Source organism: Hyperolius riggenbachi, chromosome 3 (genome assembly GCF_040937935.1).
Source record: "Hyperolius riggenbachi isolate aHypRig1 chromosome 3, aHypRig1.pri, whole genome shotgun sequence".
Classification (NCBI taxonomy): Eukaryota; Metazoa; Chordata; class Amphibia; order Anura; family Hyperoliidae; genus Hyperolius; species Hyperolius riggenbachi.
The window spans coordinates 359,746,910-359,818,998 of record NC_090648.1 but is presented as its reverse complement, the minus strand read 5'-3'; the positions used below and the strand labels follow the sequence as shown (position 1 = coordinate 359,818,998).

At 46.4% G+C, this 72,089-nt stretch overlaps 1 protein-coding gene across 1 annotated transcript; it reads left to right on the top strand.

Annotated features, from left to right (window-relative positions):
* The first annotated feature begins 16,971 nt into the window (after positions 1–16,971).
* On the top strand, positions 16,972–60,738 carry LOC137561550 (serine protease inhibitor Kazal-type 1-like). The gene is made up of 6 exons (XM_068272866.1): positions 16,972–17,075; positions 17,185–17,213; positions 28,742–28,863; positions 37,548–37,593; positions 52,029–52,144; positions 60,606–60,738. Exons 1-6 carry the CDS (start codon positions 17,021–17,023, stop codon positions 60,661–60,663), a joined length of 426 nt encoding a protein of 141 aa, XP_068128967.1. The 5' UTR covers positions 16,972–17,020; the 3' UTR covers positions 60,664–60,738.
* The last annotated feature ends 11,351 nt before the right edge of the window (positions 60,739–72,089 follow it).

Here is a 72,089-nt window from a genome sequence, read left to right as displayed (position 1 = left end):
GCTGAATTGCTAGTGCAGTGTAGCCTGGTTGGGAGGGCAGCAGGGGTAAGTATAGTGTGCAGTGTAGTGTGTAGTCTAGTGTGTAGTACAGTGTAACTGGTAGGGCCAGCAGGTGTAAGTGTAGTATAGCTTAGACTAGCTTAGAGACTATATACTGAGTTGTATTACAGAGGCATCAAAATAGTGTAGGAGGTAGTGGTTGACTTACCTCCTCCAAGAAGACACCAAAAATCGTTGATTTCACAGGTTTGATCCTGCTTCATCAGGCAGTGAAAGGAGTAATAACAAGATTGGGTCATTAGTAGAACACAGAGGCGCTTGCTTGGTTCCACTACTGACCCAATCTTGATTAAGCAGGTTCAAACCTGCGAAACTCTTTGCAGTTGTGGAGCATTTGTGAATAAATTGTTGTGTATTATAAACCAACAATTTTTTCTCTATAGGTGGACAGATCATCCCCCTTTCAGTTAATGTCCCCCTCCTGCTTTTTCCTTCAGTACATGTAGCCCCCCCCTTCTCCTCCAGTATAAATAGCCTTCCTCCTCCCCTCCTTTCAGTAACGGTAACCTTCTTCCCGTATACACAGTCTTTCCCCCCTCTTCAGTATAGGTAGCTTTCTCTACCTCCTTCAGTATAGGCAGCCTTTCCCCCTTCCTTCAGTATAGGTACCTTCCCACAGTATAGGTAGCCTTACCACCTTCTTCAGTATGGGTAGCCATCCCTCAGTATAGGTACGCCCCTACTTCTTCTGTCTTGGTAGCTTTCCTTCAGTGTAGATAGCCTTCCCTCCATATAGGTTGCCCACTCCCCCTACCCGAGAGCTGAGCAGTGACTCACCTGCTCTTGTCCACAAAAGTCTGGGTCTGAGGCGGTGCCCAGTGACAGCTCCGTATATTTCAAATACAGGAAGTGATCAGTGATGTCACTTCCTGTATACTGTTTTGTCACTGGGCAACAGGGATGCTCGGATACCCCTTTTTATTATTCGAGTTAGGTCGAATTCGAATAGTAAATTATTCGAGTTCGGTCGAATATTCGAGTCGAATATTTTTTACTATTCGATTCGACCTCGGAATTCGAGCTCATTATTCGAGTCGGTATTCGAGCTCATTATTCGAGCTGACTATTCGAATTGGCCTTAAATAGCTTCCAACACTTGTTTTGGGGGTGAATGATGCAAGAAACATCTTTTTTTCCAAGTAACAACAGCAAGTGATTATGTGGGGATGTTCCTTTAAAAAAAAAAAAAGGTGGTAAGAGAAGTTGTGTCCAAAATTCTGTTCAGTCCTGTATATACTTCTTCTTCTTCTTCTTTATCTTCTATATCTTCTTCTTCTTCTTATTCTTATTCTATATCTTCTTCTTCTTCTTCTTCTTCTTCTTCTTTATCTTCTTATTCTATATCTTCTTCTTTTATATCTTCTTCTTCTTCTTCTATATCTTCTTCTTCTTCTTCTTCTTCTATATCTTCTTCATCTTCTTCTTCATCTTCATCTTCATCTTCATCTTCATCTTCATCTTCTTCTTCTTCTTCTTCTTCTTCTTCTTCTTCTTCTTCTTCTTCTTCTTCTTCTTCTTCTTCTTCTTCTTCTTCTTCTTCTTCTTCTTCTTCTTCTTCTTCTTCTTCTTCTTCTTCTTCTTCTTCTTCTTCTTCATCTTCTTCTTATTATTATTTTTCTATTTCTTCTTCTTTTTTTTCTATATCTTCTTCTTATTATTATTTTTCTATTTCTTCTTCTTATTATTATTATTTTTCTATTTCTTCTTCTTCTTTTTCTATATCTTCTTCTTCTTCTCCTTCTTCTTCTTCTTCTTCTTTTTCTATACCTTCTTCTTCTTCTATATCGTCTTCTTCTTCTTCACTTATTTCTCTTCTATATTTTTTTTTTTAAAAATGCAGCTATTTTTGAGCGTAATAAATAGCTGGTGGCGCATGGTGGAAGCGCCATTGTATGTGCTCCCTGGCAGTGGAAACACACAGACAGCAGGAGGTAAATTCAGCAGCAGCAGCAGGAGGAGGATGATTGTGTGGCAGCAGGCAGTCAATGAGGCAGGCAGCGAGACATAATAGGCTGTGGTACCTAGCGGTGGTACCAGGCCGTAAATACACAGCATGAGGTTCCAGACAGCGGTCGTGAAGCCCGCATCGTGTCCAATACACAACTGGGACAACACAGTTTTCAACCCGGACACCTCTAAAAATAATATCACAAAGTATTAAAAAGTATATATATTTTTTTCGTTTTTTTAAGAAATGCAGCTATTTTTGAGCGTAATAAATAGCTGGTGGCGCATGGTGGAAGCGCCATTGTATGTGCTCCATGGCAGTGGAAACACACAGACAGCAGGAGATAACTTCAGCAGCAGCAGCAGCAGGAGGATGATTGTGTGGCAGCAGGCAGTCAATGAGGCAGGCAGCGAGACATAATAGGCTGTGGTACCTAGCGGTGGCACCAGCCCATAAATACACAACAGGAGGTCCCAGACAGCGGTCGTGCAGCCCACATCATGTCCAATACACAACTGGGGCAACACAGTTTTCAACCCGGGCACCTCAGAAAAAATTAAACCTTTTTTTTTAATGTTTTTTTTTTTTTACATCAAATTACACAGATATAGCTATTGTTGGATGTAATAGCTGGTGGCAGAGTGGCAGCAGAAGGTAAATCTGTGTACCCTGGCAGTGGGAAACACAGACCGACAGCAGCAGCAGCAGGAGGAATGGAGGAGTAGTGTGAGTGTGGCAGCAGGCAGGCAGCGTGACATAATAGCCCTGGTACCTAGCGGTGATACCAGGGCTGTAAATAAACACAACAGGAGGTCCCAGACAGCGGTCGTGCAGCCCACATCGTGTCCAATACACAACTGGGGCAACACAGTTTTCAACCCGGGCACCTCAGAAAAATTAAACCTTTTTTTTTAATGTTTTTTTTTTTACATCAAATTACACAGATATAGCTATTGTTGGACGTAATAGCTGGTGGCAGAGTGGCAGCAGAAGGTAAATCTGTGTACCCTGGCAGTGGGAAACACAGACCGACAGCAGCAGCAGCAGGAGGAATGGAGGAGTAGTGTGAGTGTGGCAGCAGGCAGGCAGCGTGACATAATAGCCCTGGTACCTAGCGGTGATACCAGGGCTGTAAATAAACACAACAGGAGGTCCCAGACAGCGGTCGTGCAGCCCACATCGTGTCCAATACACAGCTGGGACAACACAGTTTTCAACCCGGGCACCTCAGAAAAATGAAACTTTTTTTTTTTTATTTATTTTTTTTTTTAAGGTACATTTAACAGATGGCTATTGTTGGACGTAATAGCTGGTGGCAGAGTGGCAGCAGAAGGTAAATCTGTGTACCCTGGCAGTGGGAAACACAGACAGACAGCAGAAGGGCAGTACACAGCAGCCCACTGTAGGTGTAAAATGTGTGGCTACAGGCGACGTAATAGTCAAACTGAACCAGGCTGGCTTAGTAGTGAGCAGGAGCCAGGCAGAGCCGGATTAAGACTGAATAGGGCCCTAAGCAAAGTAGGAGATTTGGGCCCCCCTCTGAATAATACACACACACACACACACGCACGCACGCACGCACGCACGCACGCATGCACGCACGCACACACACACACACACACACACACACACCTGGGGAGGTATGTCAATTAAGAGGGGCAGTTAAAACTGAGCGACCAGCCAAAGTTGGGAGAGATGAGTCAGGTTGGTGTGAGGAAAGAAAATATGGAGGAGGGCAGGCAGAAGCAGTGTTGTGCACTACAAGTAGCTAAAAGTACTAGCTACTCATAATCAAAATTTATATTAGATAGCCCTGCCTGCGGCAGAGGGGGGTTCACCCATGCCTTAGCCAATGCGCTACACGTCGCTCCCATGCTTTCTTCTTCCGGGTTAAGAAAATCGGCTAAGACATCGGCTAAGGCAGCAGCATGGATAAGTTAAACCTCCCCTCTACTGCAGGCAGCGCTAATTTAAATTTCGATTACAAGTAGCTACCTACTTGTAGCTTCTCACAGTGCACAACACTAGTGAAATGTGAGGTTGTGATCAGTATGAAGTAAATCAGGTAGGAGAAGGAAAAATGGAGGTGCTAGCCATAGGGGAAGGGGGTCAACAAGGTGTATGTGGGGGGGGAGGGGGGAGAGAAATCAGGATGGGGTGAAACAAATCAACTTGAAAAATCAGCTGCAGACTGGGTAAATAAGAGCATGTCCAGCTCAGGACAAATTACTCACAAATATGCACAGTGACTGCACTCACAGCAGGCATCCTATTCTGCAGCTGCCTGTTGCGTCGAGTCTCTCTACTCCCCATCCCTACGCAGTGAGCTGACATTAGGAGCAGGGGGAGGGGCGGGAATGCTGCAGTGTGAGCCCTCTGTCTGGCCATTTGTTGAGCTCTCCTGTCTCTCTTTTCCTTGTTTTGCTGTTGCGTTCGGACTCGGAAGTGGAAGTTTAAAATCTGCTGCTACATTCCTCCTCCTCGGCTCCTCCCTCAGAACATTGTGCACGGAGGTCTTGTCCTGCTCTCATGGGTCCTGGGGGATTTTGACTCGCTGTCCCTCAGCCCTGCGAGACCTCCGTGTGTCTTTTTCTGCTAAACAGCTGATGTGATCAGCTGATCACACTACCCGACTCCAGAGTCCCTCGGCTTCGTTTTAGCCGCCCGCTATGTCTATGCATAGGAAAGCGGGCGGCTGCAGGTGAACTTTGTAGCGGCTGCTGAGTGTGAGGAGGAACATTGAAGGGCCGGATTAGGTGCTGATGGGGCCCCTTAAACTCTGACTGGGGCCCCAAGCAGCTGCTTGAGGTGCTTAGTGGGTTAATCCGGCCCTGGAGCCAGGAGGTGGTAAAGGGTGGTAAGGCATATTAACGATGGTTCCGGCAGCCAATTCATGTCCCCCTCTCGCCGACAACAGGGGCCAGGAACTCGTCTTCCACCCACGCCTGGTTCATCTTGAGAAACGTCAGTCTGTCCACAGACTTGTGAAACAGACGTGAGCGTTTCTCGGTGACCACGCCACCAGCTGCACTGAAGCAGCACTCGGACAGCACGCTGGAAGGGGGGCAGGACAGCACTTCCAGGGCTTACTGCGCCAGCTCGCTCCAGATCTCCAGGCGCTTGACCCAATACTCCATGGGATCAACAGGGGCATCGCTATCAAGCCCACTGTAGGACCCCATGTAGTCAGCCACCATGCGGGTCAGGCACTGGCTGTGACCGGAGGAGGATGCTGCTGCATGCACCTCCTCTCTAGTCACTGCTGGAGCCTCTACAGTCCTGTAGAGCTCGTTGCTGAGAGACAGCAGGTCTGTGGGGCGCTTGCTGCTGGATGCAGGCACCTGCTGCTGCCTCTGTGCTGGCTGGACAGTGGGGGTGGAAGGCTGGGGGAAGGCTTCCTCCAAGCGCTCAACAAGGGCCTGCTGCAAGCTCCTTATTTGTTGCGCTGGGTCTCCTCCTGCAGGCGGCAGGAACTGGCTCAACTTCCCCTTGAGGCGCGGGTCCAACATCATGCTGATCCAGATGTCCTCCCTCTGCTTCATCTGGATCACCCTGGGGTCCTTGCGCAGGCACGTCAGCATGTGCGCTGCCATTGGGAAGAGGCGGGCCATGTGTGCTGGCACATCGACGGCAGTGCTGTCCTCATCCTCCTCCTCTGCCGCCTCATCCTCTCTCCAACCCCACACCAACTCAGCTGCACTGTGCTGATCCCCCTCATCAGCAGCAAGGTCAGGGACCTCCACCAAGTCCTCCTCCTCCTCCCCCTCAGAGGTGGACTGTGCAGCTGCATGCCACTCCTGCTGGTCCAAGGCTGCCGCTCCCTGTTCCAGCAAAGCATCGAGGGCCCTGTTCAGCAGACAAACCAGGGGCACCCACTCGCACACCATAGCATGGTCCCTGCTCACCATGTTGGTGGCCTGCAGAAAGGGAGCCAGCACTAAGCACACCTGCTGCATGTGCCCCCAGTCGTCATCAGGAACAATGGACGGGATGTTGCTGGTCTTGTTCCTTTTCTGAGTGGCGGACACAGTGGCCAGGGCAAGGTACTGGTTGACAGCGTGCTTCTGTTCAACCAGATGCTCCAACATCGCCAGGGTGGAGTTCCAGCGAGTTGGAACGTCAAGGATCAGCCGATGGCGTAGCAGCTCCAGCTCCTTTTGCACGTCTTCCAGGCTCGCAGAGGCTGCAGGCGAGCGCCGGAAGTGACACACAACATTCCTTGCCGTTTCCAGCAGTTCGCCCATCCCCTGGTAGGTGCGCAAGAACTTCTGCACCACCAGGTTCAGCACGTGGGCAAGACAGGGAATGTGGGTCAGGTTTCCCCTGTCGATTGCGGCAACCAGATTGGCCCCATTGTCGGCCACCACCTCTCCGACTCTGAGGCCTCTGGGGGTCAGCCAAATCCTCTCCTGCTCCTGGAGTTTGGCCAACACATGGGTTGCCGTCAGTTTGGTCTTCCCAAGGCTGACCAACTGCAGCAGCGCTTGGCAGTGGCGTGGCTTCATGCTGCTGCTGAGGCGGGGGGTTTGGCCAGGTGTGCCGGAGGATGGCAGAGGATCGGAGGAACCTGCTGCAGTTCCCCTGACCCTGCGGGGTGGCACCACCCACTGTGTTGCTGCTGCTGCTGTGCCCGCTGCTGCTCTCCTATCCTCACCCCCTTCCACCAAGCTGACCCAGTGGACAGTGAAGGACAGGTAGCAGCCTGTCCCGAAGTGGCTGCTCCAGGAGTCCATGGTGACGTGGACCCTTTCACCAACCGCGTGCTCCAGCCCTCGCTCCACATTGGCCATCACAAAGCGGTGCAGTGCAGGCATGACCTGGCGGGCGAAGAAGTGTCTGCTGGGGAGCTGCCAGTCTGGGGCTGCACAAGCAAGCAGCACACGCATGTCGCTCCCCTCCTGCACGAGCGTGTACGGCAGGAGTTGGGAGCACATGGCCCGTGCCAGCAAGCCGTTCAGCTGCCGCACGCGACGGCTGCTGGGAGGCAGAACCCTAACCACCCCCTGGAAGGACTCGCTCAAAAGGCTCTGGCGTCGCCTTTTGCTAGCACGAGAATCAGCGGAGACAGCAGAGGAGGCCACTGAGGACTGGCTGCCAGAACAGGCCTCAGTGTCGGCGGCAGGAGTTGCAGAGGGGGGAGGAGCAGTGAGTTTCCGCACTCCTGCTGGTGGTGCTGGAGGAGCAGGAGGGCGGGTGGCTGCTGTTGCTGCTGCTGCTGCTGAAGGCTGTGCAGTGATGGGTGTGGTGCCACTGCCAGCACCAGATGCCTTCAGCCTCTGGAACTCCTCATGCTGGTGGTACTGTTTAGCAGCAAGATGGTTGATAAGAGAGCTGGTGCTGAACTTTAAGGGGTCTGCACCTCTGCTCAACTTCCGCTGACAGTGGTTGCAAGTGGCGTACTTGCTGTAAACTGTGGGCATGGTGAAAAATTGCCAGATTGGTGACATGAAAACCCCCTACGGCCTGGAGCCGCTGCTGCCTGTCTCCCTGTGGTGGTTGGGGGGGGGAGGGGGGCTTGGGTGCGGCTGGTGGTGGTACTAGCAGATGCTGCTGCTGCTGCTGCTGCTGAGCCTGAGACACTAGCAGGCTGTGGGACCTGCCTACTGCTGCCAATGCTTGCAATGATGCGCCTCCTTGCAAGGCCCACAAGCGCATCCTCCTCCTCCTCCTCAGAGCTCCTGATGATGACATCCCCAGGTGCTGGTGGTGGCACCCAGTCTTTGTCCGTCACCCTGTCATCATCATCATAATCATCATCCTCCCCCTCCTGAAACATGTCCTGCTGGGATGATGACCCCCCAAACTCCTCTCCTGATGCATGGATGGGCTGCTTGACTGTCGCCACAGTCTTGCTGTCCAATCCCTCCTCCCCCAAAGTGCCCATCAGCATCTCCTCCTCAAAATCGCCAACAACAGCAGACAATTGACTCATGATGCCTGGGGTCAAAAGACTGCTGAATGACAGGTCGCCAACTGACGGTGAACTGGCCTCCTCCCCAGGCCCTGCTGGGCGGCTGCTGCGAACAGGGGTGGTGGTGGTGGTGAGGGTGGAGGCCTCGGATGCAGAGCTGATGGCGGGCTGCTCATCCTCCGTCATCAGTTGCACCACAGTGACTGCATCCTTTTCCTCAATGGGACGTTTCCGACCCGGCTGGAGGAAAATAGGAGCAGGTACTACACGCTGCTGCTGCTGCTGTGTCTCTGCAGCGTGAGTTGCAGATGCTCCTGCTGGGCGCCCAAGGCGTCCACGGCCAGTGGCTATAGGCGGAATGTTAGCCACTGACGCAGCTGCTGCTGCTGCGGAACTGTGCATGGTGGCGCGGCTTGCCACAATGCTGCTCCCTCTCCTCCTGATTCCCTTGCTGCCCTTCCCCTTGCCCAAACCGCGCTGGCTGCCACTTCCAGACATCTTAGATGTTTTGGGCGTAAACAAAAAAGTTTTTTAAAAGGGCGGGTGAAAAAGTGGGGTACTTTAATGGAGTGGGTTGGTGGGTGAGGTGACAGTAATCACTAAGTGATTAGATCGCTAAGTGATTACTAGTACAGTACAAATAAAAAATACAATAATCAGTAATCAGTAAGTGTGAACAGTGAACAGTGAGTGTGTCCCCTAGTACACTAACTAGAAAATACAATAATCAGTAGTAATCAGATTCAGTAGAAGGAAATAGAGTGTGTGTACACTACAGACAGTGCACGCACACACACACACACGCAGGAGCTAGCCTATGAACAGTGACTGAGTGTCCCTAGTACAGTAAGTACTAGTAACAGTAAGTAGTACAACTAGAAATTACAATAATCAGATTCAGTAGTAATCAGATGATTCAGTAGAAGGGAATACTTTGTACTGTGTACACTACAGACAGTGCATGCACACACACACACGCAGGAGCTATGAACAGTAACAGTGAGTGTCCCTAGTACAGTAGTATAACTACAAAATACAATAATCACTCAGTAGTAAAGGACAAGACAGGGTAGAATACACAGCAGAAACTTTGGTATAGATGAGAAATAAACTAACAGAGGACAGGAGGACAGCTGCCCACACAGGCAAGGCCCTAAGGCCTAAAGCTGTGTAAGCTTGCCTGCAGCAGCAGCTGTCTCTATGTAACACACAAGCTACTAACTAAAATACAATCTCTATCTAGCTAACAACAATATAGGTGTATATAGCAGGTGTATGTGAGCAAAAACGCTAGGTGATTGACCACAATAGAGCACTTGCTAAGCCAAAGGAGCCTGGGAGCCCTCTGATTGGCTCTAAGGACATCAATCTGGGCTATGACGCTATTCGAGCTTGGTATTCGAGCTCGAATAGCGCTGTTTGTTCGAATAGCGCGAATAGTGAGTGGGCTATTCGAGTTCACTCGAATAGCCCATTCGAATAGCTGCAGCTATTCGAGCTCGAATACCGAGCTCGAATAGCTGAAAAAGAGCTAGAATATTCGAGCTACTCGAATATTCGAGCTCTGCTGAGCATCCCTGCTGGGCAACACTTTGCCTGTCTTTTCATTGTGGGCCACCGCTGATCTGAGGTCTGGGCATTCTGGGCAGTGCAGTGAACAAGGGGGACTGGGACTTCATGCTTAAAAGGCAGTGCAGGACTGTGTAAACAAGCAGCGGGAATATGCATGACTTTACCAGACAATTTCTCCTACCCAAGAACCAGCCCTGTCTCAGCTTCCCCAGCACCCAAGGCACGGGCCTGTGTGGCCTTGCCCCATACCTGACCCAGCCTGCTAGTGTAATAATCTTGCAGGGAAGGTAAGCAGCAACTAATGATTCTTTCTGCTTATTGGATGATCCACTGCAGTCTTCTCTGGTACAGAGCATGAACTAAACTAGACAGTTTATATATGATGTCATGATGAATTTGATAATTGCAGTGAAATCTATACCATTACTTTTAGTGGCAGCCCAAGCTGTTTCAGTTGCCGTAGATAATACATCCTCTGTTGGACTTTCTTGATAATGTACAAGGTGCAATATTTCCATCCCACCAATATTTATATGCTTTAGTAAATTAAGGTCTTAGTATATTATATAGGCTTGAAGTTCCCGATCGGCCGCTGACAGTCATCAGCACGTTACTGCAGGGACACAGCAATGGTGTAATGCATGTGAGCCAATGGGAGATCCAGAAAATTTAAATACGTTGGCAGCAGCACAGAACGTTGTGATTACAGCAGGAAAGCAGGGAATCCCACTGACATGCTTCCTGTCCAGCGGGGAGTATGTCACGCAGGGGGTGGCACTATGCATATGATCCTTGCAGCACACACTGTCGCAGGGTCATGTGAGTGACGTCTTTGGCGATGCAGTGGAGAAGGAGCATATAGCACAGCAATGCTATGGCCTGGCATAAAACCGGCCTTAAATTGTGCTCTTTGATTGCTTATTGAATTGCTGCCTACGCTTGCATGGGTATGTTCACATCTCAGCACTGTTACAGATCCCATTGTCTTAGAGCATTGTGTACAGTTCTGAACAACGTGTATGAAAATGTATCCCTTCCATGACAATGCTATGAGATGATATGTATGTTTTTTTACATGTAGGGTATACAGTACATTGTATTATGCCTGCCTGCCTTATAGCACAGGCGCTATGCAACTCAAAACGTAAACAGACTGTTTCTGCTTACTTCCCCACCCCAGCAGTCAGTACAGGGATTTCTGCTGGGCTAAAGGTCGCCACACATGGTACAAAAAAACCCCTTTGATTTTCCTGTTCTTTTATAAAAATGATCTGTAGTTCTGAAAAATCGATCTTTCTTTTTTATTCGAGAAAATCGATTTCACGTTTTTATCTAATACAAGTTGATGGGAAATGGCAGATATTTCTCATCATTGTATTAATCTCCAGGGATGCTCATCCGGATTCCGTATACTCGAATTACCCGGATAGCCAAACGTTTTTCTGGTATCCGACTTCAGATATGGATTCCGGATAGCTGGATAAATCCGGAATGCACTATCCGAACGAAGTCGGTTATGGATTAGGTATCTGGAAATCCGACTGGATACCTACTTCGAGTACCCGATCCGGTTAGCGTAACAACGGAGATGACGTCCATGATGTCAATGAGCCAATCAGAGGGCTCCCAGCTGAAGCTCTAGCAACCAATCACAGAGGGGAACCCTGGCCAGCCCCTCCTGTATATAAAGCGGGCGGCATGATGAGAATCTCATCCTTGCTTGTGACTGCTCACTGAGAGACATCTTGAGTGGTGTTGGCTAATCAAGTGCTGTGTTACTGTGATAAACCTAGCGTTTTTGCACCTAAACACCTGTACTACACCTCTATTTTTTTTTTTTTTTTTTTAGTTATCTAGCTTGTATTTTGATTTTAGTTAGTATGACAGTGAGACTCAGTGCTGCAGCTGCTAGGCTAGGTTAGGACCTGCTGCGTGCACAGGCTCACCTGTAGGTTAGGGATTAGATTACTGTGTTATTGTGTAGTTAGTACTACTGTTGTTAGAGTACTACTGTGTTAGCTTTATTATTTACTAATTATTTCTAGAGATTACTGCAGTGCTGCTGTGCTGAGTCAGTGTGAAAAATAGACAGTTATTGTGCAGTGTCTGCTACGCTGCTGTCACTCCGTTAGGTGAAGTTCTACTACTGCTACTATCTACTACTGATTTGAATAAAGTACAAGTACCACTTCACCTGATCACATATAAAAAAGTTGTACTATGTCTGCTGGCACTGGCAGCCGGGGGAAGGGCAGCATGAAGGGCAAGAGGAGAGGGAGCAGCATTGCCGCCACTGTCGGCAGTTCTGCTGCGTCAGTGTCCATTCCGCCTCTAGCCACTGGCTGTGGATGCACTGGGCGCCCAGCTCTTAGGGGGAATTACACTGCAGAGGCGCAGCAGCGTGTAGCATCCATTTTCCAGCAGGATCGTCGGCTCAAATTGGAGGAGAAAGACGCCGAGCCTGTGAGGAAGCTGATGGTGGATGAGCAGGCCACCACCAGCTCTACAACAGAGACCTCCACCCCCACCAGCACTCCTGTTCGCAGGAGCAGCAGCAGATGCCCAGCAGGGCCTGAAGAAGAGGTCACCATGTCGACCCCAGCGGGCAGCCTACCCTCAGTGATTGCGCTTTTCACTCCAGGCACCACAAGCGCAATCATGGCTGTTATCGACGACTTTGAGGAGAATATTCTGGGTGCAATGGGCTATTTTGAGGAGTCACAGATGCTGACGGTGGTTGTTGGGGGGGGGGTCCTTGCATGATGTGTTAGCAGAAGAGGAGTTTGGGGGTCATCATTCCAGCAGTTGTTTGAGGAGGGGGAGTATGATGATGATGATGAGATGAAGGACCGTGGACTATCTATGCTGCCTGCCATATGTTACACTCCTCCTCCTGACTCCTGCTGCCTGTGCTGCTCCCACCGCCAGGGTGCTACAGGCCCAAAACACAGCTGTGTCATTTTTTTGGAGGTGTCTGGGATGAAAACTGTGCTGTCTGAGTTGTGGGGAGGCCCCAACTGCGGCAGTACGACCGCTTCCTGGAACCTCATGGTTGCTATGGTTTAACTGTGCCGTGGTACCAACACTAGGTGCCATGGTAGACTATCTATGCTGCCTGCCACACGTTACACTCCTCCTCCTGTCTCCTGCTGTCTGTACTGCTTCCACCGCCAGGGAGCATCTACCTCCTTCTCCTCCTCCTGCTGCTGTCTTTGTTTCCCACCACCAGGGTGTACACAGAACAAATCTTCTGCTGCCAGTCTGCCACCAGCTATTACGCCACTACAATAGCTGTATTTTGTTGAAAAAAAAACAAAAAAAAAAACTTTGATTTTTTTGAGATGTCTGGGCTGAAAACTGTGATGTCCCAGTTGTGTATTGGACACAATGTGGGCTGCACCGCTGTCTGGAACCTCCTGATGTTAATTTACAGCCATTTTTTTTTTTTAAATTATACCTCCCCACATAAACAATTGCTGTTTTTCTTAAAAAAAAAAAACATGATGCTTCATGCATCATTTACTATAAAATACGTTTTGGAAGCAATTTAAAGGCCAGTTCCGGATTTCAGTTCGGATTACGGATTTCCCGGCTAATAGGTTCGGATATCCGGATCGACTCGGTTTTCCGAACAGTTCGAATTTGGATATTCGGATTTATCCGGATTTTTTGCTATCCCAATCTGGACCAACCCGGATATCAAAAAGAGGTATCCGAGCATCCCTGTTAATCTCTCTAACAAAACCACAGACAGCAACAGAAACCTTTTTTAGGGTGGGGAAATGCGTGAGTCCATATTATATTATAAGTGTTGTGCTGCCACTCTCTCCTTATCTCCAGGACCACCAGTGATCATGAAAAAATCATAGGAGACCATGAAGGTGTTTGTATCTAAACCTCAGCACAGAAGCAGATTTCTAGCTAAAATGCAACACTAAAATGTCATGACCCATTCAGTGAATTTCTGCTAAAAAAAAAAATCTGGCATAATAGTTTCCAAGCTGTAAGCAATCTTTTAAAGCAAAGTTAAAATGCTGGGTGTTAGACCACTTTAAATGCCAGAATCAACACATTTGCAGGTTATGTTAAGAAAAAAAGTGATAGCAAGGGAAATTTTTTTTTTTTCAAAAAGACCTTATACTTTTTGAGAAAATCGATTTTAAGAGTTCAAAGAAAAAAACGATACATTTAAATGCCGGTCAATGACAGATCGTGGGGAATATTTCCCAGCAGTTAATAGCAAAGGTCCCTTACATCCTAGCAAAACCAAATTTGCAGGATATGTTAAAAAGATAGTGATAAGCAATATTTAAAAAAAAAATTGGGAGACGGCAGCTATACGTCCTGCACAGGATGCATTCTAAGCTATAGTAACCGGCTCTGACCCGATTCATTTGATTCAATACAAAAAGAAACGGCTCATTAATGAGCTGGTTACTATAGCTTAGAATGCGTCCTGTGCAGGACGTATAGCTGCCGGCTCCCGCTGTCTCTCCCCACCTGGCTGCACCTGTCACCCTCACCTAGGCTGGCACCCGGTGCACCCATGGGTGCACCAGGTGCCAGGCTAGGTGAGGGTGACAGGTGAGGAGGCGGGGAGGACAGCGGGAGCCGGCGCTATGCGTCGGCAGGACGCATTCTAAGGTATAGTGTATAGGTAATTGCCATGGGAGATCTTCAATCAAGGCAATTGAAGATCGCAAGATTGTAGGATACTGTATTCGTTAGATCATTACCGAGGATATGGGCGTGGGAACATTTTTTTAAAGGTACAGGTAAGTATTTCTGGTTAATTAAGAATATTAAAATACTTTTTTTCGTGGTTGTGTTTTTATTTTATTTAACCCTTTGTGGAAATGGGTAAGGGGTACTGTGTACCCCTATACTCATTTCTCCTGGGAGGGGGGTGGGCATCTGCGGTCCCCTTCTTAAAGGGGACTCCCAGATGCCACCATGAAACCCCCCCCCCCCCCAGGGAGTCATCGTCCCCACCTTCTCCTGGGGCACCGTAAGTGGGGAAGAGCCCCTTGTCCATAGATTGGACAAGGGCTTGGGGGGTGAGGGAAAGGCTTGCTTGCCCCTCTCCCCCGGAGCCCCCCATACCATGGACCATGCGGGCTAGTATAGATTAGGGTGCGAAGCCCCAATCGGCCAGGGCTCCGCATTCTGGCTATATCAGCCTGCGTGGGGGACAAGGGGTCACAGAGGCTCGGGAAGGGGGACTCCATGCCATTTTTTTTTTCAGATTTCCCACACTCAGAACATTCCCCCAAAATAACTTTTTTAATTTTTTTTTTTAAATATTGTTTCCCACTATCTTTTTAACATTTGGTGTAACATTTGGAAAGTTGGTGTTGCTAGGATGTAAGGGGCCTTTGCTATTAACTGCTGGGAAATATTTCCCATGATCTGTCATTGACCGGCATTTAAATGTATTGTTTTTTTCTTTGAAATTTTAAAATCGATTTTCTCAAAAAGTATAAGGTCTTTTTGAAAAAAAAATGTTTTTGCTCCCACTTTTCTTCTTAACATCACCTGCAAATTTGGTGATTCTTGCATTTAAAGGGGCTTTGCTATTAACCCTTAAAGTCGGCGGGTTTTGATTCATGAATTCGTGATCACGGACAAATTTTCCCCTGACCCGGATTCGAATCTACCCGAATCTAATTCCATTCGAACCAGCCGAATCCGAATTTGACCCGGACCCGAATTCGAATGTACTCTGTGAAGAAACGCGTGAAAGTCGCCGCATGGACGCAAGCTGAGGCGGCTGTTTCCGCGGCTGGCATAGCGGAACGCGGAGAAACCGCCGCGTCTGATGCGGCAGTTTGTACGCATAGGCCTGCCTCTCTCAGTAAGGTGGGATGCGGAGGAAACGCCGAACGCTCAGACAGCGTGGTGGCGGATTCCGCATCCCATACAGCTACAACATTACAACACATGACTGGTGTGGCTGGGACTGATAGTCCACACTGGTTTAGGAGGACGCGTGCGCGCGCAGAGAGGCAGGGCTTTTATGGCAGTCAGAGGAAGGTCAGCTGACCAGGCCGGTCAGCTGACAAGTGCAGCAACTTTCATTGGTCCAGCACTTAAGGGAGGTGCTGGAGAGCACTGATGTAAATATACTGGGTGCTGGGCATTCCTCTGGCGTCTGGCGTTGCGATCACTACGTGGTAGCACTCAGACCTTGTTTGTATCTGTGTTCTAGCATAGTTTCCAAAGGTGTTGACGGCCAAGGATCTCACACCTTAGCGTTAGGAATTTGAACTGTATTATTTGTTATGACCTTCTGCCTGCCTGACCATTCCTTGGAACTCTGATTCTGTACCTTGCTACTTCTGATCTCCTGTTGCCAAACTCTGCTCGTTCCTGGACTCTGTATTTGCCTCCTGATTCTGTACCTTGCTACTTCTGATACTCTGTTGCCAAACCCTGCCTGTTCACTGGATTCTGCACCTGTCTCCTGAATCTGTACTTGATCTGTCTGTGTGTGAACGACCTGGCTTGTCCGACCTCGAGAACTAGCCTTACTGTCAGAGGCAGTTCCCAGACCTGTGAGTGACATCCTCTCACTGGTGTCACTCCTACTCTGTCCTTTCCACCTTCAGCCTAGCTCCTCCCCAGGGAGAGTCTAGGCCTACGGAAGGAACATCCCTCTGTGTGAACTCAAAGTATTACTGTTGCATAACATTCACTTGTTACTCAGGTGTCCAGAGGTTAGTGTATATATCTGATTATCGGTGATACTGCAGATCATCAATAATCGGGTATATTCTGCATTCCCGGTGATACTGCAGTTCACCGGTAATCAGACCCTCTCTGTGTTACACCGATCGTTACATACTCAAATCGAATTTGGGTACATTCAAGCATCCCTGTTACTCACCCTGCGCTCGACATTCTACTGACGAGATCTTGCTCGTCAGTCAGGGGCACCTCTAGCTACATAATACTGAGGTTCCCATAGCTACCTAATACTAGGGGGGGCGCTCTAGCTAATTAATAATGAGGGAACTTCTGAATACCTAATACTAAGGGTCACCTGTAGCTACCTATGATAGGCAAGGGAATTAAGGGGGAAGTGACAGCTGGGCCAGCCAGCACACTTGCAGTGCGGTTTGGCGGGTGTTTGTAGGTTCATGGAGGGCGAAGTCTTGGATGCCAGGACACCTGTGCCTAGAGGCTCCTGTGAGGTAAATCTGGGCTTGCTCTCCCTCTACTAATACCTAAACCTGACTCCAGAACTTTTGAACAGGAATGTTTGCAGAGAGCAGAGCTGTGGCTTCACAAGTATGTATGCCTTAATTACCGTATATTGAATGACTAGCACACATCAGGGACAGGACAAACGATAAACAAATATTTAAAAAGTAATTATGGTGTAACGTCTGATCACATGGCATGATGTCATTTATGCACGTGTCTCAGAATAAGGAGGTGTGCACCTAAGTCCTGCCTCTGTGAAGACTGCATAAAAGATCCCAGTGCCAGGTTTGTGAAGCAGACCAGCACAGAATAATCCTTACATTATGAAGATTACTGGGGTGCTAGTTATTGTGCTTATTGCACTGTTCAGCCTCTCAGGTCTGTTTTAGCTACTTGTACTCATCTACTTATTTAGCTAGCATACTGTTTGGCATTATAGAAAGTATTAGCATCATAAGCTGATTGTATTTTTCCTATTTATTTTCAGATGTGAATTACATTGCTGCAGAAAGGGAGGTAAATTCAATCACACTACCTGTGCCATGATAATTGTATGCTCTCTTTTATTCCTCTGTAGTGTCAGATGATTTTCACCAGCAAGGGATAGACAAAGCTTTACTGTCTGGTTTATGTTTTCAGACTTTATGTCCACTTTAATACATTCTGATCTGTAATTAAATCTGTGCTGGAAGACATAGTTGAATAATTATTGGAATGCTTTACCAAAGTATGCTTGTGGAACACTCACAGGGCTTGATTCCCAAAATGTTACTGTACACTGATAGCACACATTGGGCTTGATTCACAAAAGAGTGCTGTGTTAGCAAGGCCGTTTTCGCGTGACTTTTCGCATTGCGCCAGATCAAGAATTTTCATGCGAAACGATAACGTTTCGCGCGCAAACGCGAATTTTCGCGCGAAAACGATATCGATTGCTAACAGTTAGCACTCTTTTGTGAATCAAGTCCATTAAGTTTAACGCACAGTAACACATGGTGCATAAGCCTGGGAGATAAAAGGCATTCTCAGGGATGTCTTCGTGTTTGTGAAACCATGTTTCCGTGAAACAGAGGGCCGGACTGTTCCTGCCGAGCTCCCTTCTGTCGCAGAGGAGATGCAGTTCATCTACTTTGTTGGGGAGGTAGCGGACATTTGCCAAGAGGAATGAGGGGATGGCTGATCACAGACCTGTCTTCTTTAACCTCACGAGGGCGCCTGCTGGACAGCCCACCCGCCGCTGACCCGCACAGAGCCCCAGAGCAGGATCCAAGATTTGCTGGATGTGGTTGGACCAGGTTGGACAGGAGCCTGGCTTCAGGGGGTGAGGGACTGTGTTGTTCCCACCATATGTATGTACGGTGCCTACATGTATGGGCACCAGTCCTCACCAGTCCTCATGCCCCTGTAAGTCGAGGCACCTTTTGATGGAGAAAATACTGGCTTTGGGGTGTGGCCTGGAGGGTGTGGCCTAAAAGTGGGAGGGGTTTGTTACGACCCTTTTTAAAAAATGGCACAGGTAAAATTTAAAATTATAAAAATAAACACAAATGTTAAATAGTTTAAAGAACACCGGTAAGGTTAAAAATTGCCCCTGGTTGGTACATACCTCTGGAAGTGGAAGCCTCTAAATCCTAATGAGGCTTCCTCCATCCTCCTCAGCCAGCCTGATACTGTGCTGGGACCCTTGTTGTTGCCGCGCGCAGTAGCAGCTTTCCACTGGCGAAAATATCCGAGCCCGATCAGGTCTGCTCTACTGCGGAGGATGGGGGAAGCCTCTATTATTCAGAGGCTTATTCCCTCCCGAGGAACGTTCCCCCCAGGGGCACTTTTTTCCTAAGGTACACTTTAAAGGTGTTCATTATTGATACATTTCCACGACTGATAGATCCTTTCCAATCAATGCAATAATCAATCTGATGCAATTGGCCCTGCCCCATTAATGACTGAATAACTGGTAGCCAAGTTGATCAGATTATCAGAATCTAACTGTTTTTTTCGGATCGATCCTATCGAATTGGCTAACGGGAATTTGACCATTAATGGGTATGACCAATCCTTTCTGCCTGATTACCGCGGAAACGATCAGTCGCAGAATTGTATCATTAAGAGTCTGGAGGGAGGACAGGGGCTGATGGAGGGTTGGGGGGGGGGGGGCAGGGTAGGGGGGAGGGCAAAAGAGAGGGAGCAAGAGAGAGAGGGGTGAAGAGTGAAAGGGGGAAGAGCGAAAGAGAGAGGGGGGGAGAGGGAGGAGAGAGAGAGGGACAGGGGGGAAGAGAAAGAGAGGGGGAGGAAGAGAGAGAGAGAAGAGAGAGAGGGGGGGGGGGGGAGAGAGGGGGGAAGAGAGAGAGGGGGGAGAGAGAAGGGGAGAGAGAGACACACCTGTGTGTTCTTCCACCTTGTCTTTACAGAGTAGCACTTCAGCTGTGACAAGTCATCTAGGGGACCTCTCTCCTGTCTTGAAACTGCTGGCTTCTGCCTGAGGGGCTGGGCTGGCTCATTGCTGATTTCACTGCCTGGGGGGCTGGGCTGGCTCATTGCTGTTTTCACTGCACACACCACATTTGCAGTGTCAGAGTCCTCTCCTACACATCGCAGCTCACACAGACAGCAGAACGTTAATTATGTGCTGGTTCTGCTGAAGACGTGTCTCTGCCTTCTCAGCTGAACTCTTCCGTTCCTCTGTGTGTTTTTCTCCCTCTACACAGTGTAGTGTGAGCCTGTGCCTGAGCTGAGCAGCTGACTCCTGTCATAAGGCCAGGAGGACAATTCAGAGGATGCACGTGACGCTGCTCAGGGAAGACCAGTGAGCTCATGGATTCTCTCTTGGCTGGCCCCCCCCTTCCCGAGAATCCTCACTGGTGATTGGCTGGCAGTGCAAGGCCAGCCAATCCAAGAAGAGAGGAGGGAGATCTGTCTCCAGGTTGCACAGCTGGGAGCCTGGGGCTAATTTTACCGGCGCCGGCTTTTAAGTGGTTTTTCCGGCCGGGCCGGCCAGATACTGGCTGGGTGACAACCCTAGTTCATACTAATGCTGGAAAGTTTGATGTAACTGGACCACTAAGCAAAAAAAAATAAATAAAACTGTATGCGGACACTTCTTGGGGATGACTTTTTGTTTCTACAAATGTATACTGTAACAAATATGCTTTAACTACTTCACAACCATGGAGTTTTAAAGCGGCAGGGTATTGTGCCATTTGTAAATGACAAGACACTACCTACATACTGTCTGTGATAATTGTACCAACACATACATTTATATGTCCAAGATTAATAGTTATATATATATCTTTATATATATATATATATATATATATATATATATATATATATATATATATATACATATATACTGTATATATATACAGTGGCTTGCAAAAGTATTCGGCCCCCTTAAAGTTTTCCACATTTTGTCACATTACTGCCACAAACATGAATCAATTTTATTGGAATTCCACGTTAAAAACCAATACAAAGTGGTGTACACGTGAGAAGTGGAACGAAAAGCATACATCATTCCAAACATTTTTTACAAATAAATAACTGCAAAGTGGGGTGTGCGTAATTATTCAGCCCCCTGAGTCAATATTTTGTAGAATCACCTTTTGCTGCAATTACAGCTGCCAGTCTTTTAGGATATGTCTCTACCAGCTTTGCACATCTAGAGACTGAAATCCTTGCCCATTCTTCTTTGCAAAACAGCTCCAGCTCAGACAGATTAGATGGACAGCGTTTGTGAACAGCAGTTTTCAGATCTTGCCACATATTCTCAATTGGATTTAGATCTGGACTTTGACTGAACCATTCTAACACATGGATATGTTTTGTTTTAAACCATTCTATTGTTGCCCTGACTTTATGTTTAAGGTCGTTGTCCTCCTAGAAGGTGAGCCTCCGCCCCAGTCTCAAGTCTTTTGCAGACTCCAAGAGGTTTTCTTCCAAGATTGCACTGTATTTGGCTCCATCCATCTTCCCATCAACTCTGACCAGCTACCCTGTCCATGCTGAAGAGAAGCACCCCCAGAGCATGATGCTGCCACCACCATATTTGACAGTGCGGATGGTGTGTTCTGAGTGATGTGCAGTGTTAGTTTTCTGCCACACATAGCGTTTTGCATTTTGGCCAAAAGTTCCATTTTGGTCTCACCTGATCAGAGCACCTTCTTCCACATGTTTGATGTGTCCCCCACATGGCTTGTGGCAAACTGAAAACGGGACTTCTTATGCTTTTCTGTTAATGGCTTTCTTCTTGTCACTCTTGCAGTGCACGACTAATAGTTGTCCTATGGACAGATTCCTCCACCTGAGCTGTAGATCTCTGCAGATTGTCCAGAGTCACCATGGGCCTCTTGACTGCATTTCTGATCAGCGCTCTCCTTGTTCAGCCTGTGAGTTTAGGTGGACGGCCTTGTCTTGGTAGGTTTACAGTTGTGCCATACTCCTTCAATTTCTGAATGATCGTTTGAACAGTGCTCCGTGGGATGTTCAAGGCTTTGGAAATCTTTCTGTAGCCTAAGCCTGCTTTACATTTCTCAATAACTTTTATCCCTGACCTGTCTGGTGTGTTCTTTGGACTTCATGGTGTTGTTGCTCCCAAGATTCTCTTAGACAACCTCTGAGGCCGTCACAGTGCAGCAGCTGTATTTGTACTGATATTAGATTACACACAGGTGCACTCTATTTAGTCATTAGCACTCATCAGACAATGTCTAAGGGCAACTGACTGCACTCAGACCAAAGAGGGCTGAATAATTATGCACACCCCACTTTGCAGTTATTGAGTTGTAAAAAATTTTTTGTTGCACTTCTCACGTGTACACCACTTTGTATTGGTCTTTCACGTGGAATTCCAATAAAATTGATTCATGTTTGTGGCAGTAATGTGACAAAATGTGGAAAACTTCAAGGGGGCCGAATACTTTTGCAAGCCACTATATATATATATATATATATATATATATATATATATATATCCGGTTCAGCCCCACAGTGTCGAAAACCTAATGTATCCGAGCAACGTTCACCTCCCATTCATTCGCCAATAACTTTATCACTACTTATCACAATGAAATGATCTATATCACGTTTTTTCCACCACCAATTTGGCTTTCTTTGGGTGGTACATTTTGCTAAGAATTATTTTTTTCCAAATCCATTTTAACAGGATGATTAAGAAAGAAATGAAAAAAATTCATTATTTCTCAGTTTTTGGCCATTATAGTTTTAAAACTCATGTATTTTATTTGCCCATTTGTCCCGGTTATTACACCATTTAAATGATGTCCCTATCACAATTTATGGCGCCAATATTTTATTAAGAAATAAAGGTGCATTTTTTCGATTTCCTTCCATCACTATTTACAAGCTTATAATTTAAAATAATATAATAATATACTCTCTTGACATGCATATTTAAAAAGTTCAGACCTTTAAGTAACTATTTATGTTGTTTACATTTTTTTTATTGTAATTTTTTTTATTTCTTTTTTATTAAAAAATGTATTTGGGTAATTTTTGGTGTGGAAGGAAAACAGCTAATTTTAAATGTAAAATAATGTAATTGTTGAAAAAAATTTTTATGTGGCGGTAGTTTACTATTTGGCCACAAAAAAGTCCTGGATGCGAACGGTCTCGCATCCAGGAACTAGAAAGTGGATGGGAAGTATTTTTTTGTGCAGAAAGATGACGGTCTCTGATGAGAGGTCGACGGTTTTTCTGCGGAAAACTGAGATCGGTGAATGGGAACTATATTCCCGATTGCCCGATTGCTCGCAGCAGAGCCTATCTGGACGAACATCCTCGTCCAGATAGACTGAACTGGTTAAATATATATACTGTATATATTTTGCTAGTTTAACGCTTTAAAAGGTTTAGGGAAAATATAGGCCATTAGTCAATTCACTTGTTGTCCTAGGTTTTCTGCTCTGGGATAATTTTTCATATCCTGTTTTCCTGTTTAAAGCAACTATTCAGCATTCGGCAATGTAAAAAGTAGATGAAAAGGCACTGCCAAAATATTTTTTTTTGCTTGCTGGTGGCTTAAAAGGCATTTAACTGATAAAATTTGGAAAAAAAAAACACCTAGGAAAAAACTCAGGAGAAAAAGTGAATTAAACAGGGCCCATGATAGTAAAACATTCTTTGTTATGTCTCATCTTTTCTCAGTCTTTAGCAATGTTAAACAGATATAGATGTAGCATGTTCCACAAATGGATGGTTCTGCCAGTAAACATTAGAAAAATTGAATACAAGTGTAAGTACAAATGACAAAATTGTTCCTTATGCTAGGTTCACAGTGGGTGTTGCATTGCATTCCCTGTAACAGCAAGAACACAACGGATATGGAAAGTGGCGCCACACGTTATCCATGCATTGTTTCGCATACAGTCAATGAAAAATGCGCTTTACCGCCTCTGTAAACATGCACGTTTTGCATCAAAACACTGCATGCAGTGTGGTAGGGTACCGCACTCTGATCGCATGCAACGCAGTGGCTGCACTTTTGTATTGCAATGTGACATTCCATATTGCAATGTGGCCATTATGCTGAACAGCAGCACCCCACGGTGATCCTAGCCTTAGCAAACATAATCAGCATTACTTTAATACAGCGGTTGTCAAAATGTTAGTTTACATAAGGACATTATTAAAATAAGACCTGTTTTTGGGACAGAAGTAGGGCAACATTTAAAAATACATTTTCATGTTAAGCTGTTTTATTTTTTGCAATTAACCTTCCTGGCAGTATTTATGAGCCTGACTGTGCCTCTAAAACCTACTGAAAACTGTAATGACGAGTCAGGCTCGTCAATACCACCAAGGAAATTTAAAACTTCTCTGCTCCGCCGCTTCCCCAGGGCCAGTGCCAACAGCCATCTAGCTGCCCTAGGGAAGCCCATATAAATAAACACAGTCCTAGCAGAGCGGAGAAGTTGCAGCAGTGTCAAGATTCCCGCTTTCTCCCTCCCTGCAGCAATGCCCAGTGCTAGGAATCATGTGCAAGCTTTACTCACCGTGCCTCTCCCCATCGCCGATCGCACCACCTCCGCCGCATACAGTCCTGGTCTATTGTCCCGAGCATGATGCCATCAAGCTGAGTCCCGGTGCTCTGGACAGTAGACCGGGACTGTATGCGGCAGAGATGGTGCGATCGCCGATGGAGAGAGGCATGGTGAGTAAAGCTCACACATGATTCACAGTGACGGGAATCACTGCAGGGAGGGTGGGAAGATGAGAAGGGTATACCACTAGATGACCTAGAATGGAAAGGAGGGAGGGGGAATATCACTGGATGACCAGGGCATTTTTGTTTGATAGGGGGAGGGAATGGGAAGGAGGGGGGATACCACTAGATCACCAGGGAATTTTTTCTTGATGAGGCGGGGGGGGGGGGGAATGGGAAGGAGGGGGGTGATACCACTGGATCACCAGGAAACTTTTTTTAATGAGGGGAGGGAATGGGGGGATACCACTAGATCACCAGGGAATTAGTTTGGGGGGGGGGGGGGAGGGATACCACTGCATCACCAGATAATTACTTGAATGGGGAGGGATACAACTAGAGCACAAGGGAAATATTTGGAAAGGGAGGAGGGATATCACTATATCACCAGAGAATAATTTACAATGGTTGGAGGGAGGAGATATTGGGGGGGTCTTATACTTGGTAACTCACCATTGGCATGTTGATCCTTTGTTGTGTACCTCTAATAGCTTCCCCAATTTCTTCTTCCATGTCCCATGGTGGATTTACTTCTCCCTCGGCATTGACATGTTTCGGTGATTCATGTTGATGACTCCAGGGTTACGCAATGGCAGCAAAATAATTTTTTTGTATAGAATTCAATACAATTCAGTACAATAATCTGTACACAATTCAATATAATAACCAGTATTGAATTTATTTAAAAAAAAAAAAAAAAGTAATTAGGAAAAAAATGCTTGAAAATTATTTGAAATTAATTGTTTAATTCATTATTTGAAATGAACTACTTTTTGTTTTGCAAAGAAATCCCGTGGAGATAGATCACCAGGGAGGTTAAAATGAAATACATCTGCTTTGACTATGTATATATAATTAAACCATATTTTATGAATCCCAAAGATATTTGCTTTATACAGAGCAGGGCTGGCTCTAGACTTTTTCTGCCTTAAGAAAACTTGCGAGGATGCACCCCCAAGGCATAGGTGTACTCAGTATAGGCAGCAGGTAGCCAGGCATAGGTGCACCCATTATAGGCAGGTAGCAGGGCATAGGTGCACCCAGTATAGGCAGCAGGTAGCCAGGCATAGGTGCACCCATTATAGGCAGGTAGCAGGGCATAGGTACACCCAGTATAGGCAGCAGGTAGCCAGGCATAGGTGCACCCAGGATAGGCAGGTAGACAGGCGTAAGTGCACCCAGTATAAGCAGGTAGCCAGGCATAGGTGCACCCAGTATATACAGCAGGTAGCCAGGCATAGGTGCACCCAGTATAGGAAGCAGGTAGCCAGGCGTATGTGCACTCAGAATAGGCAGGTAGCCAGGCATAGGTGCATCCAATTGGGGCAGCAGGTAGCCAGGCATAGGTGCACCCAGTATAGGCAGCAGGTAGCCAGGCATAGGTGCACCCAGTTCAGGCAGGTAGCCAGACATAGGTGCACACAGGATAGGCAGATAGCCAGTCATAGATGCACTCAGTATAGGCAGATAGCCAGGATAAGGTCCCCCCCCACCCAGTTAACCAGATAAATTGGAATTTACTAACTGCAAGACCCTCCTCCCCAGCTTGCTGGCGCTGTTCTGCCCGGCATTGTCACACCTCAGAACAGCGGTAGCTAACACTGAAGATAATTGCTTGCCGCCCAGTGATGGAGCGTATACAGGAAGTAACATCTCTGCTCGCTTCATGTATTTGAAGTGTTAGCTACCGTAAAAGTGTAATAAAGTGCCACACATATGGTACCGCCGTACTCAGGAGAAGTAGTATAATGTGTTTTGGGGTGTATTTTTACACATACCCATGCTGGGTGGGAGAAATATCTCTGTAAATGACAATTGTTTGATTTTTTTTACACACAATTGTCCATTTACAGAGAGATTTCTCCCACCCAGCATGGGTATGTGTAAAAATACACCCCAAAACACATTATACTACTTCTCCTGAGTACGGCGGTACCACATGTGTGACACTTTTTTGCAGCCTAGATGCGCTAAGGGGCCCAACGCCCTATTCACAGGTCATTTTGAGGCATTTGTTTTCTAGACTACTCCTCACGGTTTAGGGCCCCTAAAATGCCAGGGCAGTATAGGAACCCCACAAGTGACACCATTTTAGAAAGAAGATACCCCAAGGTATTCCGTTAGGTGTATGGCGAGTTCATAAAAGATTTTATTTTTTGTCACAAGTTAGTGAAAAATGACACTTTGTGAAAAAAAACCATTAAAAATTAATTTCTGCTAACTTTTGACAAAAAATAAAATCTTCTATGAACTCGTCAGTCGTCATACACCTAACAGAATACCTTGGGGTGTCTTTTTTTTTAAATGGGGTCACTTGTGGGGTTCCTATACCGCCCTAGCATTTTACGGGCCCAAAACCGTGAGTAGTCTGGAAACCAAATGTCTCAAAATGACTGTTCAGGGGTATAAGCATCTGCAAATTTTGATGACAGGTGGTCTATGAGGGGGCGAATTTTGTGGAACTGGTCATAAGCAGGGTGGCCTTTTGGATGACAGGTTGTATTGGGCCTGATCTGATGGATAGGAGTGCTAGGGGGGTGACAGGAGGTGATTGATTGGTGTCTCAGGGAGTGGTTAGAGGGGAAAATAGATGCAATCAATGCACTGGGGAGGTGATCGGAAGTGGGTCTGAGGGGTATCTGAGGGTTTGGCTGAGTGATCAGGAGCCCACACGGGGCAAATTAGGGCCTGATCTGATGGGTAGGTGTGCTAGGGGGTGACAGGAGGTGATTGATGGGTGTCTCAAGGTATGATTAGATGGGGGAATAGATGCAAGCAATGCACTGGCGAGGTGATCAGGGCTGGGGTCTGAGGGCGTTCTGAGGGTGTGGGCGGGTGAATGAGTGCCCTAGGGACAGATAGGGGTGTAATCTGATGGGTAGCAGTGACAGGGGGTGATTGATGGGTAATTAGTGGGTGTTTAGGGTAGAGAACAGACGTAAACACTGCACTTGGGAGGTGATCTGACGTCGGATCTGCGGGCGATCTATTGGTGTGGATGGGTGATCAGATTGCCCGCAAGGGGCAGGTTAGGGGCTGATTGATGGGTGGCAGTGACAGGGGGTGATTGATGGGTGGCAGTGACAGGGGGTGATTGATGGGTGATTGACAGGCGATTGACAGGTGATCAGTGGGTTATTACAGGGAAGAACAGATGTAAATAATGCACTGGCGAATTGATAAGGGGGGGTCTGAGGTCAATCTGAGCGTGTAGGCGGGTGATTGGGTGCCCGCAAGGGGCAGATTAGGGTCTGATCTGATGGGTAACAGTGACAGGTGGTGATAGGGGGTGATTGATGGGTGATTGATGGGTAATTAGTGGGTGTTTAGGGTAGAGAACAGATGTAAACACTGCACTTGGGAGGTGATCTGACGTCGGATCTGCGGGCGATCTATTAATGTGGGTGATCAGATTGCCCACAAGGGGCAGGTTAGGGGCTGATTGATGGGTGGCAGTGACAGGGGGTAATTGATGGGTGATTGATGGGTGATTGACATGTGATTGACAGGTGATGAGGGGGATATATGCATACAGTACACAGGGGGGGGGGGGTCTGGGGAGAATCTGAGGGGGGGGGGTGATCAGGAGGGAGCAGGGGGCAGTTTAGGGCATAAATGATGGGTGATTAGGGGGGTGATTGGGTGCAAACAGTGGTCTGGGGGGTGGGCAGCGGGGGGGTCTGAGGGGTGCTGTGGGCGGTCAAGTGGCAGGGGGGGGGGGAATCAGTGTGCTTGGGTGCAGACTAGGGTGGCTGCAGCCTGCCCTGGTGGTCCTTCGGACACTGGGACCACCAGGGCAGGAGGCAGCCTGTATAATACACTTTGTATACATTACAAAGTGTATTATACACTTTGTATGCGGCGATCTGGGTGCTACTAACCCGCCGGCGCTTCCGAACGGCCGGCGGGTTACAGCGCGAGGGGGGCGGAGCCAGTCGCCGGTGGCTGATCGCGTCACGAATGACGTGATCGCTCGCCCATGCCCGTACAAGGACCGCCGCCAATTGTACCCAATTGTACATGCGGCGGTCCTTGCGTGATCCACTTGCTGGCCGCCTCTGTGCAGTGGGTGGTTGGCAAGTGGTTAAAGAGACTCTGAAGTCTCCAAAAATTCAGCTTTTTACTGCTAAAACCTGCTCAACATAATTGCCCTAACTAAAACGCTGCATCCCCGTGGCTGGACACTAACTAAATCCCCCCAAACTCCCCGGGGCACACTGCGGGGAGCGCTTCCGTGAGTGTCAGAACTTTCAGCTGCAACTCTGCCTCTACACGCGTCTATCAGCGCATATCTCTGCCTCTGCCCGCCCCTCTCTGTCTTCCATCACTGAGAGGGGTGGGGAAGAGGCGGAGATACACGCTGATAGATGTGCATGGAGGCAGAGCTGCAGCTGAAAGCTCTGCCTCCCGGGGCAGCAAAATCCATGACCAAGAAAGTCGTGGATTTTGCGAGGGGAGTTTTGGGGGATGTAGTTAGAGTTCAGCCGCGGGGATGTGGCATTTTAGCAATAATGTTGAACAGGTTTTTCGTAATAAAAAGCTGCATTTTCTGAGACTTCAGTGTTTCTTTAAGTTGAATTATTGAAATAAATGGACTTTTGCACAATATTCTAATTTTTCGAGTTTGACCTGTAAGTGTAGTGTTCAGATTAACCTCTAGTGGATACTTGTATAGAGCTTGGTATATTATAGGTGGTATTGGCAGTAGCAAACCGTAGCGCTGTATGATTTTCATTTGCATTACCATAACTAGACCAGGTTCACATTAGACAAGTAAGATAAGTTTTAATACATAATAACCGCTTTTTTGTTCTTCTCACAGCCTAAGTGTCCAACTGGACAAGTTGCAAAAGGGGGTTATGCCTGTAACAAAATGTTGATGCAAGTATGTGGAACAGATGGCGATACTTATAATAATGAATGCGACCTTTGCAATGGCAAACTGTAAGTACAATAACATATAGAATAGGATATAACTTTGAATTTCATTAAAGCGATGTTCAAATCTTGTGATGTAAAGCAATTATGTGATAACAATATAAATGTTGCATCTTATAATTGATTGTTTTCATTGATATTTTGATGACAGTTAATTTGGGGTGCCAGTGGAGAGGTGTGAAAGTTTGTGCGTTGACATGGGTTTATTGAATTGTCAGCATAACTAGGAAATTTGGGTGCTAAAGGTGCCTGACAGATCAAAGGTGCCTCTGTTTTGGCCTATTTACACACAAGGTAAACACAGGTCTTCCCAATTCTGTGATGACAGCAGATGATCTGCTGATCTGGTATTCTTCTATCTGTGGGGTAGATTCACTAACCTGTGGTATGCAAAATAACGTGTAAGGGCCCGTTTCCATTACGGTGATTTCGCCGGCGATTCTGCAGAGTTTCCCCGCACATGATTCGCACAGGGAAACTCTGCCATAGGGGATGACGGGGCTGCGGCAGAAACGCGTGCGGGAGCGATTCGGCCGGAACCCCCTGCAGAATTCGCGGCGGAGGCTGCGAATCCCATAGCCGTGCATGGCGCGGCTCATGGGATTCGCCTGCAATCCCGCCCACCCGCTCAGTGCCGGCGTGCGTCTGCGAGACGCATGCCGCACTAGTGGAGACGAGCCCTTAGTCTTACTGCACGATAAGTAGAGCATAGGGAATTGCATGTAATGTATAGCATTATGCTCTACTGATCATGCGTTAAGACTTACACATGTATTCTGCTTACTGCAATTTAGTGAACCTACCCCTATTATGATGCTTATTATGAGAAAGCCAAAAGTCTTCCCAACCATCAGCCTGGGATCATGTAGGGTATTTAAAGTGACCAGGAGGCTAGAGTTATATAGAGGTTGCCATATTTTTTTACTTTTAAAGAGAACCCGAGGTGGGTTTGAAGAATATTATTTGCATACAGAGGCTGGATCTGCCTATACAGCCCAGCCTCTGTTGCTATCCCAAACACCCCTAAGGTCCCCCTGCACTCTGCAATCCTTCATAAATCACAGCCACGCTGCTGACAAACAGCTTGTCAGAGCTTGCTGTGTTTATCTCTATAGTGTCAGTCTGCTGCTCTCCCCGCCTCCTGCAGAACTCCAGTCCCCGCCTGCATCCCTTCCCTCCCTGCTGATTGGAGGGAAGAGACAGGGGCAGGGATCAGAGCTATGCAGGAGGCGGGGGAGCAGCTGAGACTGACACTACAGATGTAAACACATATTTCAGTGCAATCATTGTGGCCCCCACAGTGTCCTCACTCACCATCATTTGGAAGTAATGTCTGAGATCCACCAGTCACCGACAGCGATCACTCTCTTTTGGTTCCATCAGAAAGGGTCAGTACATCCATATCACCTGACTCCCTCCAACTGGTATTCTCAGTATAACCCTATCATGACCCTAACACTGCTTGAAATTCCAACACTAGCCTTCCTTAACCTCTGTAATGTGCTTTGACTGCCAAAACGACTTATTTTTTTAGGTGCACAAATAAATGTATCTCCCAACTATGGGGTGTCAAGTGCTTTTTCTACAGAAAGTAGTCTTTGGGCTGCATAGGAGACACGTAACAGAGACTCAAAATCACATGGAAAACGCATTAAAACGCTATGCATATGCATCACCATAGACGTTTATTCTGTGCGTTTTGGCACCAATCCTGCACAATATGCAACAAAACCAGCGTTCTGAAATGCATACTGTAAATTGCAGGTCTCTGCATTTTATTCTGTGTCCTATTGACTAATATTGCTGCATAAAATGCAGCGTTTTACGCAACACTGCTATGTGTGCACCCAGCCTGAAGCTTACTGCATCTCGGGATGCAGTTCTGTGAATCAATTACGGCTGCTGAAAACATTGTCACACTTGCATCCATTGTAGCTTTATAGACTTGCATTGTAGCCCTCATCAATATAATGGGCCTGATTCACAAAGCGGTGCAAAGTGTTTGCACGCCTGTGAAAAGCCCCTTATCATGCCTAAACTCAGTTTAGGCGTGATAAAATGAAACTCGCGCGAAATTCCCGCGTGCAAAGTGTCCAGTAAAACTTTGCGCGCGGGACTTTGCGCGTGATAAAGAGCACAAATTGGTGCTAACTCATCGGTGCAAAGCTTATCACGCCTAAAGTCTTTTAGGCGTGATAACTGAGTTATCACCGCTTTGTGAATCAGGCCCAATGTCTCAATCCTATGTGTTCTTTTTTTGTGCCATTTTCTGCAGGAATTGACGTTTATGGAAAGTTTTTCCTTTTTTAGTTAATGAATGGGACAAAAATTCACTATTTTAATCGACTGCCCACAATGTTTACCAACAGTTGGCTACATTGTGCCTTAAAGTGATCCTTAAGTAAAAAAAAATGACTTTTACTCACCTGGGGCTTCCAATAGCCCCCTGCAGCTGTCCGGTGCCATCACTGTGTCCCTCCGATCCTCGTGTCCCCGCCGGCAGCCACTTCCAGTTTCGCTGTCAGGAGCCGACAGGCTGGGAACGCGAGTGATTCTTCGCGTTCCCAGCCACAATTGCGCCCTCTATGCTGCTATAGCATATAAGCATGAAGCATATAGCAGCATAGAGGGCGTAATTGTGGCTGGGAACGCGAAGAATCACTCGCGTTCCCAGCCTGTCGGCTCCTGACGGCGAAACCGGAAGTGGCTGCCGGCGGGGACACGAGGATCGGAGGGACACGGCGAGGGCACCGGACAGCTGCAGGGGGCTATTGGAAGCCCCAGGTGAGTAAAAGTAATTTTTGGGAGGGACTTACGGATCACTTTAACCTTTTGGGGACCGCGGGAATACGTTTCTACGCCGCTCCTGCGGCGCATCTACTCTGATCCGGCGTTGGATCTACGCCGCCGGTTCCCCGCTACCTCCCGCCGATCGGGTCTCCTGGCCGCCCGTAATTCGGCTGTCAATAGACAGCCGGGAAGTTAATTTATGCGTAAGGAGCCTTTTTCATTGGCTCCTTACCATGTGATCACTGTGAGCCAATCACAGTGATCACTGGGCAGAAAGCAACAAAGTTGCTTTCTCGCCCGCCCTCCCTGTCAGACTGTCAGCGATCTCTGATAGAGAGAGCTGCAGCTGCTGTGTCTGTGTCTCACAGACGGTTTTAATGTTAAAAAAAAAACTATTTTAACTATTGTACACCTTTGATCCCCTCTGATCCCTTCCCAAACACCTATAGTGTTAGTGTAGTCTAGGGTCTGTATTGTATCAGTGTAGATCAGTGTAGATCAGTGTACAAAGGAGTGTAGATAGACATATATATATATATAGTGTAGGGGTAGAGAGTACAGTATATAGGAGTGGGTGTAGAGAGGAGTGTATATAGTGTAGTGTAGAGAGAAGTGTATATATAGTGTATATGTAGTGTAGAGAGAAGTGAGTATATACTGTATACATAGTGTAGTGTAGAGGAGGAGTGTATATATACTGTATACATAGTGTAGTGTAGAGAGGAGTGTATATATACTGTATATATAGTGTAGTGTAGAGAGGAGTGTATATATACTGTATATATAGTGTAGTGTAGAGAGGAGTGTATATATACTTTATATATAGTGTAGTGTAGAGAGGAGTGTATATATAGTGTAGTATATACAGCACTGTATATATATTTCTGTGGAAAGTGACTGCATATAGGGGCCGTACCCATATACAGTTTGTGTATATACTGCCATTTCTTAAAAAGGCAGAAATGACGAAGAGGACGTACTCTCTTCAGCAGGCGTATGAACTTATGTGCCTGTCTGGTGAAAGCAGCGAGGAGGTGGACAACTCTGACTCGGAGTTTGAGCCAGTCGTCGACAGCGACACCATATCCGCTGATTCAGAAATTGAGGATCAGTCCTCTCCCCAACCAAACAGCAGCGGGAGGCAGAGAGAGACTGTCGTGACAGCCAGCCAGACAAACAGTGGAGAGAGCAGAGTACCCCCTGCAAAACGCCGGCGCCGCCACACATTGATACCAGAGGACATGGCTAATCCTGTGTGGTCACCCGCCAATTTGGAAGCAGTCGAGCAACCACCATTTACCGCCCAGGCAGGAATATCCATAGACACCACAAATTTCTCCCCAATGGATTTCTTTCAGCTGATAATATCGGATGAGCTGTTGGGGATGATTGTGGAGCAAACAAATCTGTATGCTCAGCAGCACATCGCTGCTCACCCAGGGTCCAGTTATGCAAAGCCCGGTCACTGGAAGCCCACTACAATCCCCGAATTTAGAAAATTTTTAGGGCTTTTCCTGAATATGGGCATCACCATAAAACATCATTATAAAGACTACTGGAGCAAGGTATCCATCCATCACATGGGCATTTTCTCATGCACTATGTCCAGAACACGTTTTCTGACAATATTGCGTTTCCTGCATTTTAATGATAACGCTCAGTGTGCATCCAGTACCAGCCCAAATTTTGATCGGCTTTATAAAATCCGTCCCCTTATCAATTATTTTTCCCAAAAATTTCCAGAGCTATACACGCCTGAAAAAGATATTTCCATCGATGAATCCCTCATACATTTCACCGGACGTCTGGCCATAAAGCAGTACATACCCTCTAAACGCACGAGGTATGGTGTCAAAATGTACAAGCTTTGTGAAAGCACCAGTGGCTATACCTGGTCATTCAGGATTTATGAGGGGAAGGACAGCCAATTAGAGCCCCCTGGGTGCCCAGATTACATCGGCACAAATGGGAAAGTGGTGTGGGACTTAATTACCCCATTGCTAAATAATGGCTATAATCTCTACCTGGACAACTTCTACACGAGTATACCCCTTTTTAAACATCTGTTCAGCCAGAAAACCCCTGCTTGTGGTACAATGAGATCGAACCGTAAAGGCTTCCCACAGACGCTAGTCAACAGGCGCCTTGAAAGAGGAGAGTCACAATATCTTCGCAGCAATGAAATGCTGGCGGCGAAGTATAAGGACAAAAGGGATGTGTACATGCTTTCTACAATACATCCAGCAGCAAACGCACCGACCAGGACAGATGGTGTACAGAAGCCATTATGTATCCACGAGTACAACCAGTACATGGGAGGTGTGGACTTCAACGACCGTCTTGTACAGTCACACCTGGCCTTGCGCAAGTCAAAGTACTGGTATAAAAAGGTTGCAATTTATTTAATTCAAGTGGGCATCGTTAATTCTTGGATACTCCACAAAAAGTCCACAAACAGTGGTACCTATAAGGCCCGGTTCACACTTGCGGTTTTGTCAAAACCGCACCGGATGTCCGGACCGCACCGTATCCGGACCGGACCTGATCCGTACGGTTCCTATCCGGATCCGGTCCGGATCCGGTCCGTTTGCATCCGGTTTCCGTGCGGTGTGAACACGGTTGCGGTCCGGATCCGGTTTCTTAAGGAGATAACAACCTGTTATTACCTGGGGTCTGGGAGGTCAGCAGAAGGGTCTGGGGTCATTGTTGGAGACAGGTGGACGTGTGGAGACCATCCGTGGATACAGAGACTGCAGTTGGGACCATGGATCCAGGCATTTTTTACTCGTATACCTGGGAATTCTCTGTTGTTCGCCTCCTCGTTATCAGACTTATATCAGACATGTTGCTGCCTAGAGCTCCAGCATGAAATCGCTGCTGCCCCACCTGAACGCTGGGCCCATGTGGTCCCCATCCAAAATGCATAGGAAGTGGGGTAGAACGTCCGGTTTTTGTAGCCAGTGTGTTGTGCGCTCTCCGGTTCTCATTGGTTTCCATTGGCCGGATGGTGCAGTCCGGCTCCGCCCCGGATACGGCTGCCGGAGGAGCCGGACCAAAAAATAGCGCATGTTGGAACGGACGCCGGAGTCCGGATCCGGTCCGGATCCGGTCCGGCTCCGGTCCGGCAGAACGGACGCATGTGAACGGACGCATAGGCTTTCATTGCTATTGCCGTGCGTCCGTTCCGTCCGTTCTGCAAGCGGTCCGGCTCCGGCACGGCGATTCCGGACGGCCACCGCTAATGTGAACCGGGCCTAAGTCTTTCCTGGAGACCATAGTTATCGAACTGCTGGAACCATCAGATGAAGACCCAAGTACAAGAAGTGATGCAGTTGCCAGACTTTCTGGGAAACATTACCCAGTAAAAATTCCACCAACCGCCTGCAAAGAATATCCACAGAAAAGATGCAGGGTTTGCTCTAAGCAGAAAAGGAGAGTACTCAGTCGATATCACTGTACAGATTGTCCTGAAAAACCTGGACTGTGTATGAAAGATTGTTTCCGGAAGTACCATTCCTCCATAAGATTTTAAATAGTTTCCCCTAAAATTCCACTAAATTTCACAAAATCAGCAGAGGTGTACCATTCCTCAACATTTTAATTTTTTCCACCCGCAAAATCCCAGCGTTTGCAAAATGCATTTTTTTTTATTTAGAAATGTCAGTTCTTTTGCTTTTTCATAGACATACTTTGGAGTGTAGAAGAAATTCACCCCAGAAATGATTCAGTAACTCCTTCCGAATAAAATGATATCAGATATGTGGGGCTACATTGTTTTTATAGTTAAAAGCAGTATCCAGAAAACGTTGTCTGTAATTGAGCTTTCAGAGAGCATAAATCACATGCTTGTATTTTCCAGCATAAGCCGCTCACAATGACGTCTGAGGTAAAAAGTCTGTCAAATTCCCACCAAAATGACTTCATTCAGTAAACTAAACCCCCTGAGATATCATTCGATGGGTGCATTGATAATTTTGGCTGCATAGATTATTGGTGAAATGTGTGACAACAAAATAAAAAATGCATTTCATTCCATCAAGTTTCACCAATAATCGATGCAGCCAAAATGATCAATGCACCCATCGAATGATACCTCAGGGGGTGTAGTTTACTGAATGAAGTCATTTTGGCGGGAATTTGACAGACTTTTTACCTCAGACGTCATTGTGGTGCGGCTTTTGCTGGAAAATACAAGCATGTGATTTATGCTCTCTGAAAGCTCAATTATAGACAACGTTTTCTGGATACTGCTTTTAACTATAAAAACAATGTAGCCCCACATATCTGATATCGTTTTATTCAGAAGGAGTTACTGAATCATTTCTGGGGTGAATTTCTACTACACTCCAAAGTATGTCCGTGAAAAAGCAGAAGAACTGACATATCTCAATAAAAAAAATGCATTTTTCATTTTGTTGTCATACATTCCATCAAATTTCACCAATAATCTATGCAGCCAAAATGATCAATGCACCCATCGAATGATACCTCAGGGGGTTTAGTTTACTGAATAAAGTCATTTTGGCGTGATTTTTACTATTTCAGTAGATTAGAGCTTCAAGAAAGTGATGTACACTAGCATTGTCACTTTTGTTCACTGAAAAGCTAAATTACACAGTTTTTCACAATCCCTACAATGTACCTAATATGTAAATATTTTGCATTTTTTTTCCATATATGCATAGGAAACACATGAAATAATAGATTTTAAAAAGATTTTATGTTTTAATGCAAGATATTTACACATCTTTGGTTGAACATTTCAGACAATTACATTTTTGAACACATTTTTTGTGCAATTTTCTCATTAAAAAAACAATAAAACTCCAACATTCACATAATTAAGTGGTATAGAAAAAAAGCCCTATTTGTCCTGAAAAAAACAATATCTCATTTGTTTGGATAGACTAAAAACTGAGTAAGATATTTAAACTCAAACAAAAGCATCTCAAAACTATGAAAAATGCTCTGGTCCTTAAGGGGGTTTTATGTGCTGGTCCTGAAAAGGTTAAAGAGACACTGAAGCGAGAATAAATCTTGCTTCAGTGCTTATATTCAGCAGGGGCATGCATTCCCCTGCTAGAACGCCGCTATCCTGCGGCTAAACGGGGGTCCCTTACCTCCCAAATCCCTTCCGTGCAATGGGGGATCTCTTCCGCATTGAGGCAGGGCTAATGGCCGCAGCCCTGCCTCACGCGCGTCTGTCAGCGTGTATCTCCGCTTCTCCCCTGCCCCTCTTAGTCTTCCTTCGCTGAGAGGGGCGGGGGAGAGGCGGCGATGCACCGCTGATAGACGGCGCTAAGAGGCAGAGCTGCAGCCGTTAGCCCTGCCTCAACAGCAGCAAAATCTACGACCAAGTTGGTCGTAGATTTTGCAGGGGGGGATTTAGGGGGTAAGGGATCCCCGTTTAGCCGCGGGATAGCAGCGTTTTGGCAGGGGCACGCATGCCCCTGCTGAATATAAGCACTGAAGCGAGATTTATTCTCGCTTCAGTGTCTCTTTAAAGCACACTGAAAGATGTGGATATGGAGGCTGACATATTTACTTCCTTTTAAACAATAACTGTACTGCAGTTTCTGTGCTACTTATACTTTTAGTAATAGATCTTGAACAAGCATGCAGATCAGATGTTTCTAACTAGAATCTGTTAGGTCCCACGCGGTAGTTCTGTTCCGTGCCACGCTTCCATTCTCCCCTCTGGAATATCGCGTCCCATGGCTGGGCGCAGCAGATCCTGCCCGCGGGTTGCGATCTTCCGGAGGGGAGGCCTGGCTCGGAGCAGAACTACCACGTGGGACCTAACAGATGCTAGGGGCCGGAAGAAGCTTCCCCCCTCCCTAAGATGTATCCTTTAAATGTCTTTTACTAGCTCATCATCTGTCTTTTTTGTGTTTTACCAGGAAAAAGCAAAACCTTAGAGTCCAAGCTGATGGGAAGTGCGCTAAGGTAAACAGCAGTAAAAATGTCACCATGTGATAAATGTCAGAATGTAAATCATGGATTTAAAATTTTTTACAACTGGCAAACACTGACTAAATCATTTATACATAATTATTGTAAAAATGAAGCACTTTTTTATTACATTATTTCACTGGAGTTCCTCTTTAAGGCCCTGTTTACACTTAATCAGTTGGTAAGCATTTTTTCTTCTTCTCCATAGCAGTGCATTGTGAAAAAGATTTCTGTTAAAACATGGTAAAGGGGGAAGAGGCGCCCAGAGCAGATAAAATACGTTAAAAACAAATAAAATGAAAAAAGTGAGGTGGCTTACCTCAATAAAGACAAATTCACGTATTAATAGAATTTTATTGCACTGGCAACGCGTTTCGTGGGTGCATACCCACTTCCTCAGGCCAAATAGCAGTGCCTAATAGTGCTTGTAGCCACAAATAAGGTGCCTCTATTTTTCCAGGAAAAATAGAGGCGCCTTATTTGTGGCTACAAGCACTATTAGGCACTGCTATTTGGCCTGAGGAAGTGGGTATGCACCCACGAAACGCGTTGCCAGTGCAATAAAATTCTATTAATACGTGAATTTGTCTTCATTGAAGTAAGCCACCTCACTTTTTTCATTTTATTTGTTTTTAATGTATTTTATCTGCTCTGGGCGCCTCTTCCCCCTTTACCTTGTGCCTTCACCCTCCTTTTGGAGGGGGATCAACCCTCTTTGACCAGTTTAGGTCATTTGAGGTTTGCTTTTTATCAAGAGTGCGACCATCACCAGCTCTGTCTGTTCACCCGAGTGGAGTCGGGGTTATACATCTCCACCTGCTTCTAGTGGTCGGTTGCGCTTCTGCAACCCACCTTTGTGAGTATAATACATTCGCATATTTTACATGCTTCTGGTACTGTGACATACTGCACCATTTTGGCTCCTGTTGTCTCTGTGTTTTCTTCCTGCAGGGTGCAATTTTTATTATCCCTACTTTTTGTCTGTTAAAACATGTTAAGTGTTAATTGTGCCACAGGAAAACATGGGCATTACTTTGATAGATAGCATACACATAACCTGTCTACCACTGGAGGATGTTGGTTTCCTGTAACAGCTTGCATGCAACTTGTTAAGTACTCGTCCCTTCCACTACATATGTGTATGCTAGGTGTGTATTTTATCCCACAAGTGGGGCTTGCACTCTCTTGCAGGTAGTCACTTATTCGTTTTTAAGTAGTGCTGTTCATTTCCTTGCTATGTACTAATTTAATTCACTTTTGGTCAGCTGCTCCCTCTTAACAGCCATGCTTTTGGTGTATATGCAGAGCTTCTGTTTGGGTTCAAGGTGCTTTTGCAGTTTCTGGGTGGGCTCAGCGCACCTCTGATTGTAGGCCATTCAGAAGCAGCCTGGTGATGCGCTGATCCACCCTTTGCGCAATTTTCAATTTTCGATTTTACTTGGTAGTGCACCCAGGCTATGCATATGCATAGGTTAGGATTTAGTTAGTGTTAGGTCCCCTCCCATATGAGGATGACTTCCCCACAGTGGGAGGGACGAGTACTTAACAAGCAGTGGCGGCTCCAGGAATTTTTTTTAGGGGGAAGCGCGCCGCGGCGAAAAAATGGGCGTGGTCATGACCGGATGAGGGCGGGGCTAACTGTAATTTAAAGTGAACCCAGGGTGAGAGTGATATGGTGGCTGCCATATTTATTTCCTTTTAAACAATTCTAGTTGCCTGGCAGCCCTGCTGATCTATTTGGCTGTAGTAGTGAACTGAATTACACCAGAAACAAGCATGCAGCTAATCTTGTCAGTTCTGACAATATTGTCAGAAACCCCTGACCTGCTGCATGCTTGTTCAGGGTCTATGGTTGAAAGAATTAGAGGCAGAGGACCAACACGGCAGCCAGGCAGCTGGTATTACTTAAAAGGAGATAAATATGGCAGCCTCAATATTATTCTAACCTCGGGTTCCCTTTAAAAGTGCAACGCAAAGACAGAGGGCCCAAGTATTGGTGCCCCTTTCCCCAGAAAATTCACATAATTGTGCATGTTTTCTCAAGAAAATAGACGTAATGTGCGCAGATTTGAATAAAAAACATGTTCAATAACCCCAATATGCACAATCGGTAGCAGATATGGCCCCAATATGCACAATCGGTAGCAGATATGGCCCCAATATGCACAATCGGTAGCAGATATGGCCCCAATATGCACAATCGGTAGCAGATATGACCCCAATATGCACAATCGGCAGCAGATATGACCCCAATATGCACAATCGGTAGCAGAAATGACCCCAATATGCACAATCCATAGCAGAAATGACCCCAATATGCACAATCCGCAGCAGATATGACCCCAATATGCACAATCCGCAGCAGATATGACCCCAATATGCACAATCGGTAGTAGAAATGACCCCAATATGCACAATCCGTAGCAGATATGAAACCAATATGCACAATCCGTAGCAGATATGACCCCAATATGCACAATCCAGAGCAGATATGACCCCAATATGCACAATCCGTAGCAGATATGACCCCAATATGCACAATTCGTAGCAGATATGACCCCAATATGCACAATCCGTAGCAGAAATGACCCCAATATGCACAATCAGCGCCACCTGAAAAAGAAAAGAAAAACCCATTTACTCACCTACAGCCAGAAGACCTTATTTCCCGACCACTGGCACGACCTCCTTGTGGCGCGAAGCGCCCGCGCGCCCACGATCCTCTTCCTTCCCGACGTCCCGACGAGACTTCCTGCTTGCATGCTGAGAGCAGGGCTACGGGAAAATGGCCGCCCGAAGTCTGCAGAACAGGGCTTCGGGTGGCCATCTTACCGTAGCCCTGCCTGCTGCTCCGTGCTGCCGCTGTGTGAACTGACTTGGCGTCTTTTAGACGCCTGAAGTCAGTTCACTCCAGGGGGTGCTTTGGGGGTGCTTGGACAATTCTAGGGGGTGCTCCAGCACCCCCAAGCACCCCCCTGGCGCTGCCCCTGTTAACAAGTTGCATGCAAGCTGTTACAGGAAACCAACATCCTCCAGTGGTAGACAGGTTATGTGTATGCTAGGTGTGTATTTTATCCCACAAGTGGGGCTTGCACTCTCTTGCAGGTAGGCACTTATCTGTTTTTAAGTAGCGCTGATCATTTCTTTGCCATGTATTAAAGGAGTGACCAGATGTCCTGGATTGCCCGGCTTTTAACAGCGGGATGTCCCGGCCTCGGGACTCTGGTCACTGTTTTGCATGAACTGGCAGCGGCGTCTATAGACGCCGCTGCCTGTTCATTGCCCGCAGCCCCGCTCCAGCCTCCTTAGTGTCTTCTGGTGTTCCAACACCGGGAGGCAGAGCAGGGGTACGGCAAGATGGCTGCCGAAGCCCTGTACTGGAGACTATTTGTGTCTCCAGTACAGGGCTTCGGGCGCCATCTTGCCGTAGCCCTGCACTCTGCCTGTCAGCGCGGGAGACTGCAGGAGGAGCAAGACGTGTAAGGAGCAGCGCGCCAGAGGAGATTTCTGCCAGGTGAGTAAATGCTTTTTTTTCCAGGTGAACTGTGCCCCCATTGCATTTATTTTCTGGTGAAATGTTTGCCCGCAGTGCGTTTATTTTGTGCTGACATGTTTGCCCGCAGTGCGTTTATTTTGTGCTGACATGTTTGCCCGCAGTGCGTTTATTTTCTGCTGAAATGTTTGCCCGCAATGCGTTTATTTTGTGCTGACACGTTTGCCCGCAGTGTGTTTATTTTGTGCTGACATGTTTGCCCGCAGTGCGTTTATTTTGTTCTGACATTGCCCACAGTGCGTTTATTTTGTGCTGACATGTTTGCCCGCAGTGCATTTATTTTGTGCTGACATGTTTGCCTGCAGTGCATTTATTTTGTTCTGACGTTGCCCACAGTGCATTTATTTTGTGCTGACATGTTTGCCCACAGTGCGTTTATTTTGTGCTGACATGTTTGCCCGCAGTGCGTTTATTTTGTGCTGACATGTTTGCCCGCAGTGCGTTTATTTTCTGCTGAAATGTTTGCCCGCAATGCGTTTATTTTGTGCTGGCACGTTTGCCCGCAGTGTGTTTATTTTGTGCTGACATGTTTGCCCGCAGTGCATTTATTTTGTGCTGACATGTTTGCCCGCAGTGCATTTATTTTGTTCTGACATTGCCCACAGTGCGTTTATTTTGTGCTGACATGTTTGCCCGCAGTGCATTTATTTTGTGCTGACATGTTTGCCTGCAGTGCATTTATTTTGTTCTGACGTTGCCCACAGTGCATTTATTTTGTTCTGACGTTGCCCACAGTGCGTTTATTTTGTGCTGACATGTTTGCCCACAGTGCGTTTATTTTGTGCTGACATGTTTGCCCACAGTGAGTTTATTTTGTGCTGACATGTTTGCTTGCAGTGCGTTTATTTTGTGCTGACATGTTTGCCCGCAGTGCGTTTATTTTTTGCTGACATGTTTGCCCGCAGTGCGTTTATTTTGTGCTGACATGTTTGCCCGCAGTGCATTTATTTTGTGCTGACATGTTTGCCCGCAGTGCATTTATTTTGTTCTGACGTTGCCCACAGTGCGTTTATTTTGTTCTGACGTTGCCCACAGTGCGTTTATTTTGTGCTGACATGTTTGCCCGCAGTGCGTTTATTTTGTGCTGACATGTTTGCCCGCAGTGCGTTTATTTAGTGCTGACATGTGTGCCCGCAGTGCGTTTATTTTGTACTGACGTTGCCCACAATGCGTTTATTTTGTGCTGACATGTTTGCCCACAGTGCGTTTATTTTGTGCTGACATGTTGCCCATTGCGTTTATTTTGTGCTGACATGTTGTCCATTGCGTTTATTTTGTGCTGACATGTTGCCCACAATGCGTTTATTTTCTGGTGTCCGGGGTAACTGTTGCTGCATTTATTATTTAATGGTCATAGTTGGCTATGTTTGCTGCTTTGGGGTTACGGTATACTATTAAATAGCATCACACAGTTTCTGCACACACATGATGCGAAACCTCGTCTGACCACATCAGACGAGGTCAGATGGGGGCAAACATGTCAGCACAAAATAAACGCATTGTGGGCAACGTCAGTACAAAATAAATGCACTGCGGGCAAACATGTCAGCACAAAATAAACGCACTGTGGGCAAACATGTCAGTACAAAATAAACGCACTGCGGGCACACATGTCAGCACAAAATAAACGCACTGGGGGCAAACATGTCAGCACAAAATAAACGCACTGCAGGCAACCATGTCAGCACAAAATAACCGCAGTGCGGGCAAACATGTCAGCACAAAATAAACGCACTGTGGGCAAACATGTCAGCACAAAATAAACGCCCGCAGTGTTAGCAGCAGTCTACAACCCATGGGATGTAGACTACTCTCTTCTGCGTTGGGCTGGCTTCGGGAGCCTGAGTGCTTTCGAAGATGGGCCGCTCTGTACTGAGCATGCACAATACAGCGGAGCAGTGCTTTTCAGCGCTGATAGATTTGGGCGCTGCCGGCGCCTCCATAGACTACAATAGGAATCACTCCTATTGCAGCGCTCAGTGAGTAACGTCGGCGCCGTCAGAAGACGGAGCCGAGGTTGCTTAAAAAACACAATAATTCGGCCTCCAGCAATCGCTGGAAGACGAATTATTTCATTCCCCCACTATCCATGGCGGCCTGGAGGGGGAATAGGAATTAAATTGGCCCGGACTTGTGCAGAAGCAGGATCAGCCATATACCGGCTGTATTCTGCACCCTAGTCTACCGGCTCCGATTACAAATGTACTCCAATACAGAGCTACCGGTCTTCAGGAGCCCTAGTGCTTTCAAAGACCCGCAGCGGGAGATTCAAACGGAGGTGTCTGCGGAGGAACGAAGACACCATGAGGAGAATGGGAAGGAGCTACAGGACCCAGACCTCCCCTCTCCTTAGGTGAGTATCTGTTTTGTTTTTATAATTTCCCTTCAGACTTGTTTTAACCTTTTGGGGACCGACATAGTGTGAATGTACGTTCAGCAGGTGGTGCTGCCGCCCTGACTGGACATTGATTCAACGTCCATGCTAACGAACCGTCCCGACGAAATCGTGCGCACCAGAGAGGGGAGATTGTGAGTTGGCTTTTGACATCCTACAAATCCCTAAGAAAGCTCATTTTTCTCTTGAATATATCACAATGGTACATGCTAGGCTGGCTTCAGCATGTAGCATTGTAGTGTGTTGTGTTGGTGGAATAATGGTTAGGATAGCTGCCTTCCAAGCGGTAGGCCTGGGTTCGATTCCTGGCCAATGTATGTGAGTTGGCTTTTAACATCCTGCTAATCCCTAAGCAAGCTCATTTTTCTCTTGGATATATCACAATGGTACATGCTAGGCTGGCTTCAGCATGTAGTGTTGGTGGTGGTATAGTGGTGAGAAGAGCTGCCTTCCAAGCACTAGACCTGGGTTCGATTCCTGGCCAATGTATGTGAGCTGGCTTTTGAAATCCTACAATTCCCTGGAAGACAAGATTCTCCTCCTCCGGAGGAGGAGGAGGAAGAAGAAAAAGGACTAGAGGAACAGCCAACAGGTGTTATGGGCTATCATTTAGCATAAACAAGTTTTCATTTGCAATTACTTTAATTTTTCCGCCGGAATGCGGAATTTCGTAAAATTCCGGCGGAAATGTGATAGCGGCGGAATTTAGCGCTGGCATAATCCGCGAATTCCGTTGGAACAGAATTTGCTCTTTCCGATCATTCCTAGTCAACACGCTTGTTTGGTGGAAACGCGCTGCATGCACTATGAATGTCACATTGAGGTTACATTGCAGTGTGGTGTTCTGCATTACAATTAGTGTTGTGCACTATGAGTAGTAACGGTAATCAAAATATAAATCAGACAGCGCTGCCCGCGGCAGAGGGGGTGTTAACTTACTCATGCTGCCTCCGTAGCCAATGCGCTCCACACATTTTCCACGTTACTCCCATGCTTCCTTCTTCCAGGTTAAAGGTGGAAGCATAGGAGTGATGTGGAACACAAGTAGAGGGCATTGGCTAAAGTGGCAGCATGGGTAAGTTAGCCCCCCCCCCTCTGCCGCGGGGAGTGTTGTCCAACTTAAATTTCGATTAGGAGTAGCTACGGACTCCAGCTACTCATAGTGCACAACACTAGTTACAATGCGTTTGGAACGCAGCACTACAATGCCCCACTGCTAACGTAACCTAAGGCTCAGTTGCCATTTGCACCAAATCCATTCTGCATATACCTGTATATATGTGCAGGAGGGCATTGCATATCCCTGGAAGGCAGAGGGTGCTACCTCACAAGTTTGCGTCAGGCAGCAAGAAGTTTAGAACCTACCCTGGTAACAGGACATGTCTGCCATAGCTCTGCTGCCAAGCTTTTTCAACTGCCAAACATTTACACTATCAGTCCTCTTCTAGTCTGGCCGAACGTCTGCTCTACAGGCAGGGGTGTAACAATAGCCCCTGCAAGGGATGCAGCCACGGGTGGGGGGGGCTTAGGGTGAGAAGCCTGAGGGGGGGGGGGTCTAGCTCTGGGGCCCTCTAGGGCCATTTTTAGGGTAAGAAGGGGGTGCAGCAGAGGAAGGGGGAGCAGAAGGCACAAACAGCAGCAGGGAGATAAGCCCGACCACTCCCCAACCAAAAAAAAAGAAAGATGAAATATCGGGCTACCGTCAGCGCTCCCCCCTCCAGCAACAACAGCTTATCCAAAGTTTTGCAAGGGGGCCCAGTAATATCTAGTTATGCCCGTCTACTGCAGCAACTTCTGCACAAGCCATGGCTCTATCTATATAGCACATTTATGCCATCATCCTGAGAGAGCGGCCACTACTACACAGTCGCAGTCACATGGGAGCAATCGATAATTACCTTCAAGTTACTTTCGTTCGTTAAAAATTGCATTGAAAGATTGTGTCTGATGAAAAAATTATACCATTAAAGGGCACCTTTATGATTTAAAAAAATACAGAACCTGTGTCCCTGCAGTGCCTGTATACTGGAAGGTGCCGAGTGACAGGAAGCTCTCCTTCGGTTACACACTTACTCCTTCCTGCCTCCTCCCTCATAGTTACTCATTGCTGTGGCAATGGCTAACGTGTCATTTGGAAATCCGAAATGGACCAGAAATGCGCAGTCGCGATTGGCCCAAACATCCTGTCAGGCACTGTCAGGGCCGAATTTACCATAAGGCACTGTAGGCACGTGCCTACAGGCGCCTGATGGTGGAAAGCCGGCTCACTTCCCTCCCCGAGTGCCTTTTTCCCTATGCAGAGTCCTGAGCAGAGTGTAAATGAGGGGTACTCACACAGCTCTTGGCATTCCACTGACGATATCTCCCTTCAGCTGATGGCACCACTGGCAACTTAATACTGAAGGAAGAAAAGCGTTGGCACTGCTGTCAATCACAATTTATTGCTCCAAAGAAGGCAACATGTAGCAACATGCATGCATAAAACAACATGGTGGAGACACATACCCTGAGGTGGATGGTTGTGGTGTGGTGGTTGGTGCAGAGGGAAGGAGGCTCTCCTTCCCTCTGCTCTCCTTCCCTCTGCACCCACCACCACGCCACAACCATCCACCTCAGGGTATGTGTCTCCACCATGTTGTTTTATGCATGCATGTTGCTACATGTTGCCTTCTTTGGAGCAATAAATTGTGATTGACAGCAGTGCCGGCGCTTTTCTTCCTTCCTTACTGATGTAGACACACTGCTGCCTGAGCACGCTGGGATTCACCTATCCGTACTTGACTGTGTGGTTTGAGCCATCTCCTCTCCCCCCCACCGATACAGGAGTCCACTAACTGCAGTGCCAGCGTCTTCCATACCTCTACTTTCTACAACTTAATACTGAGCGTACCTCTGGCTACCTAATGCTAAAGGGCACCTGTAGCTACCTATGACAGGCAAGGGAAGTAAGGGAGAAGTGAAAGCTGTAGCTGGATCAGCCAGCACACTTGCAACACAGTTTGGTTGGAGGTTTGTAGGTTCAAGGAGGGTGAAGTCCAGGGTGCCAGGACATCTTTGCCTATAGGTAAATCCGGGCCTGAGCACTGTGATGTCAATGTGGTCCAGAGAGTGTCAGTCTTGCAGTTCAGGCCCATTTCCGAGTGATGCAGCAGCCGTTGCCACAGCATTATTTCACTACGGCAACGCATCACTTCGATGGAGGAGATGGGGAGGAGTAAATGTGTAACCAGAAGAGAGCTTCCTATTACTCAGCACCTTCCGATATACATGCACTGCAGGGACACAGGTAATTGTATAAATATATCTATTTTTTAACAATAAACAGTGCTAACTATAAGTTAAACCCACTAATTGTATTTACTTATACATCCTGGTTACAACAACATTTAGATTATTTTCCTAGCACAATGTATGGTGACAATATTGTCTTTGAAAATAAAGGTGTCTTTTTTCTGTTTCTGTTTTCTCTTTGTACACTATTGATGATTATAAGACCTTATTTGCAATAATAATAGTAATATACCCTCATGGCTGTAACGATCGGTGTAACACAGAGAGGATCTGATTATTGGTGATCTGCAGTATCACCAAAAATGCAGATATATACCTGATTATTGATGATCTGCAGTATCACCGATAATCAGATATATCACTAACCTCTGGACACCTGAGTGATAAGAATGTTTGGTGCAACAGTAATACTTTGAGGACCGCACCTGACAAGCAGGTGCGGAGGCAGTAAGGGATACTGCACAAAGAACTGTAACGATCGGTGTAACACAGAGAGGATCTGATTACCGGTGATCTGCAGTATCACCGAGAATGCAGATATATACCAGATTATTGATGATCTGCAGTATCACCGATAATCAGATATATCTCTAACCTCTGGACACCTGATTGACAAGAGTGTTTTGGTGCAACAGAAATACTTTGAGGAGCACACCCTGTAGGCAGGTGCAAGAGCAGATAGGAGTCTTGCTTGGCAACTGATTCCTTCCGTGGACTGAACTCTCCCGGGGGAGGAGTCACACAACGAGTGGGAAGGACAGAACATGAGTGACACCAAGAGAAGTGTCACTGACAGATCTGTGAACTATCTCCTAACAGGAGAGATAGTTCTCGAGGTCGGACAAGCCAGGTTGTAAACACACGGACAGATAAAGTACAGAGACAGTAGGCAGATTCAGAATCCAGGGACTAGCTGAGTTTTGGCAACAGAGAATCAGAAAGACAAAGGTACAAAATCAGAGATCAGGAGAATGGTCAGGAATGCAGAAAGTCATAACAGATAATCAACAATGCCTAGACTTGAGTGTGAGCTCCAAGATTCTCACACTCCAGGAACTAGACTAGATAATACGAATAATACAGATGGTACAGAATTCCTAGACTAAGGTGTGAGTTCCTTGGCCGTCAACACCTTGGAAACTGGTCTAGATAACAATACAGATAATAACAGAATTCCTAGGCTAAGGTGTGAGATCCTTGGCCATCAACACCTTTGGAAACTGGTCTAATAACACTGATACAGACAAGGTCTGAGTGCTACCACGTAGTGATCGCAACGGCAGACAACCAGCAAATGCCCAGCCACCAGTATATATAGTTCAGCGCTCACCAGCGCCTCCCCCAAGTGCTGGACCAATGGAAACCGTTTCTGGCGTCAGCTGACCAGCCTGGTCAGCTGATCCCCCACTGACTGGTATAAGGCTCTTCCTCTCAGCGCGCGCGCGTCCAGCTAAACCTATGTGGACTACAGCTCCCAGCCACACCAGAACCCTGCTGTGAAATGCCCGTTGTGTTGCACGCGGAATCCGCCGCCATGCCGCCAGCGCATGCGGCGGTTCCTCCGCGTTCAGGCAGACACAAAGACGAGTGAGCACATACATCAGTAGTCACGCTGGACACGGAATCCTCCGCCTTGCCAGGAGTGCATGCGGCTGTGCTTCCACGTTTTCTCACAAGAACAAGTTCCTTCCAATGGTCAGAGAACTCCCAAGGGAGTGACCAGACTGGGAATAGGAAGGACCAGAGTGTGAGTGACACCAAAGGGAGGGTGTCACTGACAGATCTGTGAACTATCTCTTAACTAGGGAGATAGCTCTCGAGGTCAGGCAAGCCAGGTCGGCAACACACAGACAGATAAGGTGCATAGACAGGAGACTGATTCAGTAGTCCTAAAACACGCAGGGTTTGGCAACAGAGTATCAGATATAGCGAAGTACCGAATCAGTGATCAGAAGAGTGGTCAGGAAAGCAGAAGGTCATAACAAATAATCAACAATGCCTAGTCTGAGGTGTGAGCTCCGTGATCATCAACACCCTGGAACTGGTCTGAAGTATAACAGAATGGTAACACAAATTCCTAGTCTTGGGTGTGAGCTCCGTAGTCATCAACACCCTGGAACTAGTCTGAGATATAACAGAGATGATATACAGTATTCCTAGTCTGGGGTGTGAGGTCCGTGATCATCAACACCCTGGAACTGGTCTAGAGAATAACACAGATAATATACAGTATTCCTAGTCTGGGGTGTGAGGTCCGTGATCATCAACTCCCTGGAACTGGTCTAGAGAATAACACAGATTCTGACAAAAAGGTCTGAGTGCTTCCACGTAGTAATCGCAACGGCAGACAACCAGAGAATGACCAGCACCCAGTATATATAGTACAGCGCTCTCCAGCGCCTCCCCTAAGTGCTGGACCAATGGAAACTGGTTGGATTGTCAGCTGACCGGCTTGGTCAGCTGACTCTCTTCTGGCTGTCATAAAAGCCGTGCCTCTCAGCGCGCGCGTGCGTCTTTCTGAACCTGTGTGGACTATCAGTCCCAGCCACACCAGACATGTGTTGTGTACCACCCGCCGTGCTGGACGCGAAACCAGCCGCACCGCTATCAGAGCATGCGGCGGTTTCTCCGCGTTTAGCCATACTGACAGATGTAGGCCTATGCGTGCAAACCGCCGCGTTGGACGCGGAATCAGCCGTCTTGTTCTCAGGACATGCGGCGGTTTCTCCGCCTTCGGCCATAGTAGCAGATGTAGGCCCACGCGCGCAAACCGCCACGTTGGACGCGGAATCAGCCGCCTTGCTCTGAGCACCCGCGGCGGCTTTTCCGCGTTTTCTCACAATGGCATACATATTTAAAAAGCCAAGTATCTAAGGTAACAATATATGTTGTTTCTTTCATATTTTGTCTCTTTGTTTACATTTTACAAGTCTTTTATTTTGGTGCAGCATATGCAAAAATTTAATTGCCTTTGATTCAGTTTGCAACTAAAAAGAATACACAAGATATGGGCCTCAACCCTAAAACTTTCTCAACTCTATTCTACTACTTATCACGGTTAAAATGTTACTACATATGTCTCTTGTAGTTTTGCTAAAACTTTTTTTGCTAAAACTTTCCCAAATTTGATCATAATTTAGAAAATGACTTTTTTATGTTGGATTTAGTTTGTCCTTACCTATTTTTTAGGCGATGTGTCCAAGCTATAGGACACACCAAAATGTATTCTACAACTCGGTTAAAAATGATACCATATGTGCCTCATTTAGTAACAAACTGATGGTGCACTCTCCACAAATACACTGGACATTTATAAACGTCCAGTTGTCATTAAGTGGTTAAAGGACCCCCGAGGTGAAAATAAACTAATTAAATAAACAATTGTATCTTTCCTCCTTCTCCTAAAAGTGACTTTTTAAGTTTTTACTGTTTTATTGTTTTTGCTCAATGACACATTTATTGAAGTATGCCAGAGCTAAAATCTATGAATAATTGACCTTGTTTATCCCTTTCCTGCTCTCAGAACCCATTTTCTGCTAGGAAAGTGTTTTATAGTTGTAATTTCTTATCTGTGAGGGTCACACTGTAGTCTGACCCAGTTCTGACTCAGACAGGAACTGCTACTTACATACCTGATATTTACCTCTTTCAGGCAGAGAAATAAACAAGGAACACAGCATATTCATTTTTGTGCTGGGCACTGTACATACACATGTCTATCTCATCAAGTCACATATCACCTCAGGTATCCTTTAAAATTTCAGTCATCTTGGACTTTTTCGGGTGACTATGTACTGCACAGACATGCTGCTCAGCTCCTTGCCAAGCAACATGTTTTTTTCAATGGAGAGAGGTGTGGAGGAGGCTCCCTGCGTGATCTGCATGTGCGTATTGCATAAGGCCCCGTTCACACTTGCGTTTCTGTAAAGAACGGACCGGATGACCGGACCGGATCGGATCCGGATCTGGTCCGTTTGCATACGTATTGATACGGCTACGATCCAGATCCATTTGGTAAAAGAGATACAAACTATATAAATATTGTTGGGGTCTGGGAGGTCAGCAGAAGGTGCACATGTAGAATCAGGTCCTCCGCTGTGTAGGGCCTCACCTCCACGTCCGACATACTGCCAAACAGCTCCAGCACAAAGTCACTGCTGCTCCACTCCAGAAATGCTGGGCCCATGTGTCCCCATCAAAAATGGCTGCTAGAAAACGCATAGGAAGTGGGGTAGAATGTTAGGTTTTTATAGCTAGTGTGTTCTGTGCTTTCCGTTTCCCATTGGTTTCTATGCACGGATGGTGCAGTCAGGCTCCGGTCCGGGTGCGTCGGCCGGATGATCTGGACCCAAAAATAGAGCATGTTGGAAAAGTGTCTGGAGTCCGGATCCGATCCGGCTCCGTTCCGTACGGAACGGACGCATGTGAACGGCCGCATAGACTTTGCATTGCTATGCGGAACGTCCGTTCCGTTTCTACAGTATACGGTCCGGATCCGATCAGGTGAATCCGGACAGCGAATGCTAATGTGAACCGGGCCTAAGGGGACATGCAGAGAAATGCAGAAGCCCTGAAGTGAGGTGGGAAACTAAGGCTAAGGCTTTCTTAATATTGTGTGTTTGCTTGTTTTGTGAGATGCATAGCTCCCAACTGTCCCTCTTTTGGAGGGACAGTCCCTCTTTGGGAGCCCTGTCCCTCTGTCCCTGTTTCCTCCTCATTTGTCCCTCTTTCAGGACTTTTTTCCATCTTTCTATATAAATATACATATTTCTATACTAAAAATGTGTTTGATTGCCTCTAAACTTTATTCCCATCTTTTAAATTGATATATTACTAATTTTAATATGTTACTGTGAAGGAAAATAAGCCAGGATAGAAAGGACCAGTGTGGCTTGAATTATAAAACAACATATTTTTCTTATTAAATCTTTATGGTATGCATGGCTAGGGGTGTGTCGGGGGCATGGCCAGGGGTGTGGCAGGGGCATGGCTTAAGTGTCCCTTATTCTCATCTTAAAAAGTTGGGAGGTATGGAGTTGGTGTGTGTGTGTGTGTGTGTGGGGGGGGGGGGGGGGGGTTAATAACTTAATTAATTTGGTTAACGATAAAACTATTTATTATTGGTTTTATAACATAACTTTAAGATCATGCATCTTTGATTTGTATGTTTTATTTCTGTATTTATTTTAGGATGAATGTAAAGGGGCTACACGTGACCAAATGTGCACAATGAATATGGCTCCAGTTTGCGGATCTGATAATTTCACTTATTCAAATTCTTGTATGTTTTGCAAAAAATGGGCAACGTGAGTATAAAACTGACCTGGTGACCTTTTGTGTTACTTAGTTTCTGTAGCGGATTTAGCTTTGACATGTGTATATTATGGTTATTGTATTGCATGTAATATTGTAATCTAAAACTAGATGTAGAAAAGTGGTAAACACTGGAAATGAAAGCCCAACTAGATCCATAACTGCACAAGGCAAATTCGAATAGCAGTCAGGATATGTGAGTATAACCCATGTAAAGAACGACAGCACCACGGAAGATGCTGGCACAATATAAATCAATAATAATAATAATAATAAAGATACTAACTGGTGGACAGAATGGCAGTTTCATGGGCCATGTGTGCATGGACCTGCAGTACAACTTGCTGCCTGTGCCTGTGGTTTCAGCTGCCAGGCAAGCTAGTCAGGTGTGACCATGTGACACATAAAATAGAAAGAACAGTAGATGCCAAAAGCATTTACCAGAATTCCTGCAATACGGTAAATCGTGCTTCCTAATATAAAGAGATGGGATTTGTTTGTTCATAGGAAGTGGTTATGAGCAATGGTAAGACACAAACCCTACTAATGGGTACTAAGATTCAGGAAACATCTTAAAGCCTATTGGGATAGGTGCACAGCTGCACACAGGATTTTTAGTTTGAAAAGTGTATTTCCAAAGAACTTAAGAACTTTTACTAATTACCATAATTGCCTTCAGAATTTACCATGTAAATGGAGTACTGTAGGGGGTAGGGGGAAAAAGAGGTGAACTCTTTTTCCCCCTACCCCCTACAAAAAGAGGTGGGCAGCACGGTGGCGTAGTGGTTAGCTCTCTCGCCTTGCAGTGCTGGGTCCCTGGTTCGAATCCCAGCCAGGGCACTATCTGCAAAGAGTTTGTATGTTCTCTCCGTGTCTGCGTGGGTTTCCTCCGGGCACTCCGGTTTCCTCCCACATTCCAAAAACATACGGATAAGTTAATTGGCTCACCCTAAAAAAAATTGGCCCTAGACTACAGTACTTACACTACATAATATAGACATATGGCAATGGTAGGGACTAGATTGTGAGCTCCTTTGAGGGACAGTTAGTGACAAGATATATATATATATATACACTGTACAGCGCTGCGTAATATGTCGGCGCTATATAAATACTAAATAATAATAATAATAACTTACCTGGGGCTTATAATGGTCCCCCGCAGACGTTCTGTGCCCGCCCAGCCACTCGCCGATGCTCTGGTCCCCGCCTCCGGTTCATTTCTGGAATTTCTAACGTTAAAGTCGGAAAACCACTACGCCTGCGCGGCTCGCACTCGCTCCCTCTGAAGTCACCAGGAGTGTATTGCACAGATACACTCCTGTATTGCACAGATGCAGACCGTATTGGGCCTGCACAATACACTAGTGACGTCAGCAGAAGCGGGGACACGGCCTACAAGGCAAACAGGGTACAAGATACATGACCATGTGATTCTGGGCTGGTTAGGTAGGCCCAGTAATACAAGTACGAGGCTGCCATAGGAAAGGAGCTCACGATCATGTAGAATACACTAGGGAAGGGAGGACCCCGCCAAAGGCTTGCAATCTAACGGGAGGGGAGGTGTACATGGAAGCAGGAAATTTCGGAGCATGAGGCAAGTGGACAAAAAGGGCGCCGCCATTCACTCCCATAATAAATATCGTTTGATGGGCGCCGAACAGGAAAAAAGGGCGCCTGGAGATTATAAACATTTTCAAATGGCGCCCGGAGATTATTAACGTTTTCATACTGCACTTGTTATGATTTAAGTTTACAACAAGGAATAACGTTTACAAATACACTAAACATATCAATCGTTTTTAACAAAATCATTATTTAAAATGTTATCACTTGCTGTTTGTAAAACATTATTATCCACATAATAAAGTGATCAGTAAGTAAATTGTAATATATTTATTACAGTCACTATTTGTAAATCATTATTATTCACACAATAAAGCGATCACTAGGGGGATGGGGGGTCTTAGGGTTAGGCACCACCAGGGGAGATTTAAAGTTAGGCACCACCAGGGGGGATTTAGAGTTAGGCACCACCAGGAGGGTCTTAGGGTTAGGCACCACCAGGGGGGTCTTAGAGTTAGGCACCACCAGGAGATCTTAGGGTTAGGCACCACCAGGGGAGATTTAGGATTAGGCACCACCAGGGGGGTCTTAAGGTTAGGCACCACCAGGGGGTCTAGGGGTTAGGGATACGTAGAGGGAGGGTTCTGTGTGAGAGTAGGGTTAGGTTTAGTTGTAGCAAAATGTTAGTAATATTTACTAATGTTTTACTACATTTAGGGCCTGTTTCCACTACACGCAGATTCTGCATGCAGAAAACTGACTCCAATGAATGCCTTTGGGCCTGTTTCCACTGAATGCGATTTTTGTGATGCAGATTTCCCATAGGCATTCAATGGAGTTTTCTGCATGCAGAATCTGCGTGTAGTGGAAACAGGCCCTTATTATAAACGTATTTATATTTTTTATTAATTTGTTATAAACAATATTTTTGAGATTTTATTTCATATTATACAATTATAATGATTATACATAGATTATCGTTTTTAACAAACGTAATTATACGTTTATCTTTCAAAACAGGGAAGATTATCGTTTTCACAATTTGTGATTTCATACACATTATTAAAGGTTTACAATTTGTAAAACATTATTATAAATTAAATACAACACAATATTTTTATAAACGCTATTAGCTCTTATCGTTTACACCACGCGCCATTTTTTTCCCGACGCCCTTTTTGCATGGATGTGGTGTACACACTAGGTAGGGCTGTAGAATAAGTATTCAATAGAGAATTACTGTGTAGTAGGGGGTGGGTAGATTTAGGCTTTAGGCTAGGTTCCCAGTCGCTATTGTGCTGCATTCTCTGTGAGAGCAGGAATGCAATGCAACGGAACGGGTCAGTGGCGTCACATGTTAAGCTTGTGTTGCATCGGGTACAGTGAAGCAAACCGTCATTGAAAAGTATGCTCCTGCTGCCCTGTGAGCATTGCATAGGTGGTGCATTGCAGTAAGCCATGTTACAAAGTGGCCACTGCACTGCAACGCACCACTGTGAACGGTGGCCTTAAAAAAAAAATCCAGTTCAAACTTGCTAAATGATTTTGTTCTCTAATATTCCTTTCTGACCTCCTTAATCCTCTGCCTTAGTAAATAACTTGCCCAGTGCATAGATTTGCAAACTACTGTGGCTTTCTGTACTTTAGGAGTTGCAATTGGCTTCACTGAAATGACTAGGGATGGGACAAGGTCCTTCAGCACCCAAGGCTGAGACACCAAAGTGCGCCCCTCCATCCATCCATCCCTCCCCCCCAGCCGTCACACACTGATTGCTACTAGACTAAGAGGTGCCCCAGGGCCCCCAACCTCCCTAATACCTTAATATCTAGTTATCTGACTTGCAGTCACTGCCATGTATCCCCTTTTCCTATTTCTTTCTGCTTCAAACACAATTGGGAATGACAACTGAATGAATTGTGCGCCCCCTCCTACACTGCGCCCTGAGGCTGGAGCCTCCTTACCCTCTGCCTCGGCCCGGCCCTGCTAGGGATTTTAGCATGGACCCCTTTGCCTATTGCTAAGCATTGCCCTGCCATCTGGGTAGACTACCAGTATACAGATATTCTATAGCCATGATGTGCGGTTGCGGGGCTTGTTGCTTATGTGCTGTCTATTCAAACATCGGTACTGGCCTTTAACCGTGTTTGCACAAATGCTGCACTTGATGCTGTCTCCCATCACCTTGTTTAGTCATGTAGCCAATCAGGCTACACTCCCGCCTGGAGCCCCCCCTTTATAAAAGGCAGGCAGCGTCAGGCATTTCACTCACTCATGTGCCTGCAGTAATTAGAGAAGGGATAGCTGCTGTGCAGAGACTTATAGGGAAAGCTTAATTAGGCTCTTGTAGGCTTCTTAGCTTGCTCCTTGCTGATTCTTATTGCTAAAAAAACATACCCCTCAACAGCTCTTTTGAGAGCTAATGTTCTTGTGATCTATCACAGCCCTGTTAGTCAGTCGCAGCTGGCCTTTGGCCCCTTGGTGGTATAATTACCACTGTGCCAGTGCCAGGTGCACACTATAATACCCATCACTGCATACACCTACCTGTTGTTCACAATGCACCCACCTACCTACGTGAGCGCACACAGTGTCACTGTGCCTGTCCAGTACCTGTCTGTATGTGATAGGTGCACATTATAATACCCATCACTGCATATACCTACTACCTGTTGTTCACTTCAGTGTACCCACCTACCTATGTGAGCACACGCAGTGTCACTGTGCCTGTCCGGCACCTGTCTGTGTGTGACAGGTGCACATTGTAATGCCCATCACTGCATATACCTACCTGTTGTTCACAGTGCACCCACCTACCTATGTGAGTGCACGCAGTGTGATATACCACTCCGTGCATACCTGTTAACTGCACCTGTGTGACTGCACATTGTATTAGTCAAGTCAGTGCATACCTTTTACTTCATCCCCCCGATATGGACAAAACGGACAAAACAGGTAGAGGAAGAGGTAGAGGCAGACCCAGAGTAAGGCCACCCGGCAGGTCTGTGCGAGGTCATGCTGATGTGATTTTGTGTGGCCCTGGCCCAAAGTACAGTGCTCAGAAGAAGACACGTCCCATCAACTCCCAAAATTGTCAGGACGTGGTTGACTATTTAACACAGAACACCTCATCTTCTGCAGCCACCAGCGCTACTACAAGCACCACATCCGCTGCATTTGACAGTTCGCAGGAGTTATTTGGTGGGGAAATCACTGATGCACAGCCATTATTGTTACAACCTGATGAAGGCGCTAAGCAAGTTAAACCACCACCTCATATGTCTGAGTTAGGTGACACTATGGACATAACGTGTGAGGAGGAGGATGATGAAGTACCTGCTGTTGTTACAGTTTTGGAGGTGTCTGAGGCAAACGAAGCTGGGCAGGATGATTATTATGATGGCGATGATATGGATGCCACGTATGTTCCCAATAGAGGAGATGAACAGGGGGACAGTTCAGAGGAGGAGTCAGAGAGGAGTAGGAGGAGATGAGTTCCTGAAAGAAGCAGGGGGAGCTCATCAGAAACAGCTGGTGGCAGTGTCCGGCACCATGTATTGCCACCTATTGACAGCCAGCCCTTCAACGTCAGCTGCTAATGCCACCATAGTGCCATCACCCCAGAGGGGCCCAGCGGTTTGGAATTTTTTTTATGTGTCTGCCATAGATAAGAGCACTGCCATCTGTTCTCTCTGCCTTCAAAAATTGAGCCGGAAAGGGCAACACCCACGTAGGGATAAATGCCTTACGAAGGCACATGGAGAAAAGGCACAAACTCGAATGGGAAGAGCACCAGAGGAAAAGCAGCACACAAAAGAAAAGCCATCCTCCTTCTCCTCTTCCTCCTTCAGGTGCATCATCTTCAGCCTCTTTCTCCCTTGCACCTCCACAATCACAGCCACCCTCCTCCACTCCGCCTCTGACCTTTAGCGGTTCCTGCTTCTCTGCCCACAGCAGCCAGGTGTCTGTGAAGGAAATCTTTGAGCAGAAGAAGCCAATTTCTGCCAGTCCCCCCCCTTGCCCGGCATCCGACAGCTGGCTTGGCAGAAGTGTTATCTCGCCGCTGTTACCATACCAGCTGGTGGATTCTGAGGCCTTCCGTAAATTTGTGGCCATTGGGACAACACAGTGGAAGATACCAGGCCGCAATTATTTCTCTAAAAAGGTGATACCCAAACTGTACCGTGAAGTTGAGAGGCAAGTGGTGTCATCTCTGGCACACAGCATTGGGTCAAGGGTCCACCTGACCACGGATGCCTGGTCTGCCAAGAATGGTCAGGGCAGGTACATAACTTGCACAGCCCATTGGGTCAACCTGGTGACCGATGGCAAGCAGGGAGTACGTGGCTATGCAGCAGACCAACTTGTGACACCTCCACGGCTCACAGGCAGGCCTCCTGCCACCTCCTCTCCTCCTGCTACATCCTCTTCACTGTCATCATCCTCCTCCTCCTTGGCTGAGTGGCAGTTCAACTCTACTGGTGCTGAGATCCCCTCTCCAGCTACACAGCTCCAGCTCCCCAGGGCCTATGCTGCATGCCAGGTACGGTGGTGTTACGCCATCTTAGACATGTCTTGCCTCAAAGCGGAGAGTCACACTGGAGCAGCTCTCCTGGCTGCTCTTAACAAACAGGTGGATCAGTGGCTGACCCCGCACCAGCTGGAGATTGGCAACTTGGTGTGTGACAACAGCAGCAATCTCATTTCCGCTTTGAATTTGGGAAAGCTGATGCATGTACCCTGCATGGCACATGTGCTTAATCTAGTAATTCAAAGATTTGTGCCAAAGTACCCAGGCTTAGAGGATGTCCTGAAGCAGGCCAGGAAGTTGTGTGGGCATTTCAGGCGGTCTTACACGACCATGGCACGCTTTGCCGATATTCAGCGGAGAAACAACTTGCCGGTGATACATCTGATTTGCGATAGCCCGACTCGCTGGAATTCGACCCATCTTATGTTCTCTCGCCTGCTAGAACAGGAGAAAGACGTCACCCAGTACCTCTACAACTACAGTAGAAGGACACAGTCTGGGGAGATGGGACGTTCTGGCCCAACAACTGGACACTCATGCGAAATGCATGCAGGCTCATACGGCTGTTTGAGGAAGTGACCAACCTGGTGAGTCGCAGTGAAGGCACCATCAGAGACTTGATCCCGTACGCTTACTTCCTGGAGCGTGCCATGCGTAGAGTGGTGGATCAAGCTGTGGAGGAGCATGAACAGGAACAGTTATGGGAGGAAGCGTTGTGGGATCAATTCTCATCAGAACCAGATGTTTCCTCAACACCTGCGGCAGCACAGAGGGGGGAGGAGAAGGAGGAAGAGTCGTGTGGGGAGGAGGAGTCAGACTCAGATGATGAGGAAGGTGTTTCTTTGGAAGAGGAGGAGGAGGCGGCAGAAGAACAACCACAGCAGGCGTCGCAGGGGGCTTGTGCTGCTCAATGTTCCCGTGGTATTGTTCATGGCTGGGGGGAGGAGGACTTACCTGACATCACTGAGGAAGAGCAAGAGGAGATGGATAGTATGTCTGGATCCAACTTTGTGCAGATGGCGTTTTTCATGCTGTCCAGCCTGTTGAGGGACCCTCGTATAAAAAAATTCAAGGGGAATGACAATTACTGGGTGGCCACGCTACTAGACCCTCGGTATAGACACAAAGTGGTGGACATGTTACCAACTCACCTGAAGGCAGAAAGGATGCAGCACTTGCAGAACAAGCTGGCAACTATGCTTTACAATGCGTTTAAGGGTTATGTCACAGCCCAACGCAATAATGGTACCACTGCCAGTAATCCTTCTCCCATGTCCACGCAGGCAAGGACAGGACGCTCCAGCAATCTCATGGTGATGTCAAGTTAATTGCCAGTTTTAGAAGTATGGCAAACCAAAAACTTAGCAGAAATAATTCTGTTTTTATGTCTGCCACCTATATAAATAGGCTGCTGTAAGTTATAATTATTTGAAACATAACCAAGCAATCTATGAAATCAAAAGCAACTGATTGTTAATAAACTGAAAAATTAGTCAAAGTTCATCTAATTGTTTGTTAGATATTATACATTTACTTAAAGTGGACCTGAACTCTTGCACAGGGCAGAAGGGGAACAGAGAGAAATGCACCCTGTATGCATTTAGATTGTTTAGCCTGTTTAATTCCCCCTCATTAGTGTCTAATCACAAGTTTTAATTTGATCTCTAGCCTGGGTAACCTGACTGCCACAACAGAGATGGCAGATAAGCTTGTTTGAAAGCACAGGCTCTTAACAATATGTTTGCTTCCATGAATAAGTAAGTAGAATTAGTGCAGATTTATTTTAGAATTTGTATCAGCTGTAACAAAAATGTTTTTTTTTTATATATATATATAAGGGTTATTATGCTGTTTTGTATCTTTTAGAGCAGAGAAGATATTCTGAGTTCAGGTCTGCTTTCACATATTTATACTATAAGATTCTGTAAAAAGTACATTACTTCATTACAACATATAAACATAGTGTAAGGAACACATTCTAAATGGAACTTGAAGTGAGAGGAATGCAGAGGCTGACATCTTCATTCTCTAACAATCTGTGCTGATGCTCTGCCTGAAATATTATAAGTCACTGGCCCAGAATGAGCATGCAGATCAGATGCTTTTACTCTGGTCTGACTCCTCTGGCTGTATGCTTGCTGCAGGTGTGTGACTCAAACAACTAAATATAAAAAGCGGAGCATGACAAGTCAGGCTGTTGGTGTTGTTTTTAAGGTAATGAAAATGGCAGCCAACGTATTCCTCGTACTCCAGGCTCCCCTAAAAAATACACCTTCTGCAAATTAACTATGCCCTTTTAAAATATGTTTACAATCTGTATCACACGTTTAAAATATTCTTGTCTTTGTTTCATCTGTAGGAACCAAGCATTGTACATCAAGGAAAGAGCGGCATGTGAGCAGATAAAGAAAGCATAACTTTGGAAAGAGATGTAAAAAAAAAAAAATGCATTGTGTATCTCTAATAATTTGGAATAAAATATGGAGAGTCAATTTGTGCCGTTGAATTATTTAATGTCCAGGTATATTTCTCCACATGTAAGCTGATAAAGAACACATGCAAATATAGGTGGTTTTGGTTTAAAACACTATGAGCAAATCAATATTTTACCCTTGCTATGAGGGACATCTATGGGTAGCCTGCCATAAATGTACGAGCGACACAACCACTTTCATACACAATATTTCAGGTACAAGGCTGCCACCACCTCTTTTATCCGGGAAAAGAGTGACCCGCTAACTAGTCTGAGCTAAGAAGAAAGGATTAACAATCTATTATTACTGAAACAATACAGTACTTCAGGTAGAGAATCTTCGGAAAGGCTAGGATTCGTCCTGCGGTGCTCAAATCAGGTATGTAGCCAAAAAATGTCCTTAAAGTGGATCCGAGATGAACTTTTACTCATTGCATAATTGTGTTTCTTTCCTACTGTTAATAGGGCATTCCTCAAGCCAAATACTTTTTTGTTTTTGTCTTAATACTCTAATTCCCTATAAACTACACAAGCCTCGCCCACAGGTTTTCAGAGAGCCAAGGCACTTTGACAGTAGCAAGGGCTCATGGGAGCTCAGTCTGGGCAGGAGGAGGGGGAGGTATTACTAGCCAGAGATTTCAGAGGCAGAGGGGAGGAGGGAGGAGGAGGGGGGATTAGGTTTTTTTGATCAAGATGCAGATAAGCCTGCCTCTAATGTTTACAAACAACATGGCTGCTGTCATTGTATCACAGGAATAATCAATAATATTCTATTAAAGCTGTTTGCAGCTAGATTTTCTGTGTAAACGATCTAAACTTTAGATAAGATATATAGACAAGTTACTTGTTATAGTTAGTTTTTCATCTCAGATCCGCTTTAAGTCATTGTTTTTTTTTTTACTCATTATAAATAATTTATATATACAGAAAATTATTATAAGTAATAATTGTGAAGACAGTAGCCACAGTATACAATAAAAGGAAAAACAGTGAAAATTAATACTTGATGATGATCCAGTCTGTGTGAGAGTCCAAGAATCCTTTGTCTTTAAGAACTCGAAATGGAAGATAGCCTTGGATTCTCTCGCTAGCTCCTTAGATAATGGTACAAAAATGGAGAACTGAGCTGCATTTCAGCCCCTCTGCTTTTATAGGATGCTGCTCTGGGGGGTGGACTCAGGCTCTGCCCCCAGGCCCAAGGCTGAGCACCCCCTGACATTTGCGGGGGGGGGGGGAATTCAAATCCAAATATAGGACTTGTCTGTATCTGTAGCAACCCTTGTTTGGAGTATTTGAATAAATTGTTATTGCATCAAATCAACAGTACATGTGTCTGTTTTGGGCTAGTTGGTCCACCACCACAGCCGGAATATTTTAATGTTTTAAGTATCTTTTATCCTACTGGCGCCTCTGTACAACCTTGCAGAATATTCATCGCACACAACTGATAATAGCAAATTCAAAAATCTCAAAGAATATGAATCCCATTAATACCAGACATGGGTAGGGTGTGGAATTCCCTTCATTAAGAAGTTTAATAAAGGGGTTGCTGTTTATATCAGCCCAATGAAAGAGATATGATAATGTTGTCAGGTTACTAGCAATCAAACGATATACTTTTCATATAGGTCACAAGTACAGTGTATCTCAAGAGGCAAAAAATAATGAAATACAGTTATTGAAAACAATTGTCTCCTCTTTGTCTGCCCCTGCGGTGCTTTACGGCTTCCCTGGCAGCAGCAGGGCCAAATGGTCCTTTTCAGGCTAGAGTTCATACTCCTGTGTGAGCTGCCTGACTGAGGGAATGATCTGTTGTTCCAGGTAATTAAAAAACACACTTTGTCATTTGGTGGTAGAATCTTGTATCTAACTTGAATAGACAGACCACAGTGCTAATAGTAGAATATCAGTAAATTTGCCAATATTTTGCTAGTGGCTTTCTCTGGCATCTACATTTTCCTGGCAGGGCCGGACTGGGTCGCCGAGGAGGCGGGAAATGCTCAAGTGGGCCCTTCTGCTACCTCATATATTAAATACAGGGCTGTCCTTGCATGATAATTAGATAAGCCATTTGAGTGTGCCACCAGAAGGGGACACAGAAGGGACAAAGAGAGTGGAGGGAGACAAAGGTGATGAGTGGAGGGGACAAAGAGAGTAGTGGGGGGTAGAGGTGATGAGTGGTGTGGGACACCTCTGTGTCCCCATCCATTTTACATTTCAGCTATCTGAAAAAGAGCCTGCTGAGCAGTACCGCGCATGCGCGCTTTAATCGCACATGCGCAGTACTTTCACGCCGGTGATGACGCGAGGCGGCCGGCGTGGTGACGTCAACCGCGTCAATAGCGGAAGAAGGAGCCCGACACTCGGCCGAGTGTTGCCGGGCTGCCGCCGGGCAGCCATTCCGGAGCGGGGCCTAGGAGAGAAGACAGGACGCCGTCGTGGGACCTCCCGACCAGCACTGGGCTGGAGAAAGCGCCGGGTGAGTACTATTTTCCTTTTTAAGTTGAGCTCGGAGTCCCTTTAATATCCTACCATATTACTATTATTTATGTAGCACTGAAATCTTCTGCAGAACTTTATAGAGTACACAGTCATGTCACTGACTTATCAGTCCCAGGTGCCCTTTTTTCATGTAACCATTCCCAGGACCCTATGCAAAAGTATGACTGAAGTGAGGTGAGGTGTATGGAGGCTGCCATATTTCTTCATAGGGATGGTCAGAAATGGCCATTTCCGATTCCGCAGAAATTCAGATTTCAACAAATGCCCATTTCCGTTTTTTCCATGTTTTTATTTCCATTTTCTGATTTTCGAGGATTATTTTATTAGTCATTTTTTGCATCACAGAATGCAAAATCTGAAAAGAAACATCAGAAAAACGAAAATTGGAAAGTCTTGTGTCTAAAATTACCGCGGTGCAGCTAATCTTGTCAAATTTGATAATAATATCAGAAACACCTACATGCTTGTTCAGGGGCTATGGCTAAAAGTATTAGAGGCGGAGGATCAGCAGGACAGCCAGGCAACTGGTATTGTTTATAAATAAATAAATATGGCAGCTTATATATATCTCTCAATTAATTTGTCCTTTAAAGCACTTCCTGCTGTTTTTAGTCTGCTAATCGAGGCCCGATTTTCTATAGAGCAGCTAATTAGATACTCACATTGCCAGGATCCAGCACTGCATGTACTTACTTCTTCCTGGTCCTGCATTCCATCTCACAGTAACAGCACCACATTCTGTTACTGTGAGATGGAACGCTGGACCAGGAAGAAGTAAGTACATTCGGCACGTGTATCCCTCCCGGCAATATATCTGATTACCCACTCGCATTAAACCGCAACGTCCCACTGTGAATATGCCCTCACTGTATTCATTTTAACATGCTGTGATTTAGGATGGTCGATGGGATGGTAAAAAATCAGAATTGATGGATTATGCAAATAATGTATGCTAATGTATGGAAAGTGAAAACGGACCAGATAATGCCTGCAAAGTTCCCATCTCCGAGGGGGGCTAAGGGTTGGGCATCACCAGGGGGGAGGTTAAGTGTGAGAGTAGGGAGAAATTAGGTCATTGCAAAATATTGGTAAATATTACTGATATCTTACTATTTTAATGAAGCAGTAGAATATCTGTACAATTACCAATATTCTACTACCACTATACTGCCCCATTTTCAACAGGTGCTTTTTCCAAACGTATGCACTGCAGATACCAAGTAGCTAGTAGTATAGCTACAGACTGACCTCAGGGCCCCAATGCGGAATTTGGATTTGGCCCTCCCCCACATTAAATAATGTGCTCCCTCCCACCCCGGATTAGTAGCCAGCTGGGCTCCCCAGTATGGTAGCTAGATGTGCTCTACTCTCCCCCCCCCCCCCCCACCGCTCGTATGGTAGCCAGGTATAGGTGTCTTCAGTATAGCTAACCAGGTATAGATTAACCAGGTGTAGGTGCCCCCAGTATAGGTTAGCCAGGTATAGGTCCCCCAGTATAGGAAGCCCGGTATAGGTGCCCCGATATAGGTAGTCAGGTGGAGGGGGCGCACCGGCGGGCGCATTAACAGCAGCTGAGTGGGTAATCAGATATATTGCCAGGTTCCAACACTGCATGTACTTACTTCTTCCTGGTCCTGCGTTCCATCTCACAGTAACAGCATGCGGTGAAGGAGGAAGTGTTTGAAGTCACGTGAGCGCCGAGTGGAACGCATCGTGGGAGGCGCCGAGGGACGGCCGGAGAAGACGTCAGAAGGGTAAGCTTGATCCTCCGCCCAGCCCGCACAGCACAGCAGTACTGGGTGTCATCCGGATAACTACTATCCGGATCACCCGAAGATTGCCCGCCGCTGCCCAGACACAGCCCGGACTTAGATTTAAGGCGGAGGGGAGCGCAGAGGGGAGAGCCCCGAGGTGAGGGAGGGGGGGGACCCTCCCGGCCGAATTGCTGCATGGCTTTCCCCTCATGCTGCGTCCCCTCCAACCCCCACAAAATGGCCCGGGGGGGGGCCCGCTCAGAAATTCTGCAGGGGGGCCCGGTGGGGCCTAGTTACGCCCCTGCCCCATTCAAAAACAATAAAGTTGTTCAAAAGACTTGTACACACATTCCAACCTGCATGATAGTTGGTCAGAATGATCCTCTGGTTGGATGTGGCAAACAACCTGTTATCAGTTGGTCATCTGGTTGTTTGTCAGCTGTACACACACCCAACTTATCTTCCAACAGACAAGTTCGGAAGATAATTGGACAGATTGTTGGTAGGTGTGTATGAGCCTTCACCGTTTATTGTTTGTTTAAAGAGAATCTGTACCCTAAAATTCTTTCAATAAAAAGCATACCATTCTATTCATTATGTTCTCCTGGGCCCCTCTGCTGTTTCTGCCACTCCCTGCTGCAATACTGGCTTGTAATTGCCAGTTTTAGGCAGTGTTTACAAACAAAAAACATGGCTGCTAACCAGCATGTGATAGGCTGAGAGAAGCTCAGTCTGTGACTCATACAGAGCCCGGAGGGGGCGTGGAGAGGGTGTGTATAACTTCTACCTATCACAGCAGAGCAGCACATTCCTGCCTGAGCCGACAAAGATGACAAAGGAAATAAGATTAGATTATATAACAGAGATAATACAGCCACTGTGCAACTAGGAAAGGCTGCAGTAAGACAGAGTAGACCACATTAGAACAGGTATAGGAACTTATAGGATAGAAAAAATAAGGCTGAAAATGTTGTTACAGAGTCTCTTTAAGGTTTTACTGCAGAGCTAATGACCCTGTGAACTTTCCTGCACTGTTTCATAGTTTAAAATATAGAGTATCGTTTGTAAACTGCAAATATTAGAGAATGATGCAATGTTATAAAAAAGCTATATAACTGAAAATAAAAAAAATATTAGACTATTTTCTTTGCTACTAATGTTCTATTAATTATTCGTACTACACATACAATTCATTATGTCATACTTTTTTTTCGCTTCAGTGTCACTTTAAGGCTACTGAAAGCCATGAGAAAGTACGCTGTTTATGTGGAGAAAAGGAAATAAAGCTCATCAGTCTTTAATTCATATCCTTAGTACCAGAAATTACTATAGTTGAAGTCTCAAAAGGTTATGATTTCCAAGAAGTCATAGAATAAATATTGTTCTAATTAAAACTGTGTTTCTTAGTTACCTAGCTATAGGATTTCACTTACTCATATATATGCATTACGAGGGAGAGAAAAATACAAAGGCTTATTATATTGTGAATAGATCTGAACAATAAAAGATCTGTGTAGCATTATCTCTAGTGAAGTGGTGGTTGTTATATTAGGTAGATATTATTCGTGAAGCGGTTTTGTGGTTCTGGCATAAAATATTTAGCAAAAGACAAACATACCTCTTTGATAAACATGGAGCCATTGCTTTAAAAGCATCTTCTCCAGGCAAACCATAAAAAATGCATGCTATACCCATGTATGTACACTGTTCAAAAAATAAAGGGAACACAACAATAAGACAGCCTAGATCTGAATGAATGCAATATTCTTATTGAATACTTAGTTCTTTACATAGTTGAACATGCTGACAATAAAATCACACAAAAATGATCAATGGAAATCAAATTTATAAACCCATGGATGTCTGGAATTGGAGTCACTTAAAATTAAAGTGGAAAAACACTACAGGCTGATCCAAGTTTGATGTAATGTCCTTAAAACAAGAACAAATGAGTCTCAGTAGTGTGTGTGGCCTCCACGTGCCTGTATGACCTCCCTATAACGCCTGGGCATACTCCTGATAAGGTTGCGGATGGTCTCCTGAGGGATCTTCTCCCAGATCTGGACTAAAGGGGCCCATACACCTAACGATTTTCCCGCCGATATACAGCAGATTCGATCACTGTGATCGAATTTGCTGTGAAATCGTTGCGCAAACGATTGATTTCCGTCCAAAATCAATCGTTCCCGTCGATTCCCGTCGAGCCGTCCGTGCGGAAGATTTTTCTTGATCGCCGGCGGGTCAGGAGTGCGTCAATAGAGGCATTCGAATGCCCGACGACCGACGCAATACAGCGGCAATACATTACCCGCTGTCACCGATGTCTTCTTCTCCGGTGGGTTCCTCGTTCCAGTCCGGCTGGCTTCACTTCCTGTCCCGGCAGGAACTTTAAACAGTAGAGCACCCTCTACTGTTTAAACTTCCCCGGACAGAAAGAAGTGAAGCCAGCCGGACCGGAACGACGAACCCAGTGGACAAAAAGACATCGGTGACAGCGGGGACTTGCGCCGGCGGAGCAGGTAATGTATGCGGGGGGAGGGGGGAGGCAGCGGCAGCAACACCCCAGATTGTGATCGGTTTCATGCTGAAATCGATTCACAATCTGTTTGCAGTAAAGGCAGCCATACAATCCCTCTCTGATCAGATTCGATCAGAGAGGAATCTATCTGTTGGTCAAATCTGATGGCAAATCGACCAGTGTATGGCCACCTTTAAGCATTTACCAACTCCTGGACAGTCCGTGGCGTTGGTGGATGGAGCGAGACATGATGTCCCAGAGGTACCTCTGGAAAGCACATGGATGCCCCCCGAAAGAAATGGCACCCCACACCATTACTGACCCACTGAAAAAGCAATCATGAACATTCTCCATGACGTCACCAGACTCTGTCACGTGCTCAGTGTGAACCTGCTGTAATGTGTGAAGAGCACAGAGCCAGTGGCGAATTTGCCAATCTTGGTGTTCTCTGACAAATCCTAAACGTCCTGCACAGTGTTGGACTGTAAGCACAACCTTCCCTGTGGACGTTGAGCCCTCATACCCAGGGGCGCCGCTAGGCATAAAGCAGACCACGCGGCCGCTTGGGGCCTCAAGATCTTAGGGGCCTCGGCGGCTCCGTGACGTCGGCGTGACGTCACTGTTTTCCCACAGCCCCGCGGGGCTGGCAGAGCAGAGCAGGGCTACGGTAAGATGGCCACCGCCGAAGCCCTGCTCTGGAGACTATTTATGTCTCCAGTACAGGGCTTCGGGTGGCCATCTTCCCGTAGCCCTGCATTCAATCAGCGCGGGAGATTGGAGGAGGGAGGGAGCTCCGTGGGAACTGCGCGCCTGAGGAGCCGGCCAGGAGATGGGGAGAGAAGACTTCTGCCAGTGCCAGGTGAGTAAATTCTTTTCTTTTTGCAGCCCTAATTGCGTTTATCTGCTGAAAATGTGCCCTAATTGCGTTTATCTGCTAAAAATGTGCCCTAATTGCGTTTTATATCTGCTGAAAATGTGACCTAATTGCGTTTGATTTCTGCTGAAAATGTGGCCCTAATTGCATTTGATTTCTGCTGAAAATGTGGCCCTAATTGCGTTTGATTTCTGCTGAAAATGTGCCCTAATTGCATTTGATTTCTGCTGAACTGTGCCCTAATTGCGTTTGATTTCTGCTGAAAATGTGGCCCTAATTGCGTTTGATTTCTGCTGAACTGTGCCCTAATTGCGTTTGATTTCTGCTGAAAATGTGCCCTAATTGCGTTTGATTTCTGCTGAAAATGTGCCCTAATTGCGTTTGATTTCTGCTGAAAATGTGCCCTAATTGCGTTTGATTTCTGCTGACAATGTGCCCTAATTGCATTTGATTTCTGCTGAAAATGTGCCCTAATTGCATTTGATTTCTGCTGAAAATGTGCCCTAATTGCGTTTGATTTCTGCTGAAATGTGGCCCTAATTGCGTTTGATTTCTGCTGAAAATGTGCCCAAGTTGCGTTTGATTTCTGCTGAAATGTGGCCCAAATTGCGTTTGATTTCTGATGAAAATGTGCCCAAATTGCGTTTGATTTCTGCTGAAAATGTGCCCAAATTGCGTTTGATTTCTGCTGAAATGTGGCCCAAATTGCGTTTGATTTCTGCTGAAATGTGGCCCAAATTGCGTTGGATTTCTGCTGAAATGTGGCCCAAATTGCGTTTGATTTCTGCTGAAATGTGGCTTAAATTCTGTTTGTTTTCTGTTGAAATGTTGCACAAATTGCATTTGTTTTCTGTTGAAATGTTGCACAAATTGCGTTTGTTTTCTGCTGAAATGTTGCACAAATTGCGTTTTTATTTTCTGGTGTCTGGGGTAACTGTTGCTGCATTTATTATTTAATGGTCATAGTTGGCTATATTTGCTGTGCTATGGTTAAGCTTCGCCCATACAATGTCATGGCCACGCCCATCTGCCGGCGCGGCGCGCTGCGCGCGCCTCAATCACCCCCACATCCATTTTTCCCCACAAACAGCCCCGCCCCAATCCGCCCTCCCACTCCACCCACATGTCATGGCCACGCCCACTTATGCCGGATAGCCACACCCATTTTTCGCCTAGGGCCACTTACTACAGTCCACTTGGGGCCACAAAAACCTTAGCTGCACCCCTGCTCATACCACCCTCATGGAGTCTGTTTCTGACCATTTCAGCAGACACATGCACATTTGTGGCCCGCTGGAAGTCATTTTGCAGGGCTCTGGCAGTGCTGCTCCTGTCCCTCCTAGCACAAAGGCGGAGGTAATGGTCCTGCTGCCCTCCTATGGTAGGGTGACCATATTTTGATTTCCAAAAAAGAGGACGATCACAACAGCATGTGGGTGTGGTCATGGGCGTGGCCAAATATACAAGACCTTAGCAGTGTGCTGTCCAACTTCGCGGGCATGGAGGGACGTTTGTTTTTTCCACAAATTTCCCCATAAATGGAATCAGATTGGCAGCATATTTCTCTACAAATGCAATGAGATTGGCAGCAGATTTCCCCACAAATGCAATCTTATTGGCAGCAGATTTCCCCACAAATGCTATAAGATTGGCAGCAGATTTCCCCACAAATGCTATGAGATTGGCAACAGATTTCCCCACAAATGCAATCTTATTGGCAGCAGATTTCCCCACAAATGCTATGAGATTGGCAGCAGATTTCCCCACAAATGCTATGAGATTGGCAACAGATTTCCCCACAAATGCAATCTTATTGGCAGCAGATTTCCCCACAAATGCTATAAGATTGGCAGCAGATTTCTCCACAAATGCTATGAGATTGGCAGCAGATTTCCCCACAAATGCTATAAGATTGGCAGCACATTTCCCCACAAATGGGAGATTGGCAGCACATTTCCCCACAAATGCTATGAGATTGGCAGCACATATCCCCACAAACATATATTTACAGTACAGTGAGGGTCTCAGCAATATATTATACATGTGTATACCAGAAGGGCAGTCCCGCCACGTGCATACATAAATGGAGGTATCTACAAATACACATCTATATTTATATGGGGATGGTCTCACCAACTCCGCTGCAGCTTCTTCCATCACTTCTCTTCTCATACCAGCGCAACCTAACCCGCTACCGTACAGACCGCCTCTCCAACCGCTGTCTGCGTCCCGCCTCCTTCGCAGTGGCGTACCTAGGGTATTTGACACCCGGTGCTGATTATTCAGATAGCACCCTCCGCCCACCCCTCCCCACCAAAAAAGGAAAGAGTGAGAGTGACAGCTACCACTATCCAATATGGCTATGGACTCAATTGTGAACTGCTCTGAGGGAAATGTCTATGTACTCTGTAAAGTGCTGAGGAGAAAGATATCCCTGCTATATAAATACATAATAATAATATGGTAAGAGGTTAGGCCATGACAGGATTAGACTGTGAGCTCCGTGGAGGACTGTCAGTGACATGACTATGTACTCCGTAAAGTGCTGCAGAAGATGTCTGTGCTATATAAATACACAATAATATGGTAGAGACATTAGACTTTGATTATGGAAAGATTTGATTATGAGCTCCTCTGAGTAGAGTCAGTGACATTACTTTGTATTCTGTAAAGTGATGCAGAAGATGCCAGTGCTATATAAATACATAAGAATAATATGGTAGTACATTAGACCATGACTATGGTAGTAGTAGATTGTGAGCTCCTCTGAGGACAGTTGGTAACATGACTATGTACTCTGTAAAGTGCTGCATAAGATGTCAGTGAGGTGAAAGCAGGGAAGGGTGGTATAAGAGGTGGCAAGTGGGGAGGGTGGCAGATAGGAGACAGCAGGGGAGGGGAGGGTAGTATAGAGGTGACAAGAGGGGAGGGTGGCAGAGGGGGTTAGCAGTGGAGGGGAGCATGGCATAGAAGTGGCAGGTGGGGAGGGTGGCAGATAGGAGACAGCAGGGGAGGGGAGGGTAGTATAGAGGTGACAAGAGGGGAGGGTGGCAGAGGGGGTTAGCAGTGGAGGGGAGGGTGGCATAGAAGTGGCAGGTAGGGAGGGTGGCAGATAGGAGACAGCAGGGGAGGGGAGGGTAGTATAGAGGTGACAGGAGGGGAGGGTGGCAGAGGGGGTTAGCAGTGGAGGGGAGGGTGGCATAGAAGTGACAGGAAGGGAGGGTGGCAGAGAGGAGACAACAGGCGACGGAAGGATGGTATAGAGGTGACAGGTGGGTAGGATGGCAGAGAGGGGTCAGCAGGGGAGAGGGTGATGGGAGGGAAGGATGGCAGAAAGGTGGCAGAGAGGGGTCAGCAGGGGAGAGGGTGATGGGAGGGAAGGATGGCAGAAAGGTGGCAGAGAGGGGTCAGCAGGGGAGAGGGTGATGGGAGGGAAGGATGGCAGAAAGGTGGCAGAGAGGGGTCAGAAGGGGAGGGCAGTATACAGGTGACAGGAGGGGAGGGTGGCAGAGAGGGTCAGCAGGGGAGGGGAGGCTGGTATAGAGGGGACAGGGGGAGGCAGTGAGGGGAGAGGAGGGGAGGGTAGCAAAGAAGAGACAGCAGGCAAGGAAAGGGTGGTAGAGAGCTAGCAGCAGGGGAGGGTGACAGCAGGAAGATAAATTACAGCAAGCTGCTAAAAGTGAGGGGAGAGAGTGGCATTTGGCAGAGAGGTGACTGGCTGC

What these genes read in the sequence shown, in the direction of transcription:
- LOC137561550 (XM_068272866.1), top strand. Translation starts at nt 17,021, where the DNA reads ATGAAGATTACTGGGGTGCTAGTTATTGTGCTTATTGCACTGTTCAGC. An exon ending in ACATTGCTGCAGAAAGGGAG is followed by an intron (nt 17,214 to 28,741) that starts GTAAATTCAATC and finishes TTCTTCTCACAG; the next exon opens with CCTAAGTGTCCAACTGGACA. An exon ending in GACCTTTGCAATGGCAAACT is followed by an intron (nt 28,864 to 37,547) that starts GTAAGTACAATA and finishes GTGTTTTACCAG; the next exon opens with GAAAAAGCAAAACCTTAGAG.